Source organism: Nyctibius grandis, chromosome 2 (genome assembly GCF_013368605.1).
Source record: "Nyctibius grandis isolate bNycGra1 chromosome 2, bNycGra1.pri, whole genome shotgun sequence".
NCBI lineage: Eukaryota > Metazoa > Chordata > Aves > Nyctibiiformes > Nyctibiidae > Nyctibius > Nyctibius grandis.
In genome coordinates, this window is record NC_090659.1 from 122503964 (window position 1) to 122576052 (window position 72089).

Genomic DNA, 72089 nt, shown 5'->3' on the forward strand with positions numbered 1-72089 from the left:
AAGAAGGGAGATCCTTAGTCACAGGAGGGCAATTTCTGTACTCAGACGAGCCTTTCCCAGCTAACTCCATCAAAATCTTCCGTTCCCTTTTCCTTCTGTAAAAAAGTGGCATTTTCTTTTATTGGACGAGGCCAGAAGGGCATTACGGGATGGGTGAGGACTAGACTGTGGTATGATTATCCCTTGCCCTTCAGCCTGGTATCTCTGTAGAAGGGATGTAAATCATTCCAGTCCAGCTAGGTTGCATTTCAGGCTGTGCACACATTTCAATGCTTGCAGAAAAAATCAGTGCCTCCAGATTTTATTAACGAAGGACTGTATATCAACCTCCTGCTGGAGCTGGTTAACATAGGCTGCATGTCCTTTTCTGCCTGTGAGCCTGGATCTGCAATGGGCTGTCAGAGTCATTCTTCAGTTTCTTGATCGAAGGCACCGTGTGATTTGTTTGGGCACATAGAGCCTAACACTTTGGGTAGGAGTCACTGCACAAACCCAGGCACTTAAAAGATGCATCTTAAGACAGATCAGATCAGTTGCCTTCTGGAGGTACTTATTTCCACTGGTTGTAAAGAAAAGCCAAGGGAGACTAGCTTAGATGTCTAATGTGAGATGATCAGAAGCCTATTAAAAAAAACTAATATGAACATATGTTGTATCAATAGTTATTTTAAGAGACATGGGTTCAGGGTTTAATGCCTGAAACCACTGCACCTTTCTAAAAAGATCAGCTGTATTAAAAGACAAGTGAAAGTAATATGTAAAATTCCTGGAAGTGAAGCAAGTTTAAGGGAAATGGCCACTGAGCCAAATTCTTGCGTATTAGGAAAGCAGAGAAATTCTGCAACTCTGGATGGAAATACAGGTGGTTTCATATGTGAATTTTAAGCCAACCAGTGAAAAGCAGAGCTAACATCCTTGTAGCCTACTACAGAGACACTGAGATCCTTGTCACTTATTAAAGTTTTATTTTGTTCCCCCACGAACAAGGCAATTAATTATTTAGAATACCAATCAATCAGGGGTTAGATGTACTAATCAAACACATTCCAGCTGCTAAGTATTGCTCACTTAAGACATTGATCAGCTGTAGGATGCTCTATAGACCATTTAGATGAGTATTTTCTGACAATGTGCTTTAAACTCCCTTGAGGTCAAATCTTTGACACCGTCTGCTGGACCATGTGGAAGGTTGAATGCCAGACTGTCTGACAGACTGTAATTATTTTCTGTCCTGATGCCCTTTCTGCAGTCATTAGGGGATCAAATTTCTGAGAAAGCCAGAAAAGTTCCTTGTACTGCAAGCAGCTAATGGCCTGAAAATGAGTCTCTTTTGTAATGTTGATGATTTGCCACTGGATGTTGTTTGAAGCCCAGGATCGATTATTTAGGGCTAGCTCCACTGGTATCATCTATTCTTGGTCTTGTGCAGCTCTATGCTTTCTTGCCATTCCCCCCATGCTGAATGATGTATGGTTGGTATTGAAATGCATTTGGTCTGCTGGTGGTACCTTCAGTTGCTTTCGTAAGGATAGATGTCAACAGGGAGCCTCACAGGAGTGCTGATCCAGGACTCTCCAGCTAGATTTTCTGTCTTTCAGGACAATGTCCTGACTGTTCGCAGAAATAGCTAAGAGAAATTAAGACAACATTTCCCAATAAATAATTGAAGAATGAGACACATTGTTTGCAGTCCTAACATGACTGCAAATTTAGGCTATTGCCTAGCAAGTTACTATACGAATTCCCCTTATGTTGACCCCTGTGGTAATTGGAATTTCAATTATTCATTTTCAATTACAAGCATGGCATGATGATCACAAGTGTCATTAAGTATTAAATTACATCTAATGATAGATGGATGGAGGGATAAATAGATGCCTTTCCAGATCTTTTCCTTATTTAATGCCAGTAAATCAAGCCCATGTTTTTTATAGAACTTTTTTAAATACTAGAAAGATGGTAAAATGCCATTTATTTGCAACAGATAAAACCTTGTTAATGCACATTACCTGAGTGCAGCATAAGTTTTCATCGTCTGTGTCATTAAGATGAGTAGTTCCCAGTGTGTGTGTACACAAAAGTGGGTACTTTGGTCTGCAGTGAGTGGCAAGGTGAAGGGAGGCCATTTGCTTCCTGCCTTATTAGAAATTATAACCTGGTGCTTATAATTGGGACCTTTGATTAACAGCCTGCTCAGTGTCTTCCCATCATGTGTTTGTGTTTATAGTGAGCTCACTCACACACCGTATTTCAGCATCCTGTAAGTCTGAGTGGGGAAATTATCATGGGGAGGTGATGCCACAAATACACCTGACCTGTGTTAGGTGACCTGCATTCACCTGTGTTAGTCCTCATGGGCAATTTTTATGCCTATGAGCAAGAAAGGTTGAGGGCAGGGTTTTTAGGCCAGGTTTGGCCCTGAACCAGCTCTAGAGATGCAGAGGGTGGTGGGAGGCAGAAAACCACAGGAGTGCTCTTGCTTTGAAGCACATGCAAAGGGGGACTTACCTCTCGCCTTAGGTACATTTTTGCTATTCTGCCTGTGGTATCCAGTCCACCTCAGCAGGAAAAATCTGCAAAAAGACTCCGGGCAGATGAGAGAGCACAGAACTGCTCATAGGAGGGCCAGGACGTTGGTTGCAGAAGGCTGAGTTCATGCTGGCTGTCTGGGAAACATGGAGGTGAAGTGCTGGCTTTGGGGGTCACTGAGGCCAGCAAGCTTTGGGTGTAGTGAAGAGAGGCTTGCAGCTGAAATCCAAGCTAATTCACTTTTGGAGGAGGCGATGAGTATTGGCAGCGCTAAGAAAGATGCGGTGTCAGACTATTATCACTTGAATTAGAACTACAGAAATTCCTATTTTACATTTTTGGCATTTTTTAAAGTAGAGCAGGAATCCCACTTTAGGGAAATCCTGTTTCCATGTTATTATAATGAACTGCTGAACAATCAGGCACCTAATCTAAATTAGGAGCCTTGCATTATTGATTTTAACACGTGCATGGATGCCAAATTCCTTATCTTACATTTCTTATGCCTTGCTTTCCCCCTTTCTAAAAACAACACTATAATTTATTCACAGTGCTGTTATGATGCTTAATTACCCGATAACTGTAAGGTACTTTCAAAATGATACTGTGTGGACATAAGTAATGTCTATAAACTGCTTGATGTGCATGACACTGTTTTCTTTTATGCAAAACCGAAATGAGACTCACAATATTAAAATAGCTTGCCCACGGCTGCATATTGGCAGAGGCATTGTCAGAGTAAAGAGAGAACCTAGATCTTTTTCTTAAGTACTCCTTTTCCACCAGTCCTTAGTTTCTCATGTGTCCAACAGGAAGGAGACTATTCTTACCAGATCTAGATAGCCAGAATTTGCATTTACCACTTTTACATTTTACCCATGTCCTTTCTGCAGTGGCATCTTTTTTTCATGAACACCACTCTTTCTGCTGTCCAGGTTTTTGATTTTTTTTTTTTTTATCATTTCCACTGACACCTTAATCTTCCCTCTCTTGCCCCTTCTCCCCCTTGCTCTTTTGCACATAGATGCATATTCATGTCGTGACTCGTCGTGACTATTCTTTTGCCAGTTATAACCTGTAACTCCATTTGGTTATCAGTCCCTCAGCCTGTCTTCCTCAGGTTTTATTTATATACTTATCCACTGTCTCCTTTTTCATCCCTCCCCTCCCCAGAACCTCTTTCCTGCCTGAGATCCCTCTTGCAGCGCCTGTGGCAGCAGTTGGGGAATCATCCATCACTGCAATCGTGTTTTTGCTCCTGCAAGGCACGGCTTTCACAGTGTTGCCCACAGCATCATGAAGCTGATTAGAGTTGCAGGGCCCCAGACAGGTTTGTGTCGCTGCCAGCTCTTCCCAGGAATTGCTACTGTGCAGATTTTGCAGACGCAATCTCACCTGAGCTGATGAATAATTCTTCAGGCTTTTTTTTTTTCTTTTTTTATTTCCCCTTGCTCAGGTGAGTGGCAAAAATACTAGAATGGGCACCCCCTTCTTATGAAAAAACCTGCCTTGTTCCCACTTTCAGCACATAGCAATATTCATGCTGGGATGTTTCATTTCTACAGCCCTGCTGCCACTGGGTTTCATAATTTTAGTGGCAACCAAGGCTAAACTTCAAAGCTCGTAAACAACCTGAATCTGAGAAAGTTGATTGCAGTTTTTTTCTGAGTTTTCCTAATATATTACCTGATTGTTGAGTGCCTGCAAACCTGCACCCCCAGTAAAAAATAGTTGTTTCTGGTTGCACAGAGTGAAAACTTCTATACAGAATAGATCAATGGCAGTCAAAAGGCAGGCAAAATGTTACATTGTGTGTTTGCCAGCTATAAAAATAATATTTAAAATATTGTGAAATAATGCTATAATTTTGCATGTGTTCAGTATTAACTTCAGAGAGATGTAACAGAAGTAGCTGAGAAATTATGGAATTGGTTATACTCGAGGACAGACTTTCTACATAAGAGGAAGATTCAAGCAATAATTCAGAGAGAAAAGGTGTATGATTTGTTAAACTTGTGTAGAGAAAGTTTTGTACTGAGAAAATGAATCAGGTTTTTCCATTTAACCTGTCATGAACCGTATTAACAAAACAAGACCAATAAGTCATCTGATGAAAGTGTGTGGCAGTAAATTTAGTCTGATTAACAGATTTTTTTTTTAAAAACCATACAGCAATTAACCTCTGGATGTCGGGGGGGAGGGGGCAAGTAAGTACAGCTAAAATCTGAGAAAGAGGCAGTGAAAAAAATCAGAGATTTATGTGGAGACCATATCATGTACCCTAAAATAGGCAGAATTTTTTGATTCTACTAGAGAAGGGCAGGTCCTGATGAAGCTTGGATAGAGACAGAGGAGAATTGTTAAGACAGCAAGTGAAACCCAACAACCAAGTTTTGTTCCCATTCTGTGCGTTGAGGGTCAAACATTACCAGACACACATGATCCCCCACGTGTGTTTCAAACCCAGGCTGCAGTCGTTCTGTCCCATCTCTCCTCTATCGAGTTGGAGAGCAATGAGGGAGACCTTCAGAGAACTGAGAGGAAGCTCAAAAATAAGATCCAGGGAGAGAGACCATGCGATGTGGAGGTTAAGGAGTTCACCGTCTGCTGTTTATCAAAGTGCAGATTGACAGGGACTTGGCTTCAGTATGCAAACACCAATGCCTAGATAAACTTTTAGACAGGGAGGTCTTTTTGGTTTTACAAACTAAGGCACAACAAGATTCATCAGCTGGAAGACGAAGTTAAACAAATTCAACCTTGAAGGGATGTGCAATTTTCTAGCAGTGAGGGTAATTAAGCATTGCAACACCTTACCAGGAGAGGTGGCAGACTCATCAACATTCTGGTACTTTAAAACAAGATTAGCTATCTTTCAAAAAGGCTTAATCCACCTCCTGGGAATAGCTGTTTTGTCTGTGTGTTGAGAAGGGCTGGTGAGAGTTCCCTCTGGCCTTAGAGCCTGTGCATCTCTGAATCATTTTGCAGATGATGAGCTGAGACACCGAGGGTGAAATTCACCCTGTTGCAGAGTGATATGGCTACATTCATGTGCTGCTTAAATCCCTTTCCATTCTCAAACTAGAAGTGATGTTGCACTCATGGGATATGGACACCCCGTTCAGTACTTATCCCAGAAGAAGTTGTTCAAATCCCAAGTGTCTGCCCTGTCCCTGGAGACTGCCTGAAAGGCAGGTCCCAAATGGCTACAGGTCACACCTTAGTATGCAAAATTGGTAGCAGGTTGGTTTAACAAGCTGAGCAATAAACAGAAGCAATTCAAACAGTGTTTTATGTGGGTTTTGGTTATCCCTGTACATGAAGCCGTGACCAGTGAGGGAGAGATCATGGTCTGGGACAGTTTAGCTATCAAACTTACTCACTTGGTGCATAGTAGTGCATCCTTTCACCCACCTTTCTGGGTGGGCCACATCTTATGTGGCCTTTATTCTCAAAGACTGGGACTCATCTTGCTTAAGCTTGAATGTCTCCACCTAAGCTGGGCACCTTGGACTCTATTTATGCTTGGTGTTAAGGAAGAGGCCCTATTAAAGGAACAATTGGTCACAGCTATTGCAGATGTTGCCTTTAAGATGTGATGAATCATGCCCTAGTACTGTCTCTGTTTCTTCCAGGATTAAAGGGGGAATCTAAGGTAGAAGCTTGGTGGTCTTAATTTGGTCATGTGAACCTATCAATAATATCTCAACACCTTTGGAAATTTAACCTTAACTTTATGTTTGGTTAGCTAGTTATTATAGATTAGCTAGTTGATAATAATCAGCTGTGACACACATTATTTATTCATTCTTCTGCTATGCTGCCTGCAACTAATTCCTGCCTGGAAAGTGAAGCATTTGGATGTTCAAGATTCTCTACAAGTACTTTGGTTTGGCTTCTGAGAAAGGTCTTCTGAGAAAGTGAGGTACAGCTGTGCCAAAACTAGGTCTTCATCTTGGTTGTCTCTATAGTTTGCATCATGTCGTGGCACATCCAGTTATTTCCTGAACTTTAAAGTGAATATGCCATTCATTGTTACCAATTAGATGCCTTCACAATATGACCTGGAAATTGTTTTCCTGACAACTTGGTGTTATTAATAACATACACTACATCTGGGGCGTGCCAGTAGTTCAGGAGTCACAGAGCAGCATGACAGTTTAATTTGGTACCTTGATGAGTTTTCTGCCTGCAAAGTTGCACAGAATGTAAAAGACTCTGCCAGTGGGACATTGGCCAGATCTCTTTAAGGGATTTCCAGACTGCTTTACTTACTTGAAAATATTCACACTCAGTGATTTAAAAAAACATGTATTGTAGATTAAAAAAGTGGAAGGGATGATTCTGATCACCCTAAAAATTAATAATATTATTTAAGTTGTTCAATTACTACACAGACATTCATTGACTAGTCAAAACAGTTCCATCAAGACAAGTAAGAACCATTACTTCTTGTGGTTAAATGCCATGCATCCCAGCACTGATGGAGTCCTCTTCAGGAATTTTTAGATATATAGGTATGTCTTCAGCTATCAAGTCTAGTACACAGGGCTGAAGAGCTGTAGGTATATCAAAGCACTGGTGAAAGTGCATCACTGGAGCAAGAGATGTTTCAAACACTCCTATAAGTCACTGTGTACAACATATCCCAAATTCAGCAGACAAATCACAGGTTTGCTCTCTCCACTCCAGACTGTCTATTGCTCTGGTGCCAATCCATATTAATCTGAGAGCTATCAGTGGCTTTGCTGTGGGGAGCCCTGTGGCTGGGATCTTTACTGTGCTTGGACTCTGGGACTGCAGACCCACTGTGATGAACACTGACCAAAGCAGGAAGCAAAGCTTTGCTTCATCTAAGTCATTGGCAACTTTCTAAAAGCTACACAAAAAAAACTTATACAAAACTCCCAACACTGCTGTTTGCATAATGAAATATAATTTCAGTCCAGTTAATGACAAAATGAAAGAATGTCTGACCTGAACCATTTATGAAGAATCTGAGAAAAGCTGGACCATTGTCAGATTTTTGTTTAACCATTCACTACATAATATGCTTTAACAGAGAGTCTGTCAGTGTCTGACAAATCTGCAAGAAAATCTGAAAGACTATTGCACTTTATTGCAATGTATGCCAAATTTGAAAACTAATTCAGTACAAGACTTTTTCAAAAGCTTGAGGAGACACAGGTGCCCACTCCATACATCGATGTTATTAACTGAATCACTACTAGGTAGAGTAGCAGAAATATAGTCATGCAGCGACTATCATCTCTGAATATTATCTAGACATTTCCTATAACATCACAAGATAACCGAGCACCCTAAGAGCTTACAAAAGTGTCAAGGAAAGTACTGATGGTAGACTGAAGTCTCATCACGTATTGGCTTGGAAAGTTTTCTGAGAGTTTGCAGCTTGCAGTATGTCAAAGTAAAAACAGTAAATGAGTGAACAAATGAATCAATGGGCAAATGAGTTCTGCTTTTTCCTCTCTTTTCTGAATGAAAGCAACTACTGTACTTATTTTCCAGCTGAGAAGAGAAATTAAATTGTCTGGGTACTTGATGGCCCACTGTTTTTAGAAAGCTATTAAGATGCTGCTATCAACTAGAGGATAGCCTTCTTGACCCTCTTTAGCTGGCTTATCTAGTGGCCCCCTGACGACTTCATCACAGTGCAGAAGGCAGATCACCAGAGGTGAGCATGTTTAACAGCGTCTTCCTCTAAGTGGCAATTTACTGAGCGAGGGAACACACTGGATTGGCTCCTCAATCCGGTGGGGGGGACCTGAGGGAGGAAGGGAACATTTTGTGATGGTTATCTTGTCTCTAAGGAACGCAGTGACACAACAGCTTTTCTGTTACTCCAGCTCATACTTTGGCTGGGACTGTGCATTACAAATGCTAATGCTAAGAAGTCTATCTGGGGTCAGAATATCAAGCAGAAAGGTCCAAGTGTTTCTTATAGAGGTTCTGTAGTGAAAATATGGTTTTACATAATATTAGCTCATGAAATACATAGCTTCTAGATCATCATCCTTATATGATCCCTGAAATGCTGATAGTAGACGAAACTTGATTTTGCTAATGAGGTCAGTCAATTGGACACATTAGGCCAAGTCCTGCTCACTTTGCTTGTCTCTTTATTCACCTTCCGTCAAGGGAAACCTGATTGATTTTTTTTCTTTTTGACTGAGAAAGAACCTTAGGTATGAATAGCTGAGCAGATTTAATGCTCAAAGCTTTTTTTTTTTTTCCATCACATCTTTAGTAACATCATTTTGAGCTGATCTCACTTCAATATCCCTGTGGTCTTAGCCTCCCACATCCACGCTACCCTTCTGCCAGGGGTAGTCTTTAGTCTTTCCCATCAAGGTGCTTAAGCAAGGGAGAGTAGCCAGGTGGGCACAGTGTCACAGACAGCACCTTACTTTTTGGGTCAGCAACCAGGATACTTAGATGTGGTGTGAGGTGTCTGCTCACACAAATACTTGGTATCTGGAGATAGCTCCTTCCTGCTATGCATCCCTGACACAGGCACAAATGCATCCCTGACAAGGCAGCAACTACTCTGGCACCTGCCTCCATGTGTTAGTCAGGCAGATATTAAATGTGATGCTTCAGGGGTATTTAAGGGCACAGTCTTGTGTTTTCAATAACCAGTCAATGAATGCGACCCAGGTTTGCTCTCCTGGACATCCAACACTTCCTGCCAGAGGTGTTTTCCCTCTGTTTTCTTTTATTTTGCTTTCTGGTCTTTAGTCAATGCTGTTGAAAAGGCATAAGGGTTCACCTTAAGGGGAACGATGGCAGATAGCAATCACTCATCAAAAAGAATCCCTTTCAGAGGCAGAGGGAAACAGAAAACACAAATGGCAACAAGACCCTCTAGGCAAATTTCTGGTTAAATACTTCTGGGGGACCAAGTTCGGACACTTGTTCTGGGAGCAAGCAGCCCTTCTCACATCTTGGCTTTCAGAGCAGTTGTTTGCTCACAAGCCACACAGGAGCCTGAATTTTGTGATCGTGGAACGGATGAATGATTGTCGTCTCCATCCAGCTCTGAACCTTTCACTCAGGATTTCTGAACCGTTATTTGCAAAGAGCAAAGCTGCCCATCGGACAATGTCAGCAAATGAACCAAAAGGAGAACTGGTTTCACTCTGAAGTGAACCTATTGTGTGGGCACTTTAGAGTGCAGTGACAGCGGCTTAAGATGCTCCTTTATTTTTCCTTCTGTAGATTGTTCTTTTTAGAAAGCTAACCCTGCATCCCATTATTTTTTATGATCTGAGAAAAGGCTATGGGAACTGTTTATCTTTTCGTGTTTATATAAGTTCTCTAATCTAAATCTAACCACTCATCCATTCAAAAGCAAAAAAGACTTTTATGATACTCTGAGAAAGATCCTCTGCTTGTAAATCAGCATATCACCATTGAATTTCAATTAATTTCACCCTTGGCTAAGTAGACTGCAAGAGATCTAGGTAGCTGAGTGATCTGGCCTTTTGGTTTAGTGGATTGTAATATACAAACTTGTAGGAAATAAAGGAATAGATATAATCATAGAGCATTACTCTGAGATAACATAGCTGTATATTTTATTTGAGCTCTCCAAGTATATTGCTTCACAGTACAAATTCTTCTTTCTCCTTCTCTGTCCTTTTTTTTTTTGGTAAAAGTCATTACAGATCCAATTTAAAGAAGGTAATAAAAATGAAGAAGAAGAAAATTCTTTCTCTATAATTTTATAAGAATGCAGCCTTTGGAGCAGCAGTATTCTTCAAACTCACATGACTAGCTTGCATTGACATGAGTTGCTTTCACGATGGAAATATTCTTCAAATGCTTGGCTGCAAAAGAAAATAACCATCAACTAGTTGAAATCATGCCTCCTTGTTGCTGCACAAAATCTAACCATGAGTAACTTTAATTACCCAGAAGTAAAGGGAGGAACCTTCTTAATACAGGCACTCAAATGCAGTTTCCAGTTCTGCTTGAGTTTCCATTTATGATTTGGTTGTAGGATCAGGCTTGAGAATAAGTCTGTGAGCCGTACAGCTGAGTACAAACAGAAATTATAATGAGAGGAAAAAAGACTAAGAAAGACGATACAAAATAGTCTTGATCCTATTTGCCATTGGCACCCACAGCTCTCATTGCTGTGTGTAAGGGAACAGTGCCTGCAGGATGTACTGACTTTAGATGATTGACATTAAATTTGGAGGCATTTTTTTTTTTTTTTCTGGAGGCCAGTGCCCTTTGGTCTTTGCTATGGTCCTTATACCTGCTGTCCTGGTTACCCAATCCAAGCATCTGTCTTAGGGATCATGGTTATTCACTGAGATTTCCACTGAAAAGAGGGGCCTTGTGGACTCTCTGGTGTGATGTGGCAACTAACCCTGCACAAACCCCATCCCAGAATCCTCTCCTGTCTGGAAACAACAACTTTTCTTTCCTTTCCTCTTTGCAGAAATTAAATCGAGGGGAAAAAGGTCACGTTATAACTGAAGTCAAGGGGAAAATTGGTCTTTCCATTTTGTATAACATCCAGACACACAGGTGCATTAGTCTCAGTCTACCTCTAAAAATTAACAGTAATAGTAACAACAAGAAGAGTAATAATGTGCAAGTGAGTTGATCACATTCAGCTGAAAACTGGGTAGTTTCCATGGCAGTTAATGGTTTTTAGTGTGGCTCATCATCCAAACAGTCTCAAGTTAAACATGGGAAGAGGAAGAACCAGAAAAATAAGGAAGGTCTTAAGACAGCGCATACTGAGAGGATCTCAGAAGGGATCCTTCTGCATCAACCCTGACCACAAAAGCAGAGGCCCAGCTGTAGTTGTCAATACCAGTATCCTTTTCCCATAAATTCAGAAATGTGTCAGTAGTTTGAAGTATCTCCCATCACACATACCCATCTCACTGGGGACAGTCTACAGCCCAACATCCCAACCCCACTGAAGTCAGGCAGAGATTCCTTCATGACTTAAGGGAAACTAGGATTTTTCTCTGCTCTTCTGACTCCAGCCCTGGACCTGGCCAGGAGGCTGGGCTCTGCTGGCCACCAAAGTGCCACATTCAGGATGAACTTGCTGAGGTCAGGATGACTATGACCAGTTCCTAGGTATATTTTCCCCACCCAAAATACAATTTTCCCCACCCAAATTATAATTTTCCAGCAGTCGTGAGTCTGCTGTTACTGTATGAGAGAATTGCTGTTTCCTGTGTACATCTACCTTGCTATCTTCTTGAAAAAGAGATCGAGAATGGGAAACCATTTAATCAGCTTTAAAACTGTTTTCAGCTCTATGTCCACTGTCCTTTTCCAGTAAGTCTCCTAAATTTTTCCTTGCTAACTCTTCTCCATTTTTTTTTTTACAGCCAAGCCCACAGTTTCTAACTTTCTCTTTCTCACTCTTGTTTTTTGACCAGATGTCCAAGGACCTTCTCACTGTTTTTGCTGCTTGGCAAGTACTGTCAGAGCCAAGAGAAAGAAAGGTACAAGCAGGAAGATTAGGGTAGGAACTTGGGATCTGGGAACTTTAGTAAAATTCCCCTCTCCATAATTTTCCATTGCAACTTTAAACACAACCTTTTCTTTCTCAATACCTTTTTTTACTGATTCTAAGCAAGGAATACCAGTGACTCCTCTATACACTGGAGTTGAGAAGCAGCTAGCTTGTCTAGGAGCAGGGAAGGGAGAAAATGAGAGATGTTTACATGTTATCACATTTGATAAGGTAAATCATACTTTGCTGCTGCTACTGGAGGATGAAAAGAAAAGCATTCCTGCTTTGTAATGAATATGCAAAGCCAGTTCACTTGGGGTTTCTTTCCAGCTAACTCTTGAAGCAATGGCACGGTGGGTTTTTTTAATGACCCAGAGAGGAGGACAATGACCACAAATGTGGGCTGGGAGCACAGCATTATTGTCGTTTTTTTTTTTTTTTTTTTTTTTTAATTTCAGCCTCCTTAAACTCCCTGGGTTTTTTTTTAAGTTTGTTCTCCGCCTTTCAACAGATAATTCTGTTGTACGGTTATAAATAACTTTACAGGCTGTTTTTACTTACACATGCACACTACATTCTACGAAGTGAATGGCAACACTGAAATCAAGAACCATGCTTCTCCAACTCCAAACAAAGGCGCTGCTGCTTCTTGGCAGCACCAGGGTTTGACCTGGGGGTCCTTTGGAGCAGAGACTACAAAAGATTAACATTTCAGTCTGCTGAGCCCACCAGTGCGGTCTTGCCTTATCTCATAAGCTCTGCCGGAGGAATGAATTACCCTAGTTCATTAAGACTCGTTTTGAATTGTGGTGAGAGGTCACCACATAAGTCACCTCCAGTCTATTTTGCGAATAATATGGATTATGATAAAAGCCGGCTGGGAGGTTGAAGCCCAAGGATTTTGTTTTCTTTATTCTTCAAGGTGGGTAGAATACAGGATGGGGAAACCCTGATCTAGACATTTCCTAACACTGCATAGTAGACTATGGAAAAGTCCCTTTTGTTCTTTTTTTTTTTAAACTCATGAATGGGTGACCTCTTGATCTCTCTGACCCCTTTATTTTTGCCATGAAAGAACTAAAACTAGCTGTGCCCATACAAAATCTTTCGCTTCAGTTTTCTCATGATTAAATTCCCTGCTGTGTTTTTGTTTAAGTGCTCTGATGCTGTCCTTTGGAATTGGGCAGATGTTTGACTCTTTGAAATGGCTTTTTTTTTTTTTTTAATTTAGCAGTGGTCTACAGTTAAGGCATGTTCATCCACATCAGGAATAAATGAGATATGTTTCCGTAGTGGCATTCATGTTTCACCATCCAAAAGTACTTAGCAAGTGATACACTGGGATAATGTGCATCAAAACATACTTTGATGCACAGAATGCTGTACATAATCAAACAAATGCTGTCTCCATGTTGGGTAGATTACTGGGAATACTTTAATTACAGTTGTAGACCTCTTCAAACCTAACCATGTCAAACGTAGGCAACGGAGGATAAGGTTGAAGGCAGATGGCATATGATCTACTTTAATAACTTATGTAAAACGAGTGGAAGCTAGTCATCAGGGAAAATATGTGGAAATAATGTTGAAGAAAATGGATGTGCTTCAAATATTATCAGTTAGTGCTGTACATGCGTAATCCCACTGTCTTGTGGGAGCTGTGTTAATTCATTACTGTTGAAATCATGGTCTTTAGGAGAGGAAAGAGAAACTTGGATAATGTTTAGACCTGGTATTGAAACAGTTTTCTCAGGATTGAACTTAATCCAGATTCTCTTTTACCTGACCATTTGTCAGGCCTCTGTAGACTATGGTTATTAAAGATGAGCATTCATATAACATTAGCAACTGACATCAAGGCACCGTTTTGCTACTTGCTATACAAATAGAGTGAATTTTGTCCCAAAGGAAAGATGGGCTTAAGATTTACCAGTCGTACATCGGCTGAGCTAAGTCATTCAATGCTCAAGTTTTCCAATGCTGGACTTAGATTTGCTCTGAAAAGATGTATGAATCCCACTAGATCAGGGCAAAACTTCCCACATTCCTCACAGAAGTGAGCCAAGTCCTATGGCATCCCTTGGCACCCCTGTCTTGACTGCATTTCAGAGGTGCTCTGCATCACACTACTGAACCTAATGTCCAGGTGCAGCCCCTGGCTTGATTTGGGGATTCAGGACTGTGTACCCCTCTGCCCCATCTTTCTCAACCATGTGAGCAATCCAAGTCCATATAACTTTAAGTAATGCTTATTACCCAATGTAATTTCAATTCTATGCACTCAAATACAAGCCAAATAATCCTGAAAGAAATAGCATACAATCTATTAAATAGACATGTACTGGCAAACAACTTGCACTAAAGGCCACCCTTCTTGGGGTAAGTCTGGTTTAATTATCCACTTGAAAACATGTCTAAAGTTTCCAGCACAATTTTGTCAATCTTTACTTGAAAAACAAATTCCACCAAAGGACTGACTTGTTCTGATCCCTCAGGAGGGTGCTTAGGATAGGTTTCAAAATGTAAATATAGTCCTAATGTTAACAAAGAAAAAGAAGATTTCATACTAAAAAAACCCCAAACTCTCAAGCTCCAGTCTTGGAATGACTTGCATTCAGGTTCGTCTTCCCATGGAATGCCATTACGGGCAATATTGAGTGTAGGCTCAGTGAATCACAAGAAGGGTTGAGATCTCAGCAGACAAGGCAAGGACAATTCCTATTCACCTTATATCTAGGAAATAAAGTCAGTGAGATGTGGTTGTGGGTGAGCTGAACAGATCTGTTACCTCCTTCTTCCTCCCATACTTTTCAAGAAGAAGGATCATTGTCCTTTCCCCAGCCCTGGCTTACAGAAAGATGAATATGAGGGAGGGGGGGGAGAGGAGGGGAGAGAGAGAGACTTAAAATGTGTCAGCTTTATCCTGGGAATGGCTTCACTGAAGTAAATTATTGCCTAGCAGTGAATTATCATTTTTGTGAGATCTTAAAAACCAACAGCTGTGAAATTGACTTCTAACCGATTTTAATTGAGATGGGCCAAAACTTAAAATATCAGAAATAAAAAGTCTAGATGCTTATTGCCCTAGATGATGTATGAATTTCTTTATAGCATTTACTGTATGCCTGTTTCTACCAGATATACAGAGGACATGAAGTTTGTTGTGAAATAGTACTTCAGACATCCTCAGACTACGCTGAAGTTCAGAAACATTCTGGCCACATTATATATAGCCTTATATCAAGATACCTTTTTCTTCTCAACTGAATTCTGCATTGTTTATTTATTTTTATCTGCTTGTTTGGAAGTGTCACATGCTAGGTTCTTGAAATACTTGACCACCCAAAAATTTTAAAAATGGACACATAACATACCTAGTTTACATTGTCTTTTCCTCCCTTACCTACCAGATATTCAAGCTAGAAATTAAATCAATCCCTCAATTATATAGAACCATAGAAAGGTTTGGGTTGGAAGGGACCTTCAAAACTCATCCAGTCCAATGCCCCTGTCATGGGTAGGCACATCTTTCACTAGATCAGGTTGCCTGAAGCCCTGTCCATGCTGAACTTGAACTCCAGGGGTAGGGTATCCTCATCTTTTCTGGGTAACCTGTGCTGGTGTCTCACCATCCTCATTGTCAAAAATTTCTTCCAATCTAAACCTACCCTCTTTCAGTTTAAAACCCTTGCCCCTTGTCCTATCACTACAGGCCCTGGTAAAAAGTCTCTCTCCATCTTTCTTATAAACCGGCTTTAAGTGTTGAAAGGCCGCAATAAGGTGCCCCCAGAGCCTTCTCTTCTCCAGGCTGAACATCCCAACTCTCTGAGCCTTTCTTCATAAGGGCGTTGTTCCATCCTCCTGATGATTTCTGTGGCTCTCCTCTGCACCTGCTCTAACAGCTTCATGTCTTTCTTGTACTGGGGGCCCCAGAGCTTACAGGACAAAAAATCAAAAAGTAGATGGCTTGCCAGAAAAAAACCCTGGTCTTGTTACAAAAAAATTGCAGAGACTTTATGAAGAACATCAGTGATCATGACCTATGACAGATAACTATGGCCTTGCAGAGCCTTAGAGGTGACCACTGGCCATGCTAGACATTGTTGGGGCTACAACAGCTGATGTGATCCCAGCAGGAGAGGACCTGCCAGTAGCTGTCCATCTAGCTTGAGCTGTCACTGGTCTGAGGTGTAGTTAAAGATATAGCTAAAGGCTGGATGTTAAATGTTCTCTTTCAGGCAATTTATGACTCCTTGTACTTTCTGTGTAGGTATGTATTTGTTGTAGAAAGTGCTGACATGTAAAGAGCGGGACCCATTTCATTTTGGTAAGCTTTTGACTGTTTACCTCTTCCATACTCATAGTTGTTCCATCCCCTTCCAAGTGCCAGGAATTGCTAGGTCAGGCTCAATGCATCTTGTTTCACATCTTGGGATATGCACCATTACCAAATGTTGCTTTGGAAATTCCAGTATTATTGCTGTAGATTATTATAGATCAGATTCTGTATAGGGGGAATTATGTTCAAACGTGAGGCTGTTAAAGGATGGATTATCTTAACTAACATCCCATGTAAAGCTTTTCTTTCATTACAAGATTGTGAATATTAAAACATATTTTTTTCTGAAACCTGTAGAATTTGAGAACAGGTACTTGATCTTAGCATAGTTGTTAGGACATCTGCATAGTAGTTATAGTAGTTATCGAATGCAGATATGAAATAGGAATGATAAAAGCAGGGTAGTAAGTTTCACAGGTTAATGACAGAATATGCCTTCTTTAAGAAAGTATATTCCAATTCATTTGTTCACTATTGTCTCTTCAGAAGACTTAGCTCTGAAAATCAGGTTTTCCTAAATTTCTAAGTTGTTTTTTTTTCTTTCCAGTCTCTTTCTTTAACACCACAAAAAAACCCTCACTAACTCAGAAGCACACAAAGTTGATAGTGCAGAAAGACACCTGGATTGCATTGTTCAGGAGTTAATAAATTGAGCCGAAATTTGGAAGGTGTCCTCCATGGAGCTGTAGGCTTCAATGTAAGCACTTAGGTTTTTCATTGCATTCAAACTGAGTTGGCCATTCTTTTTACCAAAACAGCTCCCCCAGGGATCCAGATGGCTACTGCCACTCTCCGTGAGACACTTTCTGTTTTGGTTTCATAACCAGAACAAATGACGAGAGTGTAATGGAACACAGATGGCAATTCAGAAATTACAAGCAATCTATTAATCTTTGGGGGTTAATATCACAAAGTAAGGAGTGTAACACTACTCCCAATTTAATTGAAAACTCTCTGCATAAAGGACAATTAATGAGAAATGAGCAATTTGGTGTTTCAGGAGAGATGAAATGATGGAACCTCAGAGTATATCAAAGGTTTAAGCATTGGTTTTTACTCTCTCCTGTGACAGGTGGGAAATTACTTAGTCATACAGATGTATGCAGTGTCTTATACTCTGTGGTGCTGTTCTGCAAAACAGACCTAACTTCACCCATTTGTGCTCTTCCCCCCACCCCCCCGCCAGCATGCACTGATGTCAGTGGAAAAACAAGGTTGTTAAAACTGTTGGAATTGATGCCATGAAGAAAGCTGGGCTTTGCAAGTTGATTGCTAGAGCTAACAATGTCATCACTGTTGTTTTACAACTAGCCAGGTTTAATGGGCACCATCTCATACCAAAAGAGGTGTATTTGAACTCCTTCACAAAAGTACCTTGGAAGAAATAGGAGACAAAAATGATTGGCTGGGGAAAGTTTTCTTTTTTTTTTTTCCTAGTGATTTGAATGTGGGTTTGAATGCAGGAGCTCCTGAGATTTCATCTCTCTCTCAATTACTATGTTTGTTTCCAGTCTATATAACAATAGCACGGGGCTCGTAAGAGCTACTTCTACCAGAACAGCATGATGTGGGGATTCATTATGTAGTTTTGATTGCTAAATAGAGTTTGGCACATCTCATGATTTTAAATGTCAATATGATGACCAGTTTTGGACAAAGTTTTGTCCCTTTCTGTCTTCGGTAAAAATGCTGCCTGTGTTTCCATGTAATCAGTGACAAAATGCATTGGCCTGGAGACTTTACAGAAATAAACAATTTCACTGAGCATAATGCTTCCTTGGTAGCACTTTGTTCAAGGACAGCATAAGCTTTTATGAAAACTAAAGACAATTTCCATTCATTTCCTCCTGGTGTACTGTTCTAGAGGAGGTCAAGCAATCTGTTTGGACATCATATGCTCTCACTTGAGATTTTTCTGATTCAAGGTGAGGAAAGATGAAAAGCTGTGAGTGCAGGTTATTTTGAATAATGTTTGTTTGGCAGCAGTTGCTGCTTTTTGTTCTTTACAAAAGAGATTTCTCTGAAAAAAAAAAGGCAACCGAATACATTAACCCTTAACGTACAATAAAAAGCATTTAGATTGTTGTAAGGTGGGTTTTATTGATTGTGTTACATGTTTGCTACAAGTTTTGGAGAGGTACTTGTATTTCAGTACTCCACTTTCATTGTACTGGCCTTGCTTTACTATCTCAGTTCTATATATTTGTAAGTATGCATGGGAGGAATTTCATTAAAGCGTGATAAGCTGGAAGATGAGTTTGAAGGAGGTAGCAAGTGCCAGGGTTTAAAGCTGGGCTGGCTATTAAACTGATGGCAGATGCTCTCTATTAACCCCTTCCTTCCCCCAGAAGAGGGGAGGAAAAGGGAAAAGGGAGAGAGACTTCAGGGTTGGGAAGTTTAAACACTTTTATTAAACAATAACCATGAAAAGGAGTATTATAATAGTAACAGAAATAATTAAATATATACAAATACGTACAAAACTAAGATCGCGCTCCCCTGATGATGATCACATCACCACTGGCGCTACAGGGCAGGCTCCAGGAAGTCCCAGACTGGACTCAGCAGCAGATGGGAACTGGACTCAGGAATGCACAGACTGGGATCAAAGACAGGAGAAAAATGAACAGAGTCCTCTTCGGATACCGTCCATAGAAGAAGAGAAAGCAACCCTCGTGATCCCTCGGCTTTAAGTAGAGAGTGACGTGTATGAGATGGAATACTTCCTTGGTCAATTTTGGGTTACCTGTCCTGTCCGCTCTTCTCTGCAAGTGCGATTCTTTTACCCTTTTACGGCCTTTCACTTGTGGACCATAAGAAACTTAGCAATGACCTTAGTTTCTATAGGAATAAGTATAAGCAAGAGCCTTTCTGCATACCATTCCTACTGTTACCTTAGTAATAACTATAAACATCAAGCGTTATCAATTCTAGAAGTGGACACTGTCTGAAAAACATGTAGTCACCTTCAGAAAGTGCAGTTACTTAGAAGAAACTCAACTGAAAGGAAAAGCACTGAAAGGAAAATTGGTTCTATCCTAGTCCAAACCAGGGCAGCAAGTATTATCAGAATGAGGGGAATGCAGAAATGGGGGAAATGTTTTTCAGTTTGGGAAAAATGTGTTGCTTATTATCTTCCTGAAAAAGTGTAGTTGCACAGCAATCAAGGCAGTATGCAGTTTTGGCTGCCTTGTAATATTGACAGAGGCACCTGTAATATCACAGTGAGGATGCTGCTTCAGGTAAAAGTCTCAGGGAAGCTGTGCCTGAGCTGTTTCATTGCTTCATCTTAATACCCACGTGCACGCAGATGACCTGGGAGTTGCCCCATCAAAATAAATAAAAATGTAAACAAATAAGCATTGGTCAGGTTTCATCTGCATGTTCAACCACATGAATTTTAGTGTCTTGTGAACTGGACTGAGAGCTAGATGGTGAAGTTCCCTTTAAACTTCATCTATTCAATGCAGGCAAAGGAGTCTAGAGAGCTATTTATCTGACCCAGAGGTAGACACCTGCATGTGACCAGCCAAATGGCTTTCTAAACTCCACTGACTGTGCTGATTAGGTCTCCTCTGACTGTAATTGAAGTGTAGACAGACACCTGCCTCTCGTGTAGAGGTCTAATTTCAGGTGTCTGAATCTGGACCTTAACCTACCTTTACTCTACTAGAGCTGAAACAACAAAAGCTACACACTTCAGAAGAAAATAAAATTATTTATACATCATGATGGCCCCTCTAGTTTTTCCTGACTCCACCTGGTGTTCAGTGTACCACTCAAATAATGAAGAACAGTAATTTTTAGCACTATTCTAGTTGCTGGGTTATCTGAAAATTAGCCTTTGATGTTATTAACCTTTCCTTATTGCCTTTGTTCGTATTCGGGTTACCTGAGATGTACCAGGCTTCTCTAGTGCATTAATAGGCAATAGGATTAGAGTACCAGCTGGGAGTGGTCCAGCAATTAGCAGCTAAAATGTATGATCAAGCTTTGTTCACTGATGATGATGGCCATTGTTAGCTCTTTCAGTGGCAGTTTTACAACAAACCCAACTATTTTGCTTCATTTCTTTGCATTCGTATGTGTGCCTTTGTGCACGTATATATGTCTTCATCATTATCCAGGTTTTTACATGGTGGGGAGAATAGATTGTGAATCATGCTTAGAACCATTAGGCTGTTTCTTAAAACCTCATCTCTTTCTCCCATATTTTTTACTTGTGCTTTCAAACTCTACCTACAACTTATTATGTTAAGCAAAAAAATGTTACTGTCTGTTGCTTCTGCGGTGCATCTGTTCACTACATCATTAATCCTAGATTTGCACAGGAAGACAATTGACGTTTTTCTTATGGCAGGATAGAGTTACTAAAAGACAAGAAACATGGAAGCTATACAGACAACAGGATTTCAGAAAGATGTTACTTTTAAACCAGTGTAGAGTTGTTATTTGCATTTCTTGCTTGACAGCTGCAGTCAGGAACTTTCTAAAACGTGGCTGCTAATACAGACTGCACATTGTTTCACAAAGAAAATAATCCTATTTGTTCCATACACTTCTGCAAGTCTGTGCACAGATTGGATAATTTCTTATGTTATAGTGGCAAGAATGTACCACCCAACAAAAAAGCATCTACTGGGCTGACCTAGGCTCACTCCTATTAACATCTTCCCCAGATCAAGGCCCAAATTCATCTCACTTGTCTTGAACCACCTTAAAATGTGGTAATAGTTTTCAGGCAGGTATTTGACTAGTTTAAAAAGTTTAGTATTTCTGTGTTGGACTCATGATTTACATATCCATGTCCCCATGCCACAGCACGGTTAAAAATTAGTTAATCTAATTATCTAAAACAAAAAAAAATTAATTAGTGCCTCTCTACCACCCCAATACAGTGCAGCAAAATCAGGGAAATGACACAGAAGATAATTTTAATAAGGGATATTGAGCTGCTTTCGCTCTGGCAAGCAAGCAGATTGATGTTCGTGCAGCTGATCTCCGAACACTTCCAAATGCAAAATGGGAGCTTGCATCCCAGAAGCCACAAAAAGACTTTATCTTCTTAACATGATTGCTTGTTTTCAGCTAACTGAGCAGTTAGATGGAGACAGGAAATTTATAAGAGACAGCCTGGAAAGAGAAGTGAGGAGTCTATTTTAAGAGCTATTCCATAGCATAGGCCCCCTTCCCCAATTATACACAGCTTTTTCTGAGTGTTATATATATTAGATAGTCATCTATTGGATATTGATATCAACAAACGTGACTTATCTCCCTAAAAAGAGGATGGAAATGCTCATATAAGCTGCACGATGCTGTGAGTCGAAGTTTGCTGTAGTCTGTGGATGCCTGTATTGGGTGCTATTGAGTTGTCAGAATAGCTTGGAGCTGGATCCAGGTTATTTGCATGCACTACTTAAAGAAGTTGAGCCTGTTAGCTCCAAGTGAGCTCTCATTACCTTAAATGGATTCTTAGTCATCAAGAACCTTCCCCTTTTAGGAATCATAACATGTAAAAGTTAACCAAATGCTCACGGCTGATGCACTCTTGGCTGTGAATACTGGTGTATAAAGCTTTTAGCTGTAACCTGATTCACATCTGCTCTCAGCACTTAAGCTGATGAAAAGTGACAAGCCTGAACCACAGCCACTGACCCAGCCTCTTTCTTTTTGTTAAGTAAATGGCAAAAAATCATACTAATTATTGATAACAATCTGTAATTTCCCAACTCTTTGCAGCATTATGCAGACCATTTTCTGTGCGTTTCTAAGCACAAAGTACTGGCTCCAAGGGTCACAGTTCAGTTAGTCAAGAAAAAGCACCAGGACTCATTATGAGGATGTACACCGGTTCAGAGAAAGTCATATTTGTTCTCTCCTGGCAGCCCAAAAAAGCCGAAAATGACCCTTTCTCCTCAGGCTTGAAATGGTTATCTGTATGGTTTACTACCTGATGTTGGAAAAAGTTTGGGTTACTTGAAATATGCACACAAACAGCCTTCCAACTGCATGGATAAAAATCTTGCGATGAAATCTGTGTGTCCTGCAGCCAACATGTGCTCAGTGTTCAGAGATGTGTCAGTTGGACGTGCTGCAGTGTAGCAGGTCATTTAAACCCCACAACAAGTGGATAAATATGAACATTTTCACCTGGACTGTGAATCTGAAAGATCCTCTTTGCTTTTGCTCTTCTCATAATGGTTTTTCTTGGGTATCTCTTGATTTTGGAAACAATTCTTATTTTCTTTTCCAAAGGGATGAGTACCCATCATTGCATGTTATTATGTGCCTCCTGGTGTCCTCTATACTTAGGAGAAATTACTCTTCCTTTACTGCCATTTGGGAAGCATAAAGCTTCTATATACTCTGGTGCTAGTTCTGCTCACAGGTGGAGAAGGCTGTAATTCTCTCTGCATTATGGTATGTTGTGGGATGATGTGTGCTCCTGGGGTCTGCATTTCCAAGGCAAGCAGAAGCTGTGTCACCGTGTAGCATGTGGCCAAAACCATACTAACAGGCTCAGTATTAATGGGATATATTAGCTCAGAGTTGTAACCTTGCCAACACAGTCACACTTTTTAACCTGGAGCTGAGCTGAGTCCTGTAGACACAGCAGTATCATATCTGCTCACAAGATATTGCCCAGAGCTACAAACACCATGGAAGTTAGTGACTGAAAGGTGAAAAAGGATCCCCTTTTACCCATAGCCTCTCTTTTCCCAGTATATACATATGTTCAAAAATTGAAAAAAAAATTTATTACTGGAGAATATCAAGGAACAATTTCCAAAGTTAATCCCTTTAACTATCTTGACTCTAAAAGTGAAAAGCACAAGATGCTTCAAGGGAAACTCAAACCAGTCAGCTGGCATGACTTATACAGCCACAAATTTGTTGTCACTGTCAGTTCTAATAGAGACAGATTATGCTACTGGGCCATGAAAACACAGCCTGAGTTCAGATGAAATCATTAAAAATCCAGATTGACAACAAAGATTTTTAAGCCACTCAGGATATTTGAGGACCTAGTTCATGCTTTTTAGATGTTTGGACTTAGGAAGATGGTGGTGTTTTTTTTAGCAATCAGTCGCATGTAGAGTCAACAAAAATCGCCAACAGTTTCAAAATACTCCATTTCAAATATTCTGGATTCCTGCAGCAGTGAGTTCCACTAGGTATTCAAGGATCCTGAGTTCAAATGACATTTGAGATGAGCACTAGAAATTAGTCTGATGCTCTTTCCTTGGCTACTAGGTCATATCTTTCTAAAATCCCTACTGACCATTAAAGCTAACAGGATGGGAAGAGTAGGAATGTTGTTTATGGAGTCTGTGACATGTCGTTAGCACTAGCAAGGGAGTGTTTAACTACTGGCTTGTGGGTGTGTATCCAGCTCTCTGCACTGCTGCTGAGAGCACAGACAGCAAATAAATATAAACAAAGGGGAAAAAAAATAGAAATCTTTGTAAACCCTCTTGGATGCCATAGCTGAAGGACATTCTCTATGATTTAAAGACAGAAAGACAGGGTTCCCTAACAAAGGCAGTAACTTTCTCTTCTCTCTCAAGGTACCCTGAGCAGTTGAATATAGTGACAAGGCACCGATTTTGGATAAACCATTTTATCATCACTATTTTGATGGCTTCCTCCCCTAATAACCCTAGTATTTCCATTTCTTAAATACATCCCCAAGCTCCAAGTGTTTTGTACCATATTAAATAGCTCCCTCATCTCAAAGATGCTGACATCTCCCAAAGTCTGTGTGCTCTTTAGACACCTTCTTTGTCATCATATAACCATACTCTGTATATTTACCTTCGGAAGTCATTCCTCATTAGCGAGTCCTTATACATTCCTGTGAATAAAGTGCTATGACAGTGACCACATTTAATGAACCCCTGCTGTTTTGACATATCTTAGGCTTCATGAGACTTGTGGTTATGAATGCAGCAATAGTCCCAGAAACCTGTGTTCCTCACAATCTTCTGTGGATCATCAGAGCAGGACTGAAAACGGACAATGAAACTTTGACAAATATAGTCTTGGGAGAAGAGGCTCCCTTCTTGCAGGAAATCTTTGGAAGTTTTAATTTTTTACTCATTCAGATGTCAAGGATGAATGAATTCACGCCATAGCTTGAACCAATTATTCACTGATCCAGAAGATAAAGATGCACAATCAGTAAACTACCATACTTCTAGTATGTAAAATGATTGAACTTTAATCTTAGACAAGGAGCATTTTCAGGGTAATCCCAATGTGTTTATCACTCCAATTAAAAAATAATGACAACTTTCATCATGATTAAGGTTTTCCAAATAATAATTTTTTATTATTTTCATTATTTCTAAAGCTTTTTTGTTAACATCTAATATTCAAAGTTTTCCATTGTGATCTGCCCTGCATCCTGCAGTTCTCAGATCTCTGTGGCACACAGTCGTCTGCTTGCACGGCCAGCACTGGAAAAGCTGTGCGTGAAACAGAATATTTGCAACAGAAAGACATGCTGCAGAAATGGAGTGGGGAGAGGTGTGCAATGAAAACGCATTTCACATGAAATAGTATTACATCAAACCTAAAAATAATATAAAAAGCTTTATTTACCCACTGTTGTGACTCAGTTGTTAATGCTGCTACATACATCTCTTACACTCAGACTGTATCTAAGTAAAGGGTCTCAAAGTGCTTTATATATAAATAAGGAATAGTAGTGCATTTCACAGGGGGGAAGGAGGTGATGGTAAGATAAAATCACTAGAAAATGAGTGGCAGTGAAGGCACAGCTGAGCTCAGCATACAACCTTGTTCTGCAATACTTAAAATATATTTTTGGAGCATGTAAAGGTAGTTTAGGAGGAGAAATAAAGCTCTGTCACTTTTCATAGAAAATCTGGGTGGTGGGGTTTTTTTTTTATATCACTGCATTTATGGTAGGCAAAAGGTTGACTTTGAGATGGTGAATACTCTCACGAGCTTGCATGATGCTTGAGATTTAATTCTTGTCTCTTATTGGCTACCTCGGCCAGGAAAAAGAAGTCTTCATTTTCCTCATAAAGGGAGTACAGAATCTATTCAACTCTTTACTCTCTTTAAAATAAAAGCCCTAAAAAATGTGAGTTTCGTTATGGTTTGTCCACAGGACCTCAAAGTCAGAGATGAAGAAAGCATTGCTAAATGTGTAAGGCAAGAAAGGATGTATTCTGGTTGTTTCTATCGGCCTTTGGATAAGTCTTTGGACTCATCCTTGGATCAGTCATACTGGATTGTTATACATTTCTTTCTCTGAACAACAATGCTGATATTGCTCCCAAGCACTGCAGCCTGCCTGTTAATTGCTTCCTTTTGCTTCTTGTCTTTGTAAATTCTTGACACCCTCTGGCTGAATGAGGCCCATGACTGCACGGCAAATGTCGATCTTCTGTAAGTGCAGAATAATTTCAGAATTATTTGGCTTTACTGCATTAATGCCAGACTTAGACCACTGTAGCAAAGAAGAACTGAGTCCATAGTAAGCCCCATGAAATTATATTGGTAGGAGCAGCAACATCTTTGCAATGCAATCCAGCTCTTAGATCTAAGTCAGTAATAGAGATCTTTCTCCTCAGGCACAATTGCATGGGGCTGCATCTTCATATGCATTTCTAATTTAAGCATCCATGTGTAGACCTTGGTATTTAATTATGATTCATTCTAATGGTAAAAGCAAATAAACCTCTATGAGGGAGAAAATCAAGGTTCTTGGGGTGTATAGCACAGTGCTGGAGATTTCACAGGAGACCTCTCCATATGCAATTCAGGGATCTGCAGGTAGCACTAGAAAACAGAGCTCCAGATAACCCATCTTTGGTGAAAATTAGGACCAAATCTCTCTATTGTTACTTTTTTTTCCATAAGCATTTACACAGTAAGCGTGATATAAGACAAAGACTAATTATGAAATAGGAGCATTTGAGGGTGGAAATGTGATGTCATGCTCTTTTCAGAGGAATGGTTTCAGTGTTGAAAATGCTAACAATCTTATTGCAAGTCCAACCATACTTGGGATTCTCCAAGTCTTTGAGCCAGATGCTTAGACAAAGATGTCACCCTTCATTTAAAAAGGAAAAGGTTCTCAGATTTTCTAGTTACAAAGAACTGGCTTGAAAACATGCTCTAATTCTGGAACAAATTGTTAAGACCCAGAGGAAAAACTTTTACACTTTTCCTTTGTTTTTTTTTTCCCTTTTCAATGAAACTGCTAATGACATGTGAGGATGTACAGACTTTGGAAGACCATGTTGTGTAAGAAAAAATGCCATTTGTTTGGCCTATAATTGCTATTACAGAATGTGTCAGCCCTGTTGGATGGCAACACCACCACAAATGGTCTCCTCATCTCCTCCTTAGGTTTTCTCACCCTGTCTTCTCAGCTCTCCTGTCCATATGTCTGAGAATAAAATTACAGCAGGTCATCCTTAATGTATAACAATGAAGAAGTATTGCCTGCTGGATTTCAAACTGGCATGGCAGCCTGGCTTGTTTGCTGGCTATTTAGCAAGTTATTTCCCTCTCTCTGACTCAGTTTCTTCATCTGTAAAATAGCCTCCTTCCTAAAACACTTTTGAGTTCCACTGATTGCTGTAAAAGCTGAATATGAAGAGTGAAGCTGACATGTTAGAGAGGGAGGTCAGCCACTTTGGCAAGAAAAAAAGGGGAAGCAGGGAGTTCTTAAATGTAGCATTAGAAAAATTGAGTGAGCAACAAGCTAGGGAAGGAAGGAAGTTGAAAGCAAAGAAAATGGATGAATGTGAGAGATCAGTTTAATGTGAGGACATTTAGAGTGTGGTAGCTAAGTAACAGAGGAATCTGTATTGATCAGCTCTGAGGCTACAGAGGGTACATCCATGCTGGCAGTTAATAATAAAGGAATCATAGGATCATAAGTCTAGAAAGGACTCAGAAGACCCCAAGGGAGGATCAGCTGTATCTCTGTCATTTCTGGTGCACGTTTCTGTAATTTGTTTTGAAGATTTCCTTTGATGGAAACTCAACAGCCTCCCTGGACTGTCTTTCTCAATGTTTTCCTTACCCTTCGAAAGTTCCTCTTGATGTCACATGTGAATCTTCCTTGCTTTATTTTAAAGTAGTTACTTATTCTCCTGGCCTCAGTGGATGTGAAGGAGAAATTATTCTTTTCCTCTTTGTGGCAGCCTTGTATGCATTTCACCACAGTTACAATGCATTCACTTCTGGCAATTTTCTGAGTCTTTCCTCAAAATGCTATCTTCTGGAATCTTTCCAGGTGATCTACACCTTCTTTGAAGTAGAGGTCTCAAAACTGAGCAAGGGTTTTTTCAAGCCTGCTCCCGTGTTGAGACTTGTCTACCATCAAGTTTACTTATATACCAGAAGATGCTCAGATAGTATTTTGTGGTCAGCTCTTTAGGAGAACATCTTGAATATATCAACATCTTCCTTAGCTGAGCCCAGGTTCTTGTACCTGCTGCTGTTTGGATAGAGACAAGAACCACAGAGCTCAACCCACCAGCAGGATCCCAGGATGATCTTCTCCTGTGCAAGCACTGGTTACTCACAATTCAGTGTATAATGTATATCTAGGTTACTGGAACTAGTCATGTAGGCAGAAAATGAATGTCACTTAGGACTGAAGAAATTTAAATCTTCTGGTGCTCTGCATATTGTGATATGATAGGTCAGGGAGCAGAGTCAACATATATCATCCTTAAAGACGGACTTTCAGAAAAAAAAAAACACCTTTTCTTTTTTCCTTTCTTTCTTTCTTTTTGGACTTTGTGAGCACTTTACAAGAAAAGAAGTGTAGGAAGCTGTTGTGGTACTTTCTGCTTTTATGATGCTTATTCAGGACTGCACAGAACCCTCAAGAACAGGCATGTCCAGAGGAGACTGATTCATCCATCCTGCTCATACTTCGCTTTTTTTTTCCAGCCACTGAATTGTGACGTTTAAAGTCATCATCAATACAAACCGTGTGCCATCCACACCAGCATCTACTGCAAAGCAATCTCACCTGCCTTCACTGTGGCTTTAAAGTACTGCATGCTTCGTGCTAGCAGGCTCTAACCACAAAGGACCAGTAAAAAAAGCTCTTTCTGTCCGACATAAATTAGGACACTCAGTTAAAAATTCATAGGAAGATTACATAAAACCATATGCTGCCTTTATTTTTCCCCTTTTGCATTAAAAATGTACAGCTGCTCTGCATTAGACATTCCATTAGCCTGCGAGTCTCGCATACGGACTGTAGTTAACGATGGGGGAGGACTAACAGCGAGGAGAGAAGGGGGAGAATGAAAGTGGTTTAGGCACAATATTCAAGGCTTCCTTGGATAGGGTGGATGGAGAGTTTAAGTGTGGGAGTAGAAGGTCTGCTGAAGAGGAACTGCGTATTAGAAGAGACCTGTTTTCGGAATTATTGGCTTGCCCTCAGAACCTCTGAGCAACATCAGCAATAATTAAAATGATATAACCTGTTTCCTGTGGTCATTTGGGAAGAAAATAAAAAATCTATATTCCAAATGGACTCAGGAAATGTTTAGACTCCTCTAACAGTGTTAAGTCACAGAGAGTTTTATGGCTGCTCCGTTTCTTCTGCAGGAGACCCTTTAATTTAGTTGGAAGACTTGAAGGGTCCAGTTTTATTATTAGATAATTGACTGTGTTGGGTAGTTAATTGCCTGGGATTGAATATGTGGCCACTTAATGTACTGACAAAGTGAATCATTTCACAATAATCTTTCTATACATTATAATGAGATGCATTCCAAAGTCTTCTTCATGATATTGTGTCAATAAGTGTCTTAGAGGACACTTACACACAAGCTTGCAAAGATGCTGCTAGGTATAGGTGTGCACGGTGTGATTACAAGTTCAACACCAGGTAAGCTAGCTACAGAATAGCTAATAGTCCACTTATTCACACACACCAGGCCTGTTCATGGGGCAGAAGCAAACAGGAAAATTGGGAGCTGCTTCTAAATGTGTCAGAAGTGATGGGTCTTATTTACATTGTGAATTCAGCTACATGTATTCAGTCATTCCAGGTGACATGTGCCATCCTCATACGAAAAAAAAACAAGCAAACACAGCAGATAATCCAAACAGTATTTAAAATATCCTCAGCAGACAAAGAAAAGAAGTATTTTGTTCATCATTTATGAATTATGAAGAGGATGCTTCATTTCTAACCTAGGGATATTTCAACATTCTTTTTTTTTTTACTTTACACTAAATATAAAAATGAGATATAGCACCAGAGTCTATTCTCTCCCTACATGGTTGATTGCCAAAGAGCTGTCTTGTATTTTCTGCATACACTTATTTCTGCTTGGTCTTACCGAGTATTAAAAATCATAAACATTGCACCTTCGTGGATTGATTATAGTACTTCGCACTTACACGAGATGAGAAAACTGAACTAATATTTTTTTTCGTTTGAGTCACAAATAAAATTTTAATATGAGGCATTGTGAAATGTGTGATGCAGTCACCATTGCTAAGCTCCATGTTTAATTAACCACTGACTGAGTGCAGGTACTAGGCAACAAGAACACAGGAGCACATTAAAGTGTCTTAACTGAATTATATGCAGTACGACCATATTTAATTGCACACAGGACATGCTTTCTCCTTGCTTTATTCCTACATGTCTTTGTTTTCTACATCATCAAGTAGATGGAATACTTTCGAGGTACATTTTATTCACAAAAAAAATACAGTTTTTTCCCACATTTTGGGGGCATGGGTAAAATTTAATACGGTGCTTTGTTTCTCTAAGCATAGTGCAGGATGAGCATACCGATATAAGGAACATCACAGTGAGTAGCATGAAAGAATCCTCACTTCAGACCATACTCTTGTGAAATTTAGACTGCATATCATGCACCAAATACAGCTCTCTGCGTTGTCACGTTGGTCTAGGAAATAATTTTATACATGGATGTATGTAATGACTATGAATTTGTGGCTGATGACCAATTTCTTTGTAGCTTTATACAGTCTGATATGTTTCTAATAGTTTAAGCAAGTATTTTTTTAAATTAGTAGTGCTGGAATTGACCACTGAAATGAACACTGTGGATAAAACATATACTAATGAAGCATACATTTCAAAGTTTGCCCTAATAATAGAGCAGAATAAAAAGAACCAATCTGGAAGGCTGAGACCTTGGTTACAGCCCAAAGCAGATGTCACAGACAGACATAATCTCTGCTCACCTATGGAGCACAGCTGATGTGCTGCAAAACCTCCAGCTACAAGAGCTGTGAAAAAGGACCTGTTTCTGCAGGTTTTAAGGAAGCATCTTGACCTTTGTGTCTCAGGAACACAGCTTTATGCGACTCTGAGCGAGCTGCTGTGTGCCAGAGAGATGCAGCACAGACGCCCTCCTTCAGGCCATTGAATTGGACAAGAGAAAAGTTGATGTGAACTTTGGGTAAACTGAGGTGTTGCAGTAGTGCCTGTTTCTGTCCAACTTGAACTTGGCCAGTCTTAAAACTGAGACTGATACAGCTGGATTTGCTAACACTTTTTTTTGGCCAGATTTTCTCTTCATGCTACAGGGAAACCTTTCCTTTGCTACCAAGGCTGGTTCCTCCCAAAGGGGTTACCGTAGTCTGTACCTCAGCCTTGTGTTTGCAGCAGCATCTTAGTCCATTTGGAAGGACAAAAAAGATAAAAAAAACCCTCCATTCTTCACTGCAAATCCAAATTTGAATGCTGCTCAGAGGGCTTCTTAGAAGCTCTTCCAGCAGAATGGTCTGGGAAATATGATGAATTGGCCCTTCTCTGTGTATCTCAGCTCTGGCTTCTCTCCAGCTAACCTTTCCCATACTGGAGCTTGGCTTGACCAGTTATGGCTTGACTGGCCTTCTTCAGAGGCAAGACATCCCCAGCAATGCAGGGCAGGAGGCCTCTCTTCACTGGTGACTTCACACACAACTAGCTCGTAGCTCATGGCCCAGAAAGAAATGTGTGGGGCCAGGGAGTGGGAAAAAGGATGCACAGTGAACCATGGATGCCTGCAGTAAAAGTGTTGGGACGCACAGTGATGGGACATCATTCTTAGTGCATGAGATTTCTTATGTTCCTGTGCTTCTCCTTGTACAGATTTTCTTAATCTGGAGTTTCTGGACAGTAATGCTGACCTTTTAATCTCTGCAAGCACGGAAGATCTGAAGTAATAATTATTGTAATGGGAACTTCACCCATAGAGGCGTCAGTCTCTGTCATGGCCTTGAGATGTCAAAATGGAAAAGGATGATGTGAAAACTCCCCTGAAACTCTCCACCTTTAACAAAGCTTAAAGAAATCTGACGTTGTACCAATGTTTTAAAAGGGTAAATGGAACAACCCAGGTAATTATAGTCTTGTCAGATCGACATTGATCCCAGGCAAAATAATGGAATGGCTGATGGAGGGCTCAAATAGGAAAGACATAGAGGATGGTAATGTAATTAATGCCAATCAATGTAGTTTTCTGAAAAAACTGTATATCTTGTCAAATCATCCTGATGTCTTTTTTATGAGACTACAAGTTTGGTAGAGAAAGAAAATAGTTTTGATGTAATAGACTTAGACTGCTATAAGGCTTGACTTTGTGCTGCGTGACATGTTGATTAAGAAACCAGAATGATACAAGCTCAAACCAGAACTTATTAAAAGGATAAAAAACCTGTCTGAATATTAGGTCTTAAAATAAGTTTCTGAAGGGGAAGACCAAACAAGGCTGTTTCTAGTGGGCCAAGCACATATGATCTGCTGAGCCTCTGCTGTGTGATATCTAGGAACAACATGGAAGATGTACTCGTTACTGATAACGTTTTCAGATTTCACAGTTTGAGGGAGTGATAAATCATGAATAGAACTGGTCACTGATACAGAACAATCTGGACTGCTTGATAGTAGGGTATGAGACAAAAGTAAAGTCAAATGTGTAGGAACAAAGGCCACAGATTGATTCTATTTTCAGAGGCAGTGATTCAGAGATATGTCTGAGGCATCCTGGTTTATCACCCACTGAACATTAGTGCCAAAAATAAGTAACGTAGCTTTTGGGGGGTCTTGAGTAAAACTAGCTGTATAACCTTTGTGTTTTGTGCTGATGAGACTGCTATCAGAATATTGCATGCGGTATTGACAGAGATGTTAAAAAAAATGGAGATGGTTCAGGCAAAATTCCCAAGAATGATTAAGCAATTAGGAAACATGCACATAATGGAAGATTTCAGAATAACATAAACACGGTTTGAGTTACAGAAGTAGAAAGAGACTTGATTAGGTCCTTACATATACTTTTGCAGAAAACAAACATTGTGAATGGCTCTTCAATCTGTTGAAAAGAGCTGAGATCTTGATATAGCCTGAACCTAGACAACCTCATTCTTGAAATTTTTCAAGGGCTGTATTTAATCCTTCAAATAACTGGGGCTTTTAAAATCAAGATAGAGTATCCTCTTAAAAGATAGGATCTAGTTCAATGCTGTTATGCAGGAATGCAGAATGGTGATTGTGAAGGTCCTTTAAAATCCATGAATCTCTGAGTATCAGTGTATAGCAATTTTGTGTATTCTTGTCAGAGTCTGTGGTAAAATTCAAATTAGCTTCACTGATGAAAGATCCATGCCCTCCTATACATGTCATTATGTTAGCTCATCCCACTCCTCACACTGAGATCTCGTCTGTGGCCGCCTGTGCAGTAACACATCACTGACTCCTTTTTTTTACTGGGGAAAAAATTGACCTGTTCACCAAGGTAGACCTCTGAAATAGCTCATTTTCCAGAAAGACTAGGAAATATAAAGCACTAAATAAAAGCACTGTTGGATGCTTTTTGCTCTGGGCAAGAGCCTTGCCTTTGACTGCTGGAGTTTCATTTTAGCCTCTGGTAGCTCTCCCTTTGGACTCTCCCTTATTCCCTCCTTCATGGAACAACTTCCATTGCATTTGAGCTGAACCCACAGTCTTTCGACTGTACCATATAGAAAAGCAAGAGAATAAGAAGTGATCAGAGCTGGTGTCTATTGCCCATATTTAACAGTGTTTCTTTAGCTGTCTACCACAAACTGCTCTTCAAAGGATACAGAGAGCGAAAAAACCCTAACTCCGCGTAGTGATGCGTGCACCTAAAGCATCAGTTAACTACACATATGCTCCTACTAATAATGAGAGCTGTTTTGGAGAAGATTGCAGCTCATATCATATCCCTAAACCCTGATCCAGTCCTGGGCTTTATCAGAAAGGCTTTTAACCTTGTACCTAGAGGAAAACAATCATGTGACTGTTGAGAAAGAGCTTCAGAACGAGTTACTTTGAGTATTTTTCTGTAAGAGCATTCTTTGCTTCCTGTCCTTGATGCTTCTCTTGCTGCGAACCTTTGCCCTTATGTATGAATCTGAGTTCAGTAATAATATTTAGCTCTCATGACATCAAGAGTTGCACACTTAATCTCCAAAGCACTTTCTGAGCATTAAGTCTCTCCTTCCTGATATGTGGTAAGGATTTGCGATAGTTGTCTTCTCAATTAGCAGACACAGAAAGGTGGTGATTTGCCAAGGGTCCCCTCAGTAACCAGTGTCAGAGCCGTAATTAATATTGTGGGTTCCAGTTCACTGTCCTTTGCTCAGATCCTTTAATGTCTCAGTAGTGTCATTTAGAAAGAGAGGTTTGGAAGGAACAAGTATCAAGGTAGTTAGCTGATGATGAGAAAGTGAAGTCAAGCTCACTGTAGGTCTGCTATGCATTTGTCATCTCTTCACATTATCACTGGCTTTATTTCCCTGGTTCATGTAGCCCCCAAAATATGTCTGGGCTTTGTCTAGGAGATTGCTTGTTATTATGGACCAAACCCAAACCAGAGAGGGCGCTGAAATTAAACAATGTGGGCAGCTGTGCTCGAGTCCCCAAGCTCAAACCCTGTCCCTGTTTCATTTAGTGGAATAGTTGCAGCTTTTGTGTCTGACTTCACCATTTATTAACTTGGGGAATATTTTGGGCCCCATGTGATTTGAGATCATAAGAAAATAAGGATTTTGATACTAAAAAAGCTGGATGGTGGGTATAAGAAAGGATGTGCTTTTCTTTCTTTTTTTTTGTCTGCATGTGCTCTTATGAGCCACGTTGTCTCTGCTTGGTGCCACACTGCTTGCCCCTGCTATGACTTTGAGGCTGGATAGCAGCAGTGTGCGTGATAGTATCAAAACCCAGGGACAAGTCTGGTAATTTGAGACTAGTTTTCCTTCTGTGAACAGGAGCAGGCTGTTATCGGCTTGATCCAGGGCTGTCTGTGTGCACCATGCTGCTCATCTGTGGCAGGAGAGGATTCCATGTGGATATTTCTCTTCATTTCTGGTTTGACTATCACAAGCACTCGTTTTGGGTGCTAGACACCCTTGAAAAGAGCAAAGCTGCCTCTATCAGCTGATCCCAGGGGTCTTTCACTAAGCAAGAAGGTCATGACTCAAATTTCCTTTTAGCCTATCTTTCTGTAGACAGGGAGTCTGGGAAAGGGAGAGGAACATTTCTAATTCTGGTCCTTGTGTCTCTTTCCTATTGCTAGACATGATACAGCAGATTCGATGACCTTTTCCACGAAAGAGAAGCTAAGGCTGATAGCAAGTGATGTTGGCTGATGGAGCCTGCTTGCTTGTTTCCTGCAACGGTGGATGAGAACAGCTGTCCCTCTGCCACACATCTTTATCTTTACTAACACTGCACGAAACAAGGCAGCTCAATACCTTAGTGCTGAGCTCTCGCCACTGTCATCACTGCTTTTATTCCTCAGGTTCAAGCTCCTGTCCCTCGCACATTGCTGTTAAATTTCCTTGGAAGTAGAGGCAAGGGAGAAGAGGCAACGTTACACAGCCAGTGAAAAACTCATTGTGTGTCCACACAGTTTCACAAGCTCTTTTTGGCCTTTGAGTTGAGTTGTTCTTAAATCTGCTTGTATTGAGGAGCTTGGATACGAAGTAAAAGAAGCAGTTGATAAAGGTCTCTTGCATTGTCTGAGAGGCCAAAATGCCATTACCTAGACTGGAGGCTTGACTTTTGTGCTCAAAGATACAGGATGCTGTTTTTTTCTGGACAAGCAAGTGATCTTTATGCTTTCTTTACCTACTTCCCACGTGAGGGACATATGATAGATGTATCTAACCACTTGGATTTGGACTGAGACCATCAATCCATAATGTAGACAGCAGAGAGTGGGAAGTAACTAATAAAAACTTCTGGTTACAGTGATCCTGGGATGGATTTGACCTCCGCATCACTTTACAAACCCCAGACTATCATGGTTCCCTCCTGCAGTTATTCTAATGAGCTGAAAAAATGGTTTTGGATGTACTTTCAGAGTGCTGTTGAGACATAAATACACTGTAAGTGAGGACTACATAATGTTTTCCTGTTTGTGCATAAAAAATAATGGAGCAGTAAGCCAGTGACCCAGAGGTGAAAGCCTGTGCATTCCATATTGCCAATTTATTACACATGAAAAATTTAAGTATATAACTTAATACCACTGCAGTTATAGAGCTTCGGTGTGATTCCTCTAATCTGTTCTTCAGTAATTCAGATTCTAAGCACTCCCCTTACAGCTCGGGGGTCTGCCATAGAACAGCCATCCATGTTTCTTACAATTGTGAGGAGCTTTTTGCTCTATAATCACCAATGAACGGTCATTCCCACCTGAGTGTGCTACCAGAGATGGTACAGTCAGTCTGCCCTGGTGGCTGGACACTCCAGAGATGTTTCTGCAAATCTGGATCACACGTACCCTGACTGATGCCAAACTCCCCACGTTTGCAGTGCTTGAGTCCCTGAGCTATTCCTACAGACATCAGTCATCAGCTTTAAGGGCCAGGTGGAAACCAGTCAATGGCTTAGTTTTATTTGGATCAGGGAGTAAAGGAAAGCAGAAATCAGGCTGCAGTATTTCTTCCTGCCATTGTCCAGGCATAAATTTCTGTGCATAGCTGTAAAGCACACATGCAATAAGGCTAATGCTTACCGAACATGTTGGACTTGCAATGCACATGCTGGACACCTTCCCAGGTGAGTCCTGTGTGTGCCTGGTGTTTGCTGCAAGAGCTGGGCATACTGCTTTTGCAGCCTGAGACTATGGAGCATGTGTAAGTCTGGCATTTTCAGGGGGAAATATTTGTTTTCCATGCATGCGTGCACAGAGCTGGTCTGTTCAAGCAATGTGGAAATGTCTGTAATTTCCAGACCTGTGGCAGGCAACTGGATCCCACATCTGACTGGGGCTGACATAAATTAGAAATCTAGGAGAAATGTAAAAATCCTTGTTCTTTTTTTTTTTTACAGAAGAAAAAGATTACTCCAGACAGACTGTAGCCCTAGCAGAGACAATAGCTAGGAGGCTCTGGCCATTACTTCGCTCCCAATTAGCAACACATTTTTGCTGTGACCCTGGGAATAGGACGTCATACAGCTTTCTCTAAGCCACTGGTCCTTCCTTTTCTCTTCTGTTCCCTGACATATTTGTCACCCTGCAGACTGGGAAACATAGACTCGGTGGTACAGTAAGTAAAATTATGCCACAGGCTTTGGATTGAGGCAACTTTGCCTTCAAGGTTTAGGAAAGAGCGTCACAGATGGACTTGGGAGTGGGTTCACTGGACTAACTGAGAACTGGGTCACCTTGCAGAGGAGCCAAGATATCAGATTTAACACACCAGTGGTCTGTTTCTGCATGATGAATAGCCTCTGTTCTTGAACTACAGTAGTAGAACAAAATTAACAACTCTGCAAAAGAGAACCACTTCAAAAGAAAATAAAAATATCACCAAAAACCTATGGTTTGGTAGATAGTTCAAACCATGCCATGTCTCCAGGATAAATATTGCATTTATTTATCCGAATTCCATTGCATTTCCAACCTTTTGGAACCCTTTCTTCTTTGAAATATGGAAGGATAACAGATGAGGAAAGAAACTAGATCTCTCATGAATTAACTAGCTACTAGTTTCTTCTGTGTGGTTTTACCAGTGGTAGATTCTGTAATCATAGACTTTGTTGGGTTACTTCTCATTGTGGTTGGTACAGCATGAGCGTACGTACCTCAGTGAAAATGATGGCTCCTAGATATTCAAATTTCAGTTTTATATGGTCCAAACACCATTGCTGTAAACACTATTACTTTAGTTGTTGTTAATAAAACACTCTAATGTAGTCATTATTTACCTGTCCCGTGTCCTCCCAGCAGCAGCTCTGGGTAGACATGTCTATGCAATTAGAATTAACGCAAACCACTTAAAACTTGAATGCCTAGTTTATTTTCAAATGGGAAGGTCAGCATCATTATCCTTGGTGGATTCAATTACCAAATCCTGCATAATCACAGAGCATGCTTCCTGTCTGCTAATCATGACTTACTCTGCATACATTATGTGCAAATATAACCAAAACAAGAGATGGCATTTCCATATGTTTTGTGTCTGTAATTACTTCTTACAGGTTTCGTTTCACTTTCTTAGTATAATGTAAATTCCTTTTATTGGCTTTGTTTTTTAAAAAAACACAAAAGAATAATAAAAACTGGTGGCAAGCAAAAATAAGAAAGCATCTGTATGCAATTAATCCTTCTGCTTCATTTAGACCCCACAGAATCTGTGAATGTAAGTCAACAGTAGAACAAAGTTGTTAGAGACATTGCATTTGGAAACACCTCTCACGAAGAACAGCATGTGTAAATTAATGGCTTTGGAATTACTTTGTTGGTTTTGGTTTAGTTTTGCTTAAGGAAGAGAATTCTAATAAACTTGCATTCAAAGTATTGTTATTATTGAAGTGTTCACTGCTATTGTAAACAAAAATCCTAATGACAAGAACAGGGAGAATTAACACACAATAAAAAATACAGTCACCTAATTAAATGTAAACATCCTCTAATGAGAGAAATTGCATTCTTGTACGGAGAGCTTGATCTATAACCAGTGTGAAATCAACAGGTGTCTTTCCCAGAGCTCAGTCAGTTTTGAGTCAGAGTTGTTACATATGTGCCTTCTCTGTGCTATATTTAGTGGTCTGGAGGGTTAGAAACTGGTAACTCTTTATGTTCTTGAAAATATAATTTCCCCCATCCAGCTTCTTTGGGTATTTGTGTGTACGTACATGCACATAGATGCACAGGCACACTTTGTTGAGCTTGGGACTCTAAACTATAGAAGCTTGTTTTATTTTCTGCGTTAAGTTCTTGTTCCCCTGACATCCTCAGGGCATGTGAACATCCTCCCTTTTGAAACACCGTGGTAATAGGCCATCTGGATGGAAAGTATCATATATTAATATTAGGGCGCAGCAGATCTCCAGTTTCTACCTTGCTATTGCGAAGCTGCTATCACATCTGGGTTTATTCTTCATTGATGTGTGGAAGACTTATCATCCCACAAACAGCAGGGAAAACAGCTCCTGTGTTTGACCACCATGGAGAGGTGCTGCATCACCACACTCCAGTGGTCTTCTCTCCCCAAAAGGTCCCTGATCTTTGGGGATCACTCAAAAGATCAGGCTCTCTGCCCAGGGGAAATGCAGCACCGCGGGCATAGCCCCAGCCCTGCCACTGGGTTCCCAGCAAAGCAGTTGACGTGCCATGTCCTCACATACCACCCAACATGTGAGGGCAGCTGGTCTTTGAGCGTCCCACAAGAAGTCCACCCACTGTCATGATGCAGCCACACGTTGGTAAGGTGGGTGGGCTGAGAAACAGGCTGTGCTCAGGGTTGCTCTTCTGATTGCTCATGGTAGACAAAGAAACCCTGATGTAAGGACCTAAATGCAGAACCAGAGAGCTTGGGAATGCTCTTACTGACTTGCATCATGGAAGAGTAAGGAAATGGCGATGACACTGTTGTGGATTACAAACTGCAGGCAATGCAGCTGTTATGTGAAAAAAAACCCTAGCAATATTATTCTGAGAAATTACTTTTAAGAATTCTTATAAAGAGGTTTGGATTTTTTACCTTTTGAAATGCTTAATAGACTTATGTTTTTAGGCCAAAAAGTTCAACCCCACTAAAAGGACAAAAACCCCTCAAACAGGCAAGACAAATAATTTTTATTAAAAGTATTTTAAATTTTTAAACATTTGCATTCACTGTAGGTTTTATTAAATTCTCTCTCTGCATTATCTAAACAATTTCATTTATCTTTTCCTAAGATAAGGTTGTGAGCCCAAGCTAACAACGACTGAATCTGTCAAGTGAATCCCCTTTGACAAGAGAATTTCACTAGAGGGGAATTGAGTATGTTTTAAATGTACAAATGAGAAGCAGAGGGTACCAAGTCACAATTAGCAGAATTAAAAGAACATCAAAGATGACATTTTAAAGGACTCCACACCTGCATGTCATCAATATTTGAGCCACTTGGAGAGCTGAACATAGGGAAAACTTAAAAATCAATGTGGAATGGAATAGGCCTGATTCTGGGTTTACTTTCTCTCAGGTTTAGACCAATATAATTAAGCAGATTTTGGTGGTACCTCTTCTCATTGCATTAGGGTAATTTAGATGAGAATCAGACTCATTAGTTGTGGGATTTTGCATATTGGAGAGTGGGACCATGTTTAGCAACAAGCAACAGATCGTGTTCCTTTTTCCTTTAACCAGGAATCATGTGAAACTCCCGCCAGGTAGTATCACTACAGTGTGCAGAGACTTTCATTGAAACTGAGTTTCCAATATGTCAATAACTTTTCAAGCCTGCAGTAAGAGACCTCCGAAAGCTTTGCAGCCTAAATAATTCCCAGCCTCAAAGAGTTTCAGTGAAGAGCTTTGGCAGCTCTTGGGAGAGATTAATTCTAAGGTGGGATTTGCCTCCTCCAGTTTCAGATGTTTCAGAGTAGTTTTCTGCATGTGAGCTCCTCAACTAAACTCCTGCCGTCAATGGAGGGGCAAAATACACTTTTCGGGTGTGATTTCTCTGACCTGTTTTAGAAGTCTGCCTTGGGATGGGATAAATGGTGCCCCAGAAGCACCTTCTTTTGCTCTAAAGTGAATATCAAAGGACAAGATCAAACATTCGAGATGTATTTTGTTGATGTCTAAAGATAGCAGAGATGAATCTTGTACAAACCCACAGAACTTGTAGTATTCTGAGCATTACGACTAAATTTAGATTAATAATGTCCTTTAAAACCTATGCTTTCAAATGGTCAAAACTCCTCTCTAAGGAGGTTGTGATGTGAGCTCCTGCAGCAAATGAAAGCAAAACAGGGCCTCACTGCTGAGTGACGCTCACCTGGGCTGTGATTTTACAAGCTGGAGTGAGATGTTGGCAGGTAGCAAGTTTGTCAAAGTGCTTTTTTCCCTCCCAACTTCTGAGCTTTCCAGAAGGGCTCTTCTCAGGGTCTGTGGTCCCATTTTTGTGACCCTTGTCTGAAGACAGCTCCCACTTTGTTCAAGATCATTTCTCTTGTCAATGGTTAGAGACATTTCTTACCCTCCCTGTCCCTTTCCTCATCACCTTGCAGTGCCAGCTACTGCTTCTGGCTGCCTTCACACTGACTCCTGACAGGGCCATCTAATTCAGTCATGACTACAAAGCTGCTGTATTAATATCAGTGGCAAACAGATGTTGGTGCAGTGCCTCAAGAAAGTGAAAAATTTCCTGCAGTTACTTCATGGCGAGATCAGCAAAGGCCTCATTCTTCTGGTGTCGTCCTGCTCCCTCCGGCCCTTGGTGCTCGATGTGGTGTTGGGTATCCATCTGGCCTCTCTTGTCTCTCTTTCACAGTGGGGTCAGGCCATTTCTTCTCAGCAGGGGGTTACTCTTGATCCTACACTGTTGTGAAAGGAAGGCAGGATGGGGCTTGCTTACAGCATAATATGTTTTTCTACCGGTAAGCAAGCGTCTAAAGAGAATGAGATCGTTGTGGGAAGACTGGATCACACAACTTCCCTTGCTGGGGTAAAAAAAAGAGCAATTCAGCTGCTTTTACAGAGCAGCTTATGAATTAATTACAATTCATACTTTGGATTGTAATTAATGCTGCATATAGAGTTTTATTATATACACACCCAAGAGTCAGGGTCCCTCTGCAGATTTTAGGTACCTACCTGCTACCATATCTTGGTCAAGGACATATTCCAGTTAGTCACTCAGCTTCACCTTCAGTGTTTGCTGGTTGTGAATAGATTAATGACACATGTCCTTTCACTACAGAAATCTCTTGGGGTGCTATACCCTCAGTTTCCATATATCTTTACAATCAGCCTTCCACCTTACAACAAGGCTTTGTACATTATTTTCTTTTTATATACACAATTCGATGAAATTGATGTATATAAATTTTGTATGTAAATTGATGTATATAAAATTGCGATGACAACATTTGATGCAACGTGCTCTAGGTGAACTTGCTTTGGCAGGGGGTTGGACTAGATGCTCTCCAGAGTTCCCTTCCAACCCCAACCATTCTGTGACTCTGCGATTCTGTAAATGCTCAATATTGATAGGTAACAACAAAAAAAGCTGTTGACCAGATCACGCTGAAATTTCAGAATTAATTTCTCACCCTCTGCCTACTTTACATCCCAGCAATGTCATGCATTTAAATATACTCAACCAGACTAATGTACTACAGGACTATGTTGACTGGCCCTTGCTACCTGACTTAGGGAGATTGTTTCTGCATATATTTATTGACCTTCAGTGTTTACCTGTTTCTCTGACTTTAAGTTCTGGGGCACTTACTTACAATGCATTTTAAGCTACACAGAGCACAGAGGAATTGTTCTACCAAAATGCACGTGCAACATAGCATCTCTCCATCCACTCGTAACCTCTTTGATCACAGGCAGGAGCTGATGGTCTTAGTGCTGGTCCCGTACATTATCAGAAATATTCAAGAGATAGATTGGTTTTTTTAAGTCTTCTGAGAGATTGTGTCTTCACCAGCACAGTGACCACAAACATTGTGCTTGGACATTTGCTTCTGCTTCACTAGGGAGGAAAGATGATACTGGCTAGATAAACCTGCTGGCAAATACCTGGAGAGAGACTTTTTAGTAGGACCTACAGCAATAGGACAAAGGGTAATTACATTTAGATTAGATATTAGGAAGAAATTCTTGACTGTGAGGGTGGTGAGACACTGGAACAGGTTGCCCAGAGAAGCTGTGGCTGCCCCCTCCCTGGCAGTGTTCAAGGCCAGGTTGGATGGGGCTTGGAGCAACCTGGTCTAGTGGAAGGTGTCCCTGCCTGTGGCAGGGGGGTTGGAACTAGATGATCTTTAAGGTCCCTTCCAACCCAAACCATTCTATGATGCTATGAAAATGCAGCAGGTTTCCTCTCAAGGGTTTGCTTTTGCCATTTATTGGGCTACTTTGAGTGGTTTTCTGCCTCTTTATCCTGGTGATAGATTCCAGATTTTGAGCTGTTTTCTTGACATACATTCCTTGGGTAGGTGGATGAGCAGAAAAGAAGCGTGGGTTAGTTTTGCTTCATTTGGTTTTCGGCTTGTATACAACTCTCTTATTTTCGTAATTGAGCCATCTTTACTGGTTCTGCTGCTCTCATGATGCTACGGGGAAGCTGTTGAATTCTCTTAACATTAATTTGCTCGTGTGAGGAAAAAAAAGCAAAAAGATTTCCTGTTTTTTTTATGCAAACTGTGCTGTCTTTCTTGTCTGCACCAATTGGAAAGCATTTGCAAATGCTCCTGTCTCAGTTGCTGAAAACTGCTTCCCCATATGTTTTCCTGATTAAGAAATTCAGTCCACCAAATGGCAGAGTTTGCTCAGCTGGAGTTGACTGTTTGGTTGGAATTAATAAGCAGTGTTCCTCTTCCCATACATCTTCCTGTTTAGCATAAAATAAAACAAATTACTTTGGAGCTTTCCTGCTTATTTGTTCTTACAGAAAAAGTATATTCTGTGAGCTTTTGCAGTGTGTTTGCCTCCTGGAAATGCAACATGAAAGCAACTTGCAGGCTGTCTCCATCGGCCTTCAGTGCCTAACAAGGTCCATGCCTGGTCAGCGTGAGAGCCAGCTGGTTAAGCTGTGAATGCTGAGGGAGAGAGAAATAACTGACTGATCTGGGTTACACAAACTCTTACAGGGATTTATTGGTAGATTTTCTTTAACAAAGACAAGAAGTGGCAAATTTAGTGCTTGGATTGATTGCTCAGGAAGCTGAAAATCCTTCAAGGAGAGAACAAGCACTGCCCAGGCCAAGCAAAGCCAACATTTCTCATGCTGTCTTATAAGTGTGCCTATTTCTTTTTTACCTTTTCCCATATGGCAGCCTCTGTATGGACTCCAAAAGTCTGTTGTTTTGACTCTATTCAACTTTGAAAATGTTGCTGAGTTTGACAAAAAGGTCACACAACTTTCTAAAAGAGAATAAATGACCAAGGCTTTTAGTCACTGGCTCCTGCAGTTGGACATTAAAAGAGCTTATAGCTCTTAACTGTCCTAAATTCAGCCTAAACTCAACAGGGTTGTGGTGCGTAACACTAACAGGCCTCCTGTCAGGTTATGAACATCCCAAAACTCTGTTTTTGGGACAGCTGACCTGACCAGGTCCACCAACTCTGATTGGTACATGACGAAAGTTTTAAAAGATGATGGTTAGATGATGGTTTGATGGCTTGATAAATATTTCTGAATTTTTTCTCCCACTACTTTATTTGAAAGTTCCTCCTTTTCATCTTTATGTGTTGATCTTTTTATTTTCTGAATAACTTTGACACTTTATTACATTCATGTGTGTGTGTGCATGTGCAAATATATTAGCCGCATTTTTCTCTCAGGTCCCAGTGTTACATTTCAGGTTACAGATGATTCTTCTTTATAATTCCTTATTTTTTCCTGCTGACAAAGTTCCTGAAAAGATCATTGCATCAAATGAAACTTTCTGAGGCTGGTTTCTGCTGAAAGGTGTTTTTCACTCCCAGGTTGGAAAGCAAATTCTTTTCAGGCTTTTTCTCACATGTGGAAGAGCAAGGAATGAAAATAGTGTTCTCTTGTCTAAATAAGCTAGATCTGCTTTATTTTCTTTTCTTTTCTGAACAGACTGCAGGGTCTTGGCTAAATTCTTGGTTAAGTGTGGGGTTTGAGATGAGAACAGAGCCCTCACATAAAAAAGATGGGTAACTTGTAAGAAGAGACTGTCCTGAAAGAGCTTCATCTTCCTGACATCTAAACACCTTTGCACTTTCAAATACTTTATTTTAGGATCTGTATTTTTCAGTGGGATACAGCCTCTGGTTGTATAACTGTGTTTGATGGGGATTTAGTGTGGTACAAGAAACAACAGCCTGTAAGCCCTTGCAAAGAGCAGAATTCACTGAGGGTGGAGGTGCCTTTTTCTGACAGTCACTTTAACTGGCCCCAATCATCTTTGTAAAACATCTATTCCAAAATGCACCTAGTGAATGCAACATTACAAAGTCCTCATTTAACACCAGAGCATGCAACAAGCCATACTGGGTAAGGGCAGAAGTTGCCAGCGCAGCACCCAATCTCTGTCATGTGGAGATGCGGGAGCAGGACAGACACACGGTGCAATTCCCCTGGACCACCTCCCAGCTCCCAGCGATCTGCTATTCTGGAACTACTTGAGCCAGAGGTGGTATCTTTGTGTTTAATAGCCCTTGATGGATTTTTCTGCAGCTGTCTGCTCCTATTTCTGGCATGTATTTATGCAAAAGAACAGCAACAGAGAGCAGCCGTAGCTTCTCATTATACACCAGCCAATAGAAACAGAAAATAGCTCTCAACCTCCAAAGTTAGAAGGTTTCCAGACTTTTCCATTTCCAGTTCCCATTATAATTCCAGCGTTTAACCAGCCACTTTAGAGCACTCATATTCCTTGCCAAGCAGCCGTGCAAAGCTGCCAGGTTTCATTCTTTTGACTTGAGAAACACTTATGTTTTGTTGTGCCTCTTTATTGAAGGTAGTGTTACATGGGTGTTTCCTAATATCAGCTGTGTTCAGGAATCTCTGTTGTACAATCAAAGGATAATTTCCCCTTAAGAGTTACACTGGTCTTTTGAAAGGCTATAATATTTCCCGTTTCATCTGTCTGTAGCCTGTGGCGTTCTACAGGGGGAGAAAAAGCAGCAGCAGTCGAGCCAGGTAAATTCTGATATATGGGCTGTTTGGCAGACAGTGCAGGGTTCATGCTGTTGCCCATATGTAGAAGTGAGCAGCGAAGCCCTGCTGATGCACTGGTGAGTGGCCTGGAACCGTCTCATGAAGGATATTTCAATACAGGACACAGGTGAACAGTATGAATGTTTTCAATGAAATTCAATACAATCCTCAAACTAGGGCCTTGAATAACTAAATGAATCCCTGTTTCTCTTCTATCGAGACAAATCATCTCTCTTTTGGCCAGCAGCTCCCTCTGCTCCAAAGGCACTAGCAATCTTTATTCTCCCGAATTTTCTAGTTGAGTAACATAGATTAATTAAACTTAAGTGTGTAATAACCCAGTATGTTGCCTTTGGCTCTAAAGCCACTTAAGAGATTCTTATCCCCATCTTCTTGTTTCTTCTGCGGAGTCTGCTGCCCCGTTTTGTTATGCTGTTTGTAGGCCATGTTGTGCATACAGTCACCCAAATAATTCAGATAAAAAGAAAACAACACTTTTAAATCGACATCATTTAATACACTTCTTGAAATCACAGTCATGCAGATGGTGGTATTTCCCCAACTCAGTGAACGGAGTAGCAGGGATCCAGCAGGACCGAGTGCCTGGGAGTACAAAGTCTTACACTGACTTTTCTGCCAAAGTCAAAGTATTGTAAAATGACAAATTTGGAGCAATTATTCTCAGTTTTGTTTTAACTTGAATTTTCCTGCTTCTGCTTCGAGCCTGAGCATGTGCCTGAGCTCATTCATTATCTCCAAGTTTATCTGTTGGACTAATAAAAGATAAAATCTTCCCCACAAATGTTTCCTCTTTCAAAGCATATTTTCATTTTATTTCAGTGTTGGTTTTTTTTTCTCGTAATAACTACAAAAACTTGAAGGCAACGGGACTGTGAACTATCCACGTGTGGAATTTTAAGAGCCAGAACTGGGCACCATTAGAACTGGATGAAGATTAATTTGTGAAAGTCTAAACTTTAGAAATGTAAGATCTTCAGTTCCTGATGTTATAAGTGACTATCTTGAAGCAGGCTCAAATCCTGGTTTATGGCAATGAATACTTCACATTATCAACCCCCTTTGGATGCATCTCAGCTGGAGCAGCTAAACCCTGAGGCCCTATAAACAACCAAACACTTCTGCAAATCTTGGCTTTCCTTTGGATCCCTCCTCATGATAGCCTTTTCCTTTCTGCTGTATTCTATACCACAGATGCATCTTCTCCCTATTTCTATCTGCCTTCAGGGAAAAGACTGCCTTTTATCTAGGTTTGTATGGTAGGCACCAATAATGATGTTCAGAGTCTCTAGACACTGTTGGAATGTGCATAAATAAAATCAGGAGGAATCGGAACTACGGATTTACAAAACAAAACCATTTCAGGAATGAAACAAGTTGTGGAAAGAGGACAGCTACCTAATCCGGCTGGAGGTTTTTTAAATCATCTGTTATAGCATAAATAAGTGCATTTCCAAGGTCTTCTTTAGCACTGTTTACTTTTGTAGTTAAACACTTCACTGTTGTTTCTTTACAGAACTATTTTTTCTCCCCCCAGAGTTATAGAAATAGAAGTTGAAAGACCTACATTAAAAAAAAAGAAAAAAAAAGCATTTGCTATATGTTCTGTCTAATTTGTGAATATCCTCATAGCAGTGAAGCAAGGACCTCCATGCTTTATTCCACTGCTCACAGACACGATTAGGGAAGACTTGATCCCTTAACAGAAGTACAGATGCACCACAGTCCTACCTGAAATATATTTTGAAGCTGTCCTTCACTGGATGTTAAAGAAGTCCCAGCCACTGGCCAGATGTGGGCCAGCTGTGATATGAGCACTGTGCTAGAGTTTCACCATTTTCTTATGTTCAACCTTCTGCCTGACTGTTTTCATCTCTTACCTCTTGACTTATAATTTTCCAGTGGCAGAGTACCTCGCTGGAAGGGATCTCCTGGTTTTGCAGGTGTATCCTGTGGGATTCAGGTGCATAAACATGGGTATCTCCTGCCTTTGTAGAAGTCCAGCAGTATCTGAGATTTCCACCTCGGAATGATAGCTGTGATGTAGGATCTGTAAGATAGCCACCACTCTCTGGGGTAGCAGATGGAAACCAAGTAGGATAATACCCACTAAAGGTGACTAAAATCCACCTTAGTTTGGGACCCCAAGAATATTAGCAATATGAATAGTTAATAATAATATCATGCAAATATTGGTAAGGATCTATTTATAATTAACATTTGTTGTATTTCTACACAGCTTTTCGGCAGTTCTACCGTATGTATCATAGCACTTGCTTCCTTCCCCACACAAAGTTGTACTATCTGGAGCAGTCTTTTTTGTTTATAGTAGTGATTATATTCTGATAGGCGATTCCAGACATTTAGACTTGCCCAGGGGGCATGAACTCTCAAAGAAAGTGTCCTTGTCTTCTTTGTTTGAATGAACGGCTATGATTTTTTACCAAATGGCTTGCTCTGTGTGGGGTCTGACAAGAGAATGGAACACTGTTTGATGCTCTGTAAGAAGAGATGACCTGAGTGAAAATCCCAGAGGCAAATATCTCTGAGCACTGTGAGGAATTCCAGGTGGGATCTGTATTTTGCATGGGGGCACAGTAGTCTCCCCAGCAATTCATACTTTGAAAAGGACCACCAGTATTAAGGCCCTCAGGCTCACAAGTGGAGGGTGTGTGGAGGAAAGAAAACAAAACCGGAGCTCAATTTTTTTGTTGTATGTGTGGGTTTTTAAAAGAGGCTTGAGGATGAACAGGGAAGGTGAAGGCACTGCAGATGAATGCAAAGTGGATACGACTATACAGAGCAGCTGCATAGAAGAAGATATAGTTTTCAGCTCTGCTCCTAGCTCAGCAGCCGCTGGGCTCATTGATTCAATTTGCAGCGGAAAATGATCCAATTGTTTTACTAGTTCCACAAAGATAAATGTCTGTATTTCATCAGAACAAACACGTAAATGAGCAGCAGCTCCGTAATCTATCCTTCTTGATGGCACTGGAACTGAACACATTTGGCTCTGAAGTTATTAGCTTAGCTAAACTGGCAAGTCTCTCATTTGAACAGAAACTATTTTAAAAAGGAGAGTTGAAGGCAGCAATGGAATGTTTCACATTCTTCCTCCTATCCCCCCTTCATACTAAATCAAATACATATTTTGACTCCTTTTTTCTTTCTGGAGCATGTTGCATTTCTTTAGGTTAAGGATGAGCATTGTAAGCTTCCTTGGAGCCAAACACATCTGCATGAGTTGGCTTTAGGATGGTCCTTTATCATAATGCAATTCCAGATGTTGCCATTCCCCCTGTTCACAGAGTGGTGTGCACTCTCCGTTAAGATGTGGTTTTGGGGGTTCTTTTTTTCTTAACGCTTCTTTTTAACCATAGGCCAGAGGGCTGACAGCCATCCATCCAGAGAGTTTTAGGAAGCTGAGGTTGGTTTGTATAAGTGACGTGTTTAAGTATATAACATAAAAGGAGGTGGACAATACGTTAGTATTTTTCATGCAAGAGTCTGTTCTCAAATAAGAACAATCAGTATCTTATCTCTGCACAATGAGAAAACGTTCAGACAGATAAGTATCAAACCTGTTTGCACGGCCCAACAATTCCCACCAAGGTGAGGTTGTGCCAGACAAACAGCTCCAAGGAAATCAGGGTTTGCAGGGAAAATTCTGAGTAAGCACTTCCCTCCAGAAGTGGGTATCTTGAAGAGGGCAGTTTATCAAATCAGTTACGTGATTCCAGAGCAGCAGAAGAAAGAGAGGGGAAGGAGAGATCTTCCCTTATGAAAAGAGAGCCAGACAATGCTACTGGAGGTCTGCAGCCCCTTTTGGTCCCCAGATAAGTCTGCCCACTCTCTGCATGCTCAACATGTCTTCTTTGTAATTTATATGCTTACTGAACGACAGCAGATTTTGTCAAACAAGGCTCACATGAGAAACAGAGGCTGTATTTTATCTTCTCTTATTGCTGCTGCTTTTACTAAAGTCCTCAGACAATCACACTGTCTCTGGCTGCATAGGCGGCAGTCTTACTTCACTGACATGCCATGTCTTTTGCAGAAGAGGACTAGTATTAAAAGAAGAGCAAACTTCTCCACTAGGTATGTGCACACAGTAATTAGGAAACCATAAATGGGTTCACTGTGCTTTGAGACAGAGGTCATCAAACTATGCTGCATGAGTTACTGATACTATATGAAATGGTTAGTAAGCTGCTTAGTTATAACTGCTGTAGTATATTTAAAGACAGGTAATAATCCACCGCAGTAGAATTTCTCCATTAAACAACATGATTTGCCCAGGAATAAGTTTGGTGGTGGTAGCTGAGGCAGGGAGAACAAGGAAGGATTGCTCATAAAGGCAAACTTCCTTACAAAGATGTGCAAGGGCAAGCCCTGAGAAGACACCTCTGGGCAACACCACCAGGTCTGCACAAACACAAGTCCACGTAACGCAGAAAGCCATGCACACACCAGATGTCTGCTTTGTCACTAGTCTGAGCAGAAAAGCCAAGGACTTTGTGAAAAATGACTCTTCCCTGGAGCTATATTTTGAAGTGTTCGGCTCCCCTTGGTTTCTGAATCAATCCCACATCAGCTCCTAAATAGAAACACACTGACCATAATGTTCAAAGCCACTGATTTCCAGTGTGAAGCTCATAGCAAGATTTTCAAAGGAGTTAAAGAGCGGTGGGAATTTTTGGCCTGTATTTATTGTTATAGAGTGGCATGTATTTTCAAGCTTAATGGAAATCAAGTTTGTTTGAAAATCCAGTCACAAGTAGGTGTACTGCTTTAGGATGAAATTTTCAAAAATTATAAAAAAAGAAAAAAAAAAAAAAAGAACTGATCTGCTAAATCGTGTAAGCATCTTCGGAAATGTCTCCAATGCTGGAGATTCAAATGCAGGAAACACTGGGACGACTCCAGCCAGCAGCACTTCCATCCTCATCCATCCTGCAGATAAGCAGGGGCCATCCTTCCCCAAACCCTTCACACTCCAGTCTTGCACTCAATTTTTCATTCATTTGGGATGAAGACTGGGCTGTCATTTCCTATCCTGTTAGATGCCATCTCGCACAGCGTGGCCTGCAGACAGTGCGGCAGCGTGGGTGCTAAGCACTAAAAACACTCCAGGAGAAAAGAGCAAGTGAAATGGGGAGAGTGCAGAGGACGGCGTGAAGGGTAAATCTCCATACAGCAGTTAAGGTTGATTATTGGGGTCATCACGGGCAAACTCTGAGCCCCAAGAGTTACATATTAAATGAATACAGAATAGTTCCTTCTTTTATAAGATGGGACGGAGGTCTTTTCACTCCAGAGATCTGGAAGAAGCACGTCTTGACCTTAACTGACAGCATCTGCTTCTGTTTTGACTGTATTGATGAATAAGACAACAGCAACGTGGTGGCGTGCAGAGCCCTGGGGAATATTTATAAGGCACATTAGTACGGCAATGCAAACTAAAACAGCTATTGACAAGCATGAAGTTCAGAAGCTGTGATTTTGCCCATAGCCATGACTGCTCCCCACTGCCTTGAAAACTCTTGTCAAGACTGATCATTACAACATAAGGAGGCAAGAAAAAGGTGTCATTTCCATGAAATGAACTCAGCGGTATGGAGAAGGACGGAAAAGGGCTCTGGTAACCTTAATGCTAATTCATTGGGAATGTATGCAACAGGGAAGAGACGTTTCATGTCTAGATCCCTTCTTACAAGAGAGTTTAGGAAAGAGGTTTCCTGGATTTTTGGCAATTTGTCACATGTAGGAAATTTCCGCTGGATTTATTAGGGTGTTACTTGCTTTCTGTGTTCTTACTTTTGTAGTTTTTAATAAATACTTTTCTGGAGTATACAGAGAGTCATAACTCTTGCACGGAATCTTATAGGGTGCTTTAAAAAGTCCTGTAGTAAGAAATTCTTTATTAAAATAGTAGTTAGTATAACTTCTACAGAAGCTAAATTACACTTAGTGGACTTTCATTAAGAGAGTATTATACTTTTAATCAAGACAAAAGTGCTATCATTGATACTTGTATTTAGGAATCTTTTGTCAGACACACTAGAGTCACACACCCTACTTAAAAATGGTCTAGAGTGCAAAACCGGAGAGTTAAGCAGGTTTTCTTTCTAGATTTGAATATCTCCAATTTTTTTTTCTTATATAAGGTTTACCAGTTAATTTGTCTGTTCCTCAGTTTCCCCATCTGTAAAATGAAGATAACATTTAACCATACCACAGGCATGTATTCTCAGTCATATTTAATTACTTCTCTAGTGATTCAGATGAAATGTTGTTTTGTTTAAGTAAAAACCTGTAAAAGAGAAATACCACAGCAGATTACAGCGAATCTTTATTTGCACCTTACAAATTCTGCAAGTTAGCAAGTGAGCACGTAAGCCTAAAAGAGTCCCTCTGCTCTGCTAAATGTAGAGTGTCAATTGTTTTGGCAGCATGACTGACTTTTAATTCTTTAGGATAATTCCCCACTGGCTGTTTGTGTATTTTCTATGGTATTTTTAAAGAGAGAGAATCTTGTAATACAAAGGACAAGCTTGAGAGTCAGGCACTTGAATTCTACTTTCACAAGCAAGTTCCCTGTGTGACCCTGGCTACATCCCCTAATCTTTGCATTTTCTTCCTACATGAAAAAAAAATTACTGTAGTCTTTAGGCACACTGATGCAATTTACGTTACAAAAATACTAACTGCAGATCAAAAGAAACCAGGGCACTCCTTCTCCTTACTCTTGGAGTTTCACTCAGATTTGTGACTTTTCAGATTTACGGTACCAGCTGCACTCTTGAATAAAGCAATGTGACAACTATCAGAGCACAGAGATTTTTGTGGTTGTTAATAACATCTTTTCACATTAATGCACTGAGAAGTAAATTGAAACTCATTGTGCCAGATAATTTTCTCATTTTGTGATCTCACTTCTTCATTTTCACTCTTCTTTTTCCTGTGTTTATTTAATCTCGTCTCCGATCCAGACTGCACATACTGTTTGCAGAACATTTTTTTGAAATATTTGCCTGTCTAGGATATAGAGTAAGAAAACCTTGATTCCAGATTCCTGATAGCTACTGGAAGATGAAGAATAAAAAATAACAACAAATAAATCTTCAAATTTGAAAAAAATGTGAGAGGATGACTTTTAAAATTTCATATCAGAAAATATTTGCTAACAACCTAGGGAGAAAAACAGGTTAGAAAAGGAAATTAAACTTACCAAATTATGAGTTCTCATAGAATTTCTATTGTTCTCTAACAAAAGATATGGTGTATTTGAGGGCCAGCTTCATCATTCTTATAACAAAGCGCATGAATCTTCTACTATACCTGCACATCTCATGTACCACCTATACCAGCCTGATAGTATAAGACAATTTTTTAAAGAATTTATCCACGTACTTCAGAAAAGCACTGTTGCATGCAAGTGAATTATGAAGCACACACCCACTATGCACAATTATTTCATTAATGCTCTAGAAGTTAACAAGCAACTTGCTCTGTCCTTTTCTCTGAAATTCAATTTTACAGGAATCAGATCTGGTTTTATTCCATTTCTGTACACTGTCTGTGCACCCTGGCCATAAATTCATGTCCTTTTTGAGTCAAATTCCCTTTGGGTTCAGTAGGAACTGATCAGGCTAAAAGTGAGGAAGGATTAACAAAAGATTTGTTAGAGATTAGTGATAGATCAGTCCATGTTGGCTAGTGGTTTTGAAAGGTTTAAGTTAGCAAGAATGGCGGAGGATGGTGGAGAGTGACAATGATAACATGGGCAGCATGCTGTCGGAGCATATCAACAGTAGCAGATAGTGTAATCTCATTTGCTGCATTAACTAACATAGGGAAAGTTGCTGAGAGATACCACTGAGAAGAGGAACAGAAAAAAAAAAGGTGTTACAAATGGATTTCCCTGAAATTACAGCAATGCTTAGATACACCATGCCACACAGGAGCACATCTCTGAGGCATAGACACATACACAGACATAGTGTTCCCAGAAGAGTCCTCAGCCTAAGACAGGTTAAGAGATGGAAGGGAGCAGATGCATGAAGGCTATCTCAAGGCCACTCAAATAGGGACTGTGAACAGGAGCTCTCTGCCTCGTAGACTTGCTCAAGCTAAAGGACTCACAGTCAAGAGAGCCAGAAGAGTGCACCATTGACATCTGTTTTGTCACAAGGACTACAGCATGTCCCTGAGCAGCTTCCTTTCTGAACTACAACATGTTATATACGTGTGGTGGAGAATTTCTCATCCAATGCCAAAAATTGACATTATTGGTTACTCCACTGGAACTTTTGGCAAGTTCTTAAGTATTCTTACTGTTCTATGAGTTTAAATAATTTTAGTCTGAATTTATCTAGCTTTCACTTTCAGACAGTAAATTTTGCTATCTCTTCTCTTGATAATTCCTCTGCTAGCAGATGTATTTCACTCCATACTATGGACATTTCTTTGTGATAGAAGTTAACCCTGTAATGAAGGTACAGACCTTTGAAGTTGGCATGGAAACAGGAACTGCTTATCACAAACTCTTCCAGTGTTCAGCTCTTTTCTTTGATACTGGAAGGAATTTGTTGATTTAAGTGGGTCTGAGAAATATGACAAAGAATAAGGTCTTCTTTAGTCTGTTATATGCAGTTTCTTCAGTAATTCAGATTGCCATACCTACTGCTTCCTGAGAGAGTCAACAATTTAGTAGGTCCAGATTCTTCCAAACTAACTTCTAATTAAGTTTCTGTGTCTAGTGTTCATTTTGGCTAAGTCTTCCAGAGCATGTAGCTAATGAGCGTATATTACGTTGGATGCCAGTTTGTGTCCAAGTATTCACATGTTAAGTCAAAGACATAATTCTCAAACTTGCACAAGTTCTTTCAGCTGAGTTGATTTTTATTAAAGTACCTTCAGTTTAGTAAACTGCCTGGGAACCTTCGATACAAACATGCCAAACACATTCAGTACTCTCCCTCATCTCGTGGTTCTGTAGATTGTGAAAGCTTGTGGACTCTGCCCAAATGAAAAGAAATAGATTGATTTAGTGCATTTGGACACCTAGAAGAACTTGCTTTTCCTAGAGGTGATTTACATTTGCATTTGTTTTTCTTCTCAGAATTATGGAACATGTTTGACACACTTTATATGAACCCCCTAAGAAATTGTTTGGTTTGGCTATTAGGATGCTTAATCCTTCCCACATTGGGAGTCTATGAATTCTTTACTAGAGGGTATGTGTTCCAGTTTTTTATATTCTGTCAGGATAATGCAGGCTGACAAGTACACAGGGAGATGATAAATCTAGACTTGAGGTCTTTTTCATGGTAGGGGAAGAATGAACTAGAACTGTTTTTGTGGAGAGGATTAAATCTCAGTGGTAATTTTTTCAAGTATCAGGCAGTGTTGTAGTCATGTGGTTGCCATGAAAAACAGTACGAAAGAGTCACGTGTCTAATAACTCCTACACTATAGCTCTTCAAAAATGTACCTGTGGTTCAGTGGTTTAAAGATATGGGTTTATATTAACTGAAAAGGGTTAGGGCCTGCATTTCCTATACTTGTGCGTAATTTCAGGGCTTAAGGGGAATTCAGAGCATCCAGAAGCATGCAAGTAATGTCTTAGGGTCAAATCCTAACAAAAAAGTATTATCAAAGTTTCATTCAACCATAATGCTCAGAATTAACCTCTTGTGGGATTGATACTTTTAAGAAAGTTGCCATTGAAACTTCAGTATCTCCTTTCTTGATTACAGTTAACTTCTTCCATGCCATATCATACACCTGTGTTTTCTGCCTGCTCTAGAAATTTCTCTTTACTGTTGTTTGGCTCTAAAACGTCTCTCTCCCATTCTCCTTCATCCACCTTTTATTTCTTTTGACAGCTCCCTTTCACATCACCTGATGTTCAAACCTCTCGTGGTGTTCAAAGAGTCTACCTGCCTCCCCCAAATACCTCAAATATCTGTCCTTCTCCAACCTCTCCCTGAAGACCCACTTCTATCACTGTGCCTATAAGAAATGGATTGAGATCAGCCACAGAGATGGCAAATAGGACCTGCTGATATTTCTGAAGTTGAAGTGACTGACATGCAGAGATTTAGCTTAGATGAACCCCTGTTTTTATGACTGTGACCTTCTCCACAAAGCTCCCTTGTATTATCTGCTTGAAAAAGATATGCTTCTGTTTTCCTATGCAAAAAGTCTCTGAAACGGAGACACAGGTTTCTTTACATTTTTCTACCCTGGGAGAAAACCCTTTTTTCACCTCATCAGAATGTGTCTCTCCAAATATCTGAAGCTGAAGCATTTCAGTTCTGAGCTTTAGCTTCTCTTTCTGGCTGTGACACCAAATGAACAACTTTGCTATATATGAACAACATATATATTGTATCAGCCTCAAAAGCCATTGATTTTTCCTTTTACATTTCCTTTCTGTGTACCATGTTCCTAAGACCACATTGTGCCTGCAGAGCCACACTCGGGAGACTCCATCAGCTATTGTGTTTTCACATCCCTGAATGGAGATCCAATTGATCTCAATGGGAGTTTGGTGTGGGATTCCAGCACAGGATGCACAGCAGGAGAGATAAGAGAGTGTCTGATAAGAGTTCACACGTCTGATAAGAGTTCTGCAGAGGAGAGCGAGAGCAGCATTTTCACCTTAATTATAAGTCACCTTCTTTTGAGGTTCAATGAAGGATGCTCCATTTTAATAGAACATCAACCCAGGCACCTAGGAACTGCCTGAAGTCCCATGGAAAATGGCACTGATACCATCTTAAAAGTATGCATCTCGTTTCTGTTGTGAATTTTAAATAAAGCACTGTGCACCCTGAGCAGCACTCAGCAAGCAACGGGGCATTGAATAACCTAATGACCAAACACAGTCCTTGGTGATAGTCTGCAGCAAACTAGTTCAGTGCTGAGCAACAAACCAAGGAGAGTCTTTGGAAACGATTTACTATTTTAGTACGTGCCTTAAAAATAAATTCCAGTATTTCAGTTTGTATGACAGAAACGTGGAGGTTTTTTTAAAAGGCAGTGGTGATAACAATAGGCTTATTAATACTAAAACCCGAGCTATATAATTATAATAAAACCGTTGAGTCTCATTTCTTTTATATAGATGGCAGTATGCAAATAGGGAGCCATCCGCCTTGATAACTGCAGAAGCTATGAAATCCTTATTTGAAGAATTTCAATCTGGTTTTCCTATAGCATTCACTACTTAAAGTTAGAAAAGAAGCTTCCCCCTCCTCCCCTTTTCTTTCTCAATATAACAATGCATTTTAAACTGTTCCAAAATTGCAAAGTTATTTCACAGTTTCATAGAGAGGAAATGGCTTGAGGGAACTATTTGCTCTTTTATGCCTGGAACATCGAAATAAAATACCAAATGGGAAAATGAATTCTGTTGTATAGAGGATAAGAGCAGGACAGAAAGGGCTTTGTGATAGAGGGTGAGTCAGCTGGGGAGCCCAAGTGGGATTTTAGAGCCTAGCAAGGGACCTCAGAGGTTGGCTTAGATATGTTGAGGCTGCCTGAGCACAGCAAGAGACCTTATAGGAACGCACAGCTCTTTGTTTCCTGTTCATCTAGGGACATGTCCTGCACAGTCCTCATCACAAGAGGAAGACAGGGTATGTGTGTTATTAGAGATCTCAGCAATGTGAAAATCAGGATATTTAGGTGGTCTCTCTGTCTCTACTGTTGGAAAATAGGGGATCCTAGACAAATCCTTTCAATTCTTTATGGCTTTGTTACCACTTTGTTTTTCTTGTGAGCAATGAGTTCTGCTTAAAGCAATGAACCATCAGGAAACGCTAAACTTCATTGAGAACTTTAAGAGATTCATTGCTCCAAATTAAAAAGCAGCTAATAAGCTTTTCTCTGAATGGCTTCACTGCAAATAAGGATATGTTTACACGTCTCAAGAATGAGGACGTTCTCAAGAAAAAGAAAATGAAGTCAAAGTGGAAATTAATTTCGGGATTGATGAAAAGTTTGATGACGCATTCACTGGTGATCTGTTAATCATACATTAATCAGTGTGGAAGGCTCAGAGTTTGGTTGCATCTTTGAACTCAACTGCTGCACATTGGCCAGGTTCAGATTTTAACTGGAAACTGGGCTGTTCTTGTGTTCTCTTGCTTAGCCAGAGGCTTCAGTGAAATGTGAATGCTGTTCTTGTCCAGGGTACCACACATGTAGCCTCATACTCTAATTTTGAGTCTCAACCTGTAGAGTGACCTTGGGCAAAATACTTTGTCTCTCTACTTTTTCTTGCTCTTCTGTGCAGATTGCAGGAGAACCCTCCCACATCTGAGCACCAAGAATTGTAGTCAAGGGCGATACATGACACTGAGTACCATAAACGACACATAAGTGCCCTCTCCTGGGCCAGCTGGAGAGAGTTGCTCAAAAGCTTACAGGATTCTCCTAGTGATCTTCACCTCTTGATAGCCAAAGCCATCCTTGTCAAGAGAAAGAAGTGGTCCCCCTAAAGTGTAGTACCTCTTACCTGCAGATTGTTTTGTTACATTTCCAAAGGTCTTGAAATGCCTCTCCTTGGGTTCATCATTTATCCTAAGGACTAAGACTGATTTACTTTATCACAAGCTCATAGTGCTTTGGGAATGTAGGGTAGCATTCAAGAGCTGAAATGTGAACGGCCACTAAAGTGAACGGGAATTGGGTATGTTCACCCTCTTAAGCAGCTGTGAAAAGCTGTGACTGATTTTTTTCTGTGTAGTTCCTCATTAGGTAAGGAAAAAAAATACACTTGTACATGACACAAATTTAGAGACATCCATGGGACTTGTTTTTCCTTTGAGGGCATAAGCATGGTCTACATAAGGACAGATTTGCTAGTGTAGCTGTACCTATAAACCTGTTTTATGAAGACATATGTTTATACTGGCAAGTGATTTTGACCATTCAGTTTAGCACTAGCTCCCTGAACGCTTTTTTTTATCCTAGTGACAAAAGTGATTTGAGGTGTTGTAACTACATCATGGCAACAGGTCTAGGTGATATAGATTAATAACATCAAACAATGCACTATTTATATATATAAAAATACATATTTCTGTGCATATTTCTGTAAATAGACAACTGCTGTACATACAGAATTATATATAAAGCTTATTTTTATATATATCATTTTATACGTGTGCATACATATTTATATAAATTATGCCAACATGCATTAGAGAATGACATACCCAGTGTTCAGTGCCTTCACTTGCCATTGGAACTCCCTGTTCAACATCCACGTTTTATTAAAAAGTCCAGTTAGAAAGAACGTGTTTTTTTTCACTCATGCATCCAGAAATGTCCTTCAGATGTGCTTGAATTTAGGCCACCAGATCTTCAAAAGCACCAGGCAGTAGCACCACGTCCCAGAACAAAATGATTGTCACAGTTTGATTCCCCTAAACAGAACAGACCTTCTCACATCACATAGCTCTAGAAGACAAAGGACACATGAAAACAGACAAAGTGTAACTATTTCCCTGCAACAAGTGACACCCTGTCTAAGGAAATATTTTTTTCCAAGTAAATGAAAAAATCATTAAAAAACCCCCCCAAGTAATACATTTAAATTAAACAGATATTGCTTAAAAGAAATGAATATATGTAATATGTTATTTAAGCTTCTTGTTAAGTTGAGGGTTTTTTTTGAGCACAAGTGAATAGGGCAAAAAAAATCTGGAAGTCTATGAAAATTCTTGTTTTTTTCCCAGTGAGCTCTAGATCTCATAAGGCAGCCCAAATTAGGTTTTGTGGCTCCTCTTCTTAATGACTTATTTGGGAACCTCTCTTCAGAAACCCTGACTTAGTTTACCATTTGTCAATACTAAAACACATCAATGGCTGAAAAGATCAAGATAGGAATACACAATAGGTAATACAAATATAGCTCTGCTTTGGATTTTGGAGGTGAAAGTATATATTTCCCTAATTTTGGACTGCAGCAGTGATGAGTAATCTTTCCCACAGAAGCTCCAAAAACTTGAATAGTTGTGGCAGAAATGTTAGTAAGGGCCATGTTTTGGGTGAGGGAATTTCTGAGTTTAAAAGAGAGGAGACGGAAGAGAAACAGATAAAACTAGAGAGGTCATTTTCAAGAGGGAAGAGATCAAGGGATAAAGTGGTTGAGTTTCAGTAGTGTGGTATCTGAGTTGAATGGGAAAAAGGGAATTGCCAAGATATAGCTCATACATAGATAAATGAGGAAAAAAGGAAATAAAAAGAGTTGCACTGCAGCATGTATCCTGTCTCTCCATTGCCAGTGGGAGACTGACCTTGAAATCTGCTACCACACAGTAAAGGGATCAATATTGATTCTTGCATTCAAGGTGAAAGGTTGTTTTTCAGTTTGGTATCATAATTTCAAATAGCTGCAGTTCTTCACAAGATTTTAGGGGTACCTAATTCCAAGAAGGCAGATGTGATGCAGTTAAATAAAGGAGAACTTCAAGCCAATTGCAGTTCTGCACTGGTTGCCCACAGATCATAACCCACTTCTGGATACTTTTCAATTTTTTTTATCCTTCACATACAGGCATTTGCATGCAGTCCTTCTAAACTACATTCAGATGCTCAAGTTTAGCTGTGTCCCAAAAGCGAACTATTTTACAGACATATTTTCACAAGCTTCTAGAAGACATGATTATCATTTATAATTTCATGTTCTAGTTCAGAACTGAAACTGGCTGGAGACAGTTCTACGTTCACCATCTTGCTTCGGTGAAACTCAGTTTAGTAACAGCAAATTAGAATAATAAAACTTATTGTTCTGGGATTCACAACATATTCAACATCCCAAATGAGTTACCACATAAAAATCAGTGTTAGTTAATAATTCATGTTAAAGAAACCAAAGAAGAATGAGAAATAATTGGTCCATATATCTAGTGGGTTTTAGCATTTTTTTATGAAGATTTTGCTAAATCTTCCCATCCTTTTTCTCTGCCCCTTCCTTCTCTATCCTCCAAAAGAAAACACATCTAGTTGACACAGGAAGAGATGATGTATCAAATTTACAAAATAAACCAGAGCCAAATTACCTGCTAGGTATGGCTGGGGAAGCTCTATTGAAAACCAGATATCATCACAACTTTCAAGTCTGTATCCAAAATATACACACTAAGGCAGGTGAGGATTACAGTGCAAACTAGGAATCACACGTGGGAGACACCCTTCATCAAGGCAGCAAAGGAGCATAAAGCCAAGGCTTTATCTATTCTTGCATTTCTTAAACTGAATAATGCCACTGGCTCATGTTCCTACACCAGTTATACCTTCCTCCAGGCTAGCAGGGAGCAGTACAGAAATACCCAGCTGTATTTTGCCTTCTCAGCCTGCTCTGGTGGTTCTCCTTCCCTGCTTAAATCTCTGTGTCTGTAGAGGAGCAGTCCGCAGTCTGTGTTGATTTCAGCAGCGCTGCTCTAGAGGCTGTCTCATCACACGGAGGTGAATATCATACTCCACAAGCGGGATGTAAGTGGAATACATATGTGAATGTATCACTGCTTGCTCTGAGCAGGTACACGCAGATAGGTTCATTACCCGCGTTAACCAGGATGGCTTTTGCAGCTAGTCCTGCCACTCTGCGACATCAAACATGTAGAAGCAGCAAAGCAGCAGCCCAGAAAACGTCTGCATCAGTGCTCCTGCCGCAGCCTGGAAATCCCTTCTTAAAGAAAGCAGATACAAGTCTTCCTAGGCTGTAGGAAGGAGGAGGCAGAGGAGGAGAAGGCCCGGCTGGATGTGCTGCAGCAGTTCCCAGGCTGGGCTCTGGGTTGCAACCCCTGGGCTCTCTGCCCTGTTCAGCTGTTGACCTGGCTTTGACCAAATCACTTGAGCCCTTCGTCCATGGATTTCCTCTGGCTGCTCTTAATGTTCAGACCAGGCAAACCAAAGGTCCATCTCACCTCATATCTGTCTCTGACAGTAGCCACTTGTCAGCGCTTAGGGAGGTGTTTGAAAACAGGGCACAAATGTCACTGTATTTCCCAAATACTCTTCCAGCCTTTTGCCTGGTCAGATTATAAATTCTTCAGGGCAGAGACAATATCTTACACTGTGCTTCTACAACAGAATCCCAGTCAATTTTGAGGCCAGGTGGTGCTTGTGTCATATAAAAAATGATAATTAGTGGCCTGTGACTGGCAACTGGAATTGGGTTCATAGCTGCGTGTTTGTTGCTGCTGCTTTGAGACAGGACAGGACAGTCATTTCCACGCTACGAACAACTTGCTGCTCCGTCCCTGTCACAGGGATTAACACACACGCTGCTAGCAAGGACCCACTGAGGGTCTAAAAGTGTTACAGATGATAAGTGTATAACAGGAAAGTCAATTATCAGCTAGTAGATCCCGGTGTTACCTTCCAAGGCACAGAATTATAGCCTGCCACTTGCATTTTGCAGGTCGTCTTTCACAGTGTTGAAGACCCACATTAAAATGACTTGTGACTAACGATGGAGCTGGGCTTAGTGCCTCTTTATCACTCTGCAGTGAAAGGAAGGTCTTCTCTTTAGTGTTGCAGAAAAAGCTTTGTGATTGAGGCTTCAGACTGGCTACAGAAGATTTGCATGGCTAAAAAGAATTGCTTGGTTTAGGTTTTGACACAATTCAGCTCACTGTTTGCATTATTCACGGGCCTGACAAAACCTATGTATTATTTTTATTTTTTTCATTTTACACACACTATAGTAAATGTTTGCTTCAGTCCGTTACCTCCTTGGACTAATCTTTGCAGTATAAATTCTGTATTAAAACATGGAAAGAACCAGGGGTTTCTATGGTGCATTTTAAGAAGTAGGTCAGTGGTGCAGCTTCAGGAGGATATGCATTTAAAAAAGGTAATGAAAAAATAAATATGATCTCAAACATGGAAGACACTGAGAAATGCGCACTTGAGGAAACCTCCCCCAGAAGAAGATGGCTTGTCTATGAACTCTACAACAGTGTCTATGCTGTTAAAAAAAAAAAAAGAGGGGGAAAAAATAAAGAAGAGGGCTAGGGACTTAGTTACAGGTTAAAGGACAAGTGCCAAGAAGCTCACATACTCGTTGCTGCCCCATGAGCTGATTTGTTATGGTGATATCCAGCTATAATGGTTCAAAACACAGCTATGGAGCACCAGCAGCCAAGCAGTGGCAGCAATTGGGGACCCAGTGTTGGAGCTCAGTCTCTGCCCCCTGTCAGTGTAAGACTGTAGATGTGTCCTGTGATATCTGGGATGGGACTTGCGTTCATCTAGAAGATCAGGGTTAGAGCCTGGGCCACACTTCATCTTGGTGCATGTTAGCCACCCTATTCACTCATTGTCTCGAGTGGATTTGTACTGACATCCACCAAGTGTGAAAGCGTCATCCAATTACACCAGCCCTGAAGAAGCCAAGAAGTACTACAAAGTGTTCATCTCTGAGTCACAATTTCCTCCATGCCTGGCTCTTTTCTACAGCTAAAACAACAAATAGTCAACATTTCATGTGCCACCTGTATGAACCAAGAAGTGTTGAAGGAGAACGTAGGCTCTTGTTTAGGCATGCTCTCCCCAGCCTGAAGCAAGAAGGAATGAAGCAGTGTAGTGTGTAATAAGTTTAGGATTCACCTAATATTCCAAAAATAGAGGGCAAAAATATTATGCCAAGCAGACCTAAAGCAGACATATAAAAGACTATTTAGGGAAAAAAAAAAAACAAAACCACATGTATTTGGGGTCAATTAAAATGCCTCCATTCTTTTACAGTTTTTAAACACTTTGAAAAAGAATATTATGAATAACTTAGAGAATTGAAAGCTTGAAATCTTTTTGTTTAGAAATAAGAATAACCAACTCATGGACCTGGTGACCATATATCATCAGCTTTGGTTGCTGGTTTTTTTTTTGATTGTCAGTTATAAGGTCATGGATCACAACTGACACTGGAGTTTTGAAGAAAAATGACCAAATCTTGAAGATTTGGCAAATCTACAAACATTTATAAAGAGCAATCATTTTTGATCTGCTGAAGAACTGAAATTTGCTTCATTGGACAAACTGAATATTTCTTCTATCATATGTACATTAAAAAAATTGAATTAATTTCGAGATAGTGGGCACATTTGTGCCGTGACAACATTTCATTCTCCTTACAGTGCACATGAACTGGGCCTTTTTCACAGAATTCACTGCCTTGTTGCTCTGTGTTTGTACAAAGTTGCCAAAGTTAGTCAGATTGCTGTATGACACTTCTCCACAAATTACAATTTGTAAAGGTATTCATGATCATCTGAAATGAAAGACACTTCAGTTATGTAAACTGTTATGATCATTGCTTTCACAAAGCTAAAATTGTGTTCTTAAACTGCTTGATGGTGTTGTTTTAATCCCTCAGAGGTATTACACTTGTTCCGTGATTGAGTACCAAAATAAGAATGATCTCCTTGTCTTTTTTTTTTTCTGAAATGCTTTTACTGTTTTATATCAAAACGATCTATGATTCTGTGATTCTATCATCTGGCAAGAATGGAAAGAAAAGAAAAAACAAAATCAAACAGTGCAAAGCCAAATCAATTGCATGGTACAGCATTTACAGGCTGGTCTTAATTCAGATCAGTATTGGCAATATGTTATTTAGGAACTACTTTCTGGACTCACTAGCCTGGGGGATTAAATTTTAAAATCCTATTAATGGGACGTATAACAGGAATCATGAAGAAAGTGTAGCCATAACAGAACTCAATGTGTGCATGTAATCTGTCTACAGGCTGGAGGTATTTTATTTCTGTGCCTGCTCTTAAATGTCCAATTAGAGTCCCAAGTGATCAAGATTGCTGTAATACATGCCCAGCACGTAGCTTACAGTGCAATCATTGGAAACCTTGTCCTGCTAGTTAGAGTTCCCAACCCATGAAGGTATCTATCTCCCCTGCCCTCCAGCTTGGCATTCAAAATACGCGCACATCTACTTTGATCTGGGAAATGTTGCTCCCCTCTTCTCATTATAACGCTCTGTTGGCATGAACTGCTTTCTGATGCGGAAAAAAAATCATCGTTATCAATTAAGAATATTAACAATAGATTGATAATTAATTTAATCAAGCTGATGGCCTTGCCTTCCTTCCATTTTGCCTAACTAAATGCCAGCATGCAGCAGACCCTCTGGTTACAAGTATGCGGTGTGTGGAGACCATCCCTTCCTTAGCCCTGGTAGACACTTTCTCATTCATTTCTGAACCAATCCTGCAGTGAATAATCAGGATGTTTTATGACTGAATGAGGAAACCTCTTTAAAATGAGCCCAAAGCCAGTTGCCTTTCATCCCAGTTTTTCTCTCCATCTCATATTAGGCAAGTATCGCTCTAGACTTCAAGGGGAAGAGATGGCTATATCCGACTGCATCTTTATTTTCTCAAAGCAGCACATTTGCAACCATTTACTTCCAAGCCCAATAAGATCTGATGACAAGACTAGCTTAGGCTGATGATTCCCTCCTAGCAGGACAGGAGAAGGAGGAAACTCCACCTCCTACCTGGGCAATGTTAGAGAGAAGTGGGGGAGGAGTCAATGCTGCACACAGCCATGAGTAGGCACTGAGATCTGCATATGCTCACAAGGGTTCAAAAGCAAACTATTATTTTGGTTTCTGTATCCCTTGTACGCAAGAGATGGAGGAAGATCATTTGCCACAGCCTGACGAAGGAAGATTAGTGAGGCTTCAACTCAGGAAGGATAGAAAGGTGAAGAGGGCTTTCAGTAACTTCAGGAACAGGAGTGGATCCAGTCATCTGGTGCAGTGACTTAAACATCTAAGGAAGCAAAGAGGGCAGAGAATTGTGCTCTGGTATGAGTAAAGTCTGCCATGGGCTGCACCCTGTTCTGGCATGGAGATGGCATCAGAAAATAGGAACAGAAGTTGTGCTATAAGCTGTTCATGTGAAAGCAGTTGGGCCACTTTTAGGAAAATCCCATGGAAAGACCTGGATCAGGGTTAGACTGAATCCTTTTCAATTTTCCTGGCTGCTTTCTGAGGCTGTCATTTTGTACTTCTGCAACACAGTCCAGGTGCCACATCCATCACACCTGTCCTGCACTGCAAGTTGGCCAAAGACAGGAAAACAGTGTCAAGTAACCCTCCAGCTGTTAATCCAGACCTATTATAGTCATTCTCTTGTGTAATGTGCAAAATAAACAGTCTAGATTACTATTTACCATCTTTACACTGGTCATATGGCAGCTTCCTTCTCCCTAGAAAGCACTCTTTGGTAAGTGGTAAGTGGTAAGCCCTCATAATGATAAAAAAAAAGAAGTAACATTTTTCATATGCATTGAGACTTGCATTGTGAAAAGACTGAAGAGTCAATTTGCCTTCAGTCATTTAATAGCATAACTCATTGCAGTGCTGAAGTGGGTCAGCTAGTGTTACCGCTGAGCATTGTGATGGGGAGGAAAGTTAGTGCTGTCTTTGTGTCCCACAGGCTTTTAGGAGACAAAAGCAAATCAGCTGAAGAAATAAATATGCTGATGAAAATCTTTTTTTTTTTTTTTTTTTGTAGCTGAGGGTCACTACATCTGGCAGATATTGTGAGGGTTTTTTTTTTTTCTTGAACAGTACAGTGAATTTTGCTTGGAGGAAGCCAACTGAATCCAGGTCAGTCTGATTAGAACAAATAGGCTTTGGGTATGGTGGAAAAGGATTTTGCCCCCGCCTTTAGTTGCAAAGGGCACAAAATCTCTCAAGCTTGTGCAGGTTAAAGCCTGAAGACCAAGGCTGCAGCCACTTCCAAGTTATTTAAATACCCCAAAGTATTTAAAGCTATTTTGATCTCCATTTCTGTGGTAGAAGTCTGAAGCCTTCACTGGAGTCACTCAATATTCACAGCAGCATAGCAAGGATCCATAACCTGTCGTGTCTGCAGCATGATGCCATGTAAAACTCCATTGCCTGTCCAGCTAAAACAAGGTCAGATTATTAAAATACAAATCAATCTGTTATTGTTTAATGTGCTGCTCACTGTGACTCGCATACATGACTTACCAAGAGAAGCACATCGTATAAAAGCAGGTGGTGTGTGTAAGTCATTGGGGGGATGGCAGAAAAATAAAATTTGACTGACCTTCCTGAGAGGAACTGAAGTCACAAATATAATAAGGTAATGATTTATTTATTAAAAATACTCCTTTGCACTTTCATAGCTCTGTTTATAAGACAAATAATAGCCAGCTAATTCTATGCACTTTGCAAAGTGATAACGTAAGTACTGTCCCCTTTTTGTAAGTGGGGAAACAAAGGCAGAAGAAACTCACATTCTCATGGAACAGAGGGAATCAGTGGAAGAACTGGAGTCTGACTGCAGGAATTTCACTTCTCCCTTTGCATTACTCTTACACATACAGGATGTTCCCTTAGTGGTGATTTCTGAGCTCTGTTTTTGTTTCATTCTTTCTTCTCCCTGTCTTAAGTGACCTGATTTTATCTTTCTTTCTTAACATGAAGAGAGAGGCACAGCAGCGTCTCTTCTTTGTGTGCATAGGAGGCTTACAGAAGCACTGCAAATGTGGGGCATCTGTGGTTGTAACTCTTCCCTGCCCATTATGCCTCCTTCCAAAAAAATGCCCAGCTCTGTCTGCCTGTCGAATCCATCTAAGGGGTCTGTCAGAAGGGGAAAATGCAAGGAAGAGCAAACTGATCATGTGCAAGCTCATCCTGAACCAGGGAGTCTCTTAGAGGCTTGGCAGTTTATGTAAATTCTCGTAGATTAACTCCATAAATTCAAGAAAAATCATAGTATCTTTTTCTATCACATCTCCAGTCAACCTTTTTTCTCTCTCCCCCTTGTGATTATTTCACCCTGAAGAAGGTTTTCGTGATCAAAACCCTGCTTCTCGCAGCTCTTTGCAGCAAGGTGTAAACGTGCTGGCAGCTTTAAAGGTTTTGGGAGTCTTTATTCTGCAAGTGTGAAGAGTGAGGAAGAGCAAAGGAGGCTGTTATATACTCTTGTCCTCCTGCAAATGAGGTATTTTCATCCTACCCTCATACATTTAATTCCCCATAACACCTTTCAGAGAGGGGTTGCACTTTGTTCAGGGATTCACTTACCTATTTGCATGTGCTTCACCATCTTTTTAGATTACCCTTCACATAAGGAATCATCTGCCTTGGTGAAGTGTAAGCCCAAAGGACTTTTCTGGGCATCATGTGCATTATCGACCAGGCCATTTTTGCCAGATACCATCCCGAATCCCTTTTTGTTTTACCAAGTGTCCTATCAAAGATTGCGGTTAGCTTAGGAGTCTACTTGGAGAGGCATCACGGAAGGGGAAGGTGTCAGATACACGTTCCCTGCCAAAGTGCTTTTGAACTTATCTGTCTTGTGGAACTAATGGGACAGAGCTCTGGGTTGCTTCAGTTTTAAAGATAGCACTGGATCTCTTTTCTTAGAACAAGCGTATGAGTGCTTGGGAAGTTGCCATGAGTCCGACCAAGTCCGGGAGTCAAGTGACTCCCAGGTGGCTGTGCTTGGAGCTTGATGTGAAGAAAGCCCTGAGAAGAACCTGCCAGCCCAGCCCTCATGCAAAGCACAGAAGACTCGTTTTTTTCCCCCGTGTTAGTTTGCTGTTGAAAGAGAAACATTAAACAGCCAGCTTGGGGTTTCTGTGTCTTAATCAAGGATTTGGATGGATCTTCAAAAGTCTCAAGTCTTGAAACTGCCTCTCTGCAGCTAGATCTCATGCTTGCAACAAAATTAATGTAGCATTGGTGCTCCAGTGGTGCAAATGTGAAAGCTAACACTGTCACTCAGGCGCAGAATTTGTATTAGAGCAGAACTCAGTGTGCTTTATATGAGGCATTAGGCAAATCCCCTTTTAAGAGGTTACAGTTTTGAATCTCCAACCTACAAATAAGAAAAATCTCAAAGTCCTGACATCCAGACCTAAGTTTTTTTCTTCTAACACTTACTGTGGGTTGAATTGGATGATCTGCTCCCCATGCTGCAAGCCAGAGAGGGTAAGTGAGCTCTACGCTGGTCACACATTTTCATCCTTCCTCTGCAGTGTTTTGTTCTCCAAGGACTAACTGCTGTTGTCATCCAAGCAAGAAAAGGAAGCTTTCTGCAAACTCTGCTGTCTCATCACAAACTAGCCTTAGGGTGAAATTGTAGCCCAGTATAGACTGAAGAGCAATTCAGGTACCTAGACATAGGCATTCACTGCTATATGAGATGTCACAGGGTATTCCAAAAGATGTGCATGAGACGGGCAAGAAGCTGTGGGATACCCCAGGAGATCTCAAACAGGACTAGATGCCCCTACTTGGGCAAGTGAGTGACTTTTTTGGAGTTTTACTGTTGAACTCGTCAAAGCTAAGATTTTTTTCTTGGCATGTCAATCCTGTAGTAAATATATGGCATAAAACCTGACTTTCAGATAGAAGCTGAATTATTTTAGATTTTTTATAGTTTTGGAATAATTTCCTCATTATCCTCAGCCACTGTGGGAAAGACAAGCTGGAATCTGAGTGCATGCAGTGATGGTTTTGTGAAGCTGATGGAGGGTGTTGAGTTAACACCCCCAGCCTTCCCAGACTGCTGTCTGGCACCTCATTCATCTGAAGACCTCTGAGCATATAAGGTCTGTGATAAACAAAAGGGGTCTGTATTGTGCCGCTGGGTTTCCAGTGGCTTATTAAAGATTGGATTGTTTAATGTTATCCTTTAAGGGAGAAATATTTCTGTGGATAGGGAGACTCCTGTGTCACTGGACAAGAAAGAACAAGGCTTTCAAGTTACTTGTTTAAACCATTAAGCGCTGATGTTTTGCTGTTTGACATGCCATTGTTTCTTGCTCTTTCTAACCAGCCCTGTTTCTCCATTCCTTGTGGTTAATTATTGCTCTCATTCTCTTTCCGGCATGTCTTCTCCTGCTCTGTTACTGAATCCGTAGGGGAAAAATGACTGAGGGAACTAAGCGCAGGACCAAGGAGCAGAGAATTAACTGTCCCCGTGGGAAGCTTGAGTTACTAGCTGCCACATATGCACATTTTCATTGCTAATAGTGAAGGAAAAGTTAACAAAGAGCTTGTCACCTAGAGCACAATACAGGGGAGTAGGAAAAATTTCTGCAAGTAATTTGTCTTGCCTACCCATGACAGCACAGTGCATACACTTCATGTCCAATTATTACTTTTTATTATTCATTATTTGCATTACGGTAACATCCACAGGTACCAGTCAGGAATGCCATAGCATTGTGAGAGATTCTGCTCTAGCACAGACAGGGTGAGCACTGAAAGTTTTTAGCACTATAACTATGTCAGCTGAGAATATAAATGTTCTACTAAAATAACTATGCTGTTACAAGTCATAGGATTGCATCACAGCGGACCTGCCTTTTACTTTTGCAGCTTATTCCCCTTCCTACACGGGAAAGATAGGATGCAGGTGTAAACGTTTTGCTGTCATTTTGAGTATTTATATTTGAATGCAGCTGCAGCAGTTTAATGTTGCTATACTTTCAGGCAACATCAGTCCACAGGTAAATGCATGTAGGACAGACCCTGCCCGAGAAGGCATCACGTCTCAGTAGGCAATAAGTGGGAAAGGAATCAGAGGCATAAATGAGTTATAAATCTGTTGAATGGTGGCACTGGACAAGGTGCATGTCTCATCCCTGGATGTGAGCTGGCATTTGCCTGCTACAGGAGGAGACAAAATAGTCTTCACTCTAATTCCACATCAGTGTCAATGCAGCTCCACCGAAGTTAATGAAAAGCTGGGGTAATTCTAATTAGGCCCCACCTGTCTAAAGGTCTGGTTTGTTAGCTTCATCTCCAGGGAGTAAACGTGCCAGGGGCTTCTCAAAAAGTAGCTGGCTGGCACCTTAGTTTTGCAGCCTGAAAGAGAACTTATAGTCTGATCCACCTTAAGAGTGTCTTCGGCATCTTCTTTCCAATCACTAACTAAAACAGAAGTAAGAAGGAATTCAGGTCTTATTACAGTTTGATATAGTTTCTGCCACATTCAGCAAGTTAGCTTCAACTCGTGACAAGAGGTGTTCGAGAAAGTGTGAGAATAAATGTTCCTGCAGAATTTTCTTCAAGGCTCGGTGTGACAAATAATAAAGCAGTCAGCTTCTGTTGACTTTTTCTCCAGTATTTTAATGTAATGGCTCTGAGATTGGCTGATGGGCAGCTCTGGAGCTTGCTGCTCCTGCAGCTGGGCTGGCAATTCTTTTGTAGAACAGACTACTTACTCAAGACCGGTAGCATGATCTGTGCAGCATGTGAGCTTTGTTAGTGCTTCATATATCCACAATGCTTTGCGCTTGAGATAAATTCTGTTACTGTCAACCGTGTTCTCAGGATACTCTCTTTTAGGTTGGCACTGATGGCATAGCACTTGTTTGCAGTAGGTATAGAAGCATAGGGAAAGACAGAACAAAGCAAATAATCCTAGCAATTCCCAGCAAAAGTGCCAGGTTGGAACAGCAACCTCTAAGTTCTGCTGAATTTCTGTGATGTTTTGTTCAAACGCAGTTATAAAAGCAGCAAACGCTGATTTATAACATATTGGTGGCTATGTGAAATATTTTTAGGGATCTGTATATATGTCTGTACATCTATATGTCTGTACATATAGATGCATCAAAGCCTATGGATTAGCTTTTTCATCACCTCCTGATTGATTATGATCTCTATAGACCTAATCAATAAACTCTGTAGATTTAGGAAGCTATCTGATCCAGATTGTAGTCTAAAGCAGAGATACACATGTCAGAGCTAAAGTGATATGTTGACTTGGTAGCTGGTAGTGGGTAACAAATACGAGTGAGGGAATTTCTGCTATAGATTTAAAGCTGGGAAAGCAATGGGTTGAACTATCAATGCATGGTACGGCATGGCATTGAGCTAAACTGCTCGTGTGGTGAGATGCTTGCATGTGATGTTTCAAAATATGTCAGGTATGCATGATAAAGACATGTTGCTGAAGTATAAGCAGTTACAGGACCAAAGAAAGGCAAATCATCAGTGGGAGAACGATTGTCACAATGTCATAAAAATAAACAAATGTCTGCAAAAGGAACCAGGATCATAATCTTCAGGCTGAACTACTGGAGTACTAGAAACCTCCTGAGATGCCAATGGGCCAGTGCTGCTCAGTATTGTAGCTCAGGAAAGTAAAACTTATTTAGAAACATTTAAGCATCAGATACATCACAAAAGTGTCCCTGGTCATGGGAAAAAAAAAAAAGAGAAGTGCTGGAACAACTGCTTGTGACTAGCTGATGGACAACAGTATCCTTTGTTAGCTGAACTGGAGTGCCAGCAAAGTCGGACTGGAAAACTGTGGGCTAATGTCCCTGGAAAGATTAACATATGGAGGTCATTCAATATAGATAGGAAAGAAATCCATGCATCCTGCTTCCCAGTTAGTGTTCTGTCTCTAGGCAAGACTGACTCATTACCTCCTTGTTTATTTTGTCAGCAAAGTGGACAATTACTGGTGCATTCACGCCATCTGATTTTAAATGTTAGTTAAATGTTAGTTTTA